This window comes from Olea europaea, chromosome 1 (assembly GCF_002742605.1).
Source record: "Olea europaea var. sylvestris chromosome 1, O_europaea_v1, whole genome shotgun sequence".
NCBI lineage: Eukaryota > Viridiplantae > Streptophyta > Magnoliopsida > Lamiales > Oleaceae > Olea > Olea europaea.
The window spans coordinates 16,632,101-16,690,794 of record NC_036237.1 but is presented as its reverse complement, the minus strand read 5'-3'; the positions used below and the strand labels follow the sequence as shown (position 1 = coordinate 16,690,794).

The following is a 58,694-nucleotide window of genomic DNA, read 5'->3' as shown; positions in this document are numbered from 1 at the left end:
CTCACACGACTCATGAACGTATATAAAAATGTGGTATTTTAAATACTTTCAGAGTATTTTTCATTTCAAAAAAAATGAAACACTTTTAAAAAATAACTCCCACTAGGCAATACCACTTAACAAATATTCTTGATCCTTATAATAAAAAAAAGAAGAAGAAATCAGAATTTAATTGAGTCCAGAAAAATATTTTTTGATGATCTGAAAATTAATTTTAATTGCACAAAAAGTCAAGAATATTTGAAAGACCAGTTTGTAATTTTCAGAATTGAAGTCGGGTCTCGCATGCATCCTTATATGCATGACCAATTTATAATGTTCTAAATTGAATTTCAAATAATCAACTTCCGACCAATATACAACTTTTCAGATGGGTATTGGAATAAACATCCAAAAATAGTTTTGAGACCAACATGTAATTTTTCAAATTGCATTTCGTATAATCAACATTCAAAAAGTGTGGAGACCAACATACAATTTTTCAAATTGCATTTGAAAACATTCAAAATTGTGGTGACTAACATGTAATTTTTCAAATTGTATTTGAAATAATCAACATTCAAAAAGTGTGGAGACCAACATGCAATTTGAAAAATTGCATTTTAAAACATTCAAAAGTGTGGAGACCAACATGCAATTTGAAAAATTGCATTTTAAAACATTCAAAAGTGTGGGGACTAACATGCAATTTTTCTAATTGCATTTGGAAACATTTAAAAGTGTGGGGACTAACATGCAATTTTTCAAATTGCATTTGCAATAATTAGCATTCAAAAGTGTGGGGACCAACATGCAATTTTCCTAATTGCATTTGGAAATCTTTAAAAGTGTGGGGACTAACCTGCATTTTTCCTAATTGCATTTGGAAATATTTAAAAGTGTGGGACTAACATGAAATTTTTCAAATTGCATCAGCAATAATTGAGGGACCAACATGCAATTTTCAAAATTTGAATCTTATTTCCACAGCAACAGTTTCTGCCACTTTTTTTTCCCCTGCTACTATTCATCATGCTCAGAAAAAATCAGAATTTTCAGATTTTTGTCAAAATTTTGGAGGACCAAAATTTCTTCAATTCAAGGCCAAAATTTATGTTCTTTATACCTTTGGAAAGCTCTTAAGAAGATCTGTCTAGTCATATAAAATGGGCAGCGTGAAACTTAACATACAATAAAATATCATGCGATAAAGTTTCGATTTTTCTGAACTAGGGTTCAATTTTACTCCCAAAATACAAAGCCAAATAACGTGAAATTTTCTAGATATGTTCTCCACAATATCATGAACATACAATATAAATTTCATGAATTAATACAAAGTACATGAAAAGTTTCCATTAACGACATTAAAGCTTTGAAAGAAAACTGAAATTCATGCATTTCATGTTGGAATTTAATTAGTGTTATTTATTCATACTGTATATGCAATTTACATATTAAATTTATGAATACCGCATTTACCTACACCGTATATACAAATTACCGTATATGCATATTACCGTATTTACAGCTTACCGTATATGCAGCATACTGTATTTGCAACAATATACCGTATTTGCAACAGCATACCGTATATGCAACAACTTACCGTATTTGCATATCCCGGTCTTGCATATACCGTATGTGCAGTATTTTGAAAATTTTGGAGAAACTGTATTCCGTTTTCTTTTGTCAATCTGATTTTATTTTAAACATAAATAGAACGACAAAATAATAAAATTGTAAATTATATAAAGCACACGAATATATTGCAGGAATTAAATAAATAATTGATGAACTTTCAATTCGAGACCTGTGCGAGCACAGTGTCCTTAAAACGGATTCACCCCCTTACAGTGAGTGCTTGAGATTTAATCCTAGCGTCTGTTTTCCAAGATACAACAGTAAACCAGTATAATCTGAGTACTACAGAAACTACTCCGACGAACGGAGTTAGTATTGGAACAATATCACCATCACGACGTTGGATAGAAACTATACATGCAGACAGAACAATACTATGGTTTATGCAGACGAAGAGATTTTCGTGTATTTTTTGGTGCGTGTAAGAAATTGCTGAAAAATGAGATTTAATATAAGTTAAATCTGCCCATTGGAGTTACTTTAGTTTCTGCAGTAATCATTGGAGTTTTAGCAATTTCAGAAACTCAAACGTCAGTCAGAGAAAGCAAGAAATTGCAAAACGTGGACACTCCAAACAGACCAATTTTTGCACCGTTCGGTTCGACATTTGTGTACACAGGTCACGCCCTCACACAAATTTAAGGTCCAAAAGTTGTTTCGATTCGTGATTTGCATTCTCCTGTGCTCACATGGAGAGAGCATCTATGCTACACATAATTACACCCTTCCAATGTATAGCCATATATAAAGTGGTTTGTGCTTGCTTCATTTTCCTAAATAGGGCAAGTTCAATTTTTTCACATAAACCATCTTCCAATGGTCAACTTTGAGCTTCAATTTCTCATTCATCCAAGCTTCATTTTTGGTAAATAAATATATGATTTCAATATTCTCACAGAGGAGAACACAAATCAATTTTGTTCTTCCAAATTGGACCAATGGGTCCCACCAAAAATGAGTCATTTACGCTCTTTTTTTCAACAAAAACCCCCCAAATGAATGAAAATTGGGAGAGATACGAGACCGTGAGACACAAAACTTGGTGATAAAATTCAATGGTTGAAGCCTGCAAAGGATAGGTATGTACTACCCTTTGAACCTTCCCTTGTGAAAGCATCTTTACTTTACTAGCTGACCAGTAGATATGTTGTCCTTGAACTGTTCTGTCGTTTATGTAAACGATGATGTACTCCACACATGATTCTTCCTAACACAATTCAATTCTCATTATTATGTTCGTTTTAACCATGAACATATGCCTGATTCAGTGAGAGTTCTTAAAAATTGAGCCCCACCCAATTCTCTTAGAAGTGGCCCCACTTCTCTCTCATACAAGTGATTTCTTATTACAAATAACCTGCATTACTTGGTTTGATTTTCAATGCATAAGAATCATTAAAAGCCTTGCTTATCCTTCATCCTTACGGGCATCACTGTTACATCATAGGAATGGATAGGAGGTAACACCTCCACAGTGATTTTATTAAGTCTTTACAACTAGGTTGTCCCTTTGAATCTAGATCTTGAGACCTCCAATCAACTAGATTGGATTTGCTTTGTAATGACTTATCTATTCAAGAGCTTAACTCACATCATTTCCGATGATTTTTCAGCTAACTCTTTATTTGACCCTTTGGTTAGTAGATCCGCAATGTTATTTTTTGATGTTACATAGTCAATAGTGATAACTCTAGTTGAGAGTAGTTGTCTGATGGTAGTTTGTTTACGACGTATATGTCTAGACTTACTATTGTACATGTTACTCAGTGTCCTTCCTAATTTGCTGATTGACTGTCACAATATATGCAAATTGCTGGCACAGATTTTGACCGTCTTGAAATATCCTCTAAAAAGTTGCACAACCATTCAAACTCTTCACCACATTTATCTAGAGCTATAAACTCAGATTCCATCGTAGATCTGGCTATAACTGTTTGCTTAGAGGATTTCCACGATATGAAAGCACCTCACAATGTGAACACAAATCCACTGGTGGACTTTGAGTCCTTTATATCAGATATCCAATAAGTATCACTGTATACTTCAATGGCCACTGGATATATGGTATAATGTAGTCCATAATCACGAGTATATCTTAAGTACCTTAGTACTCTTAATATTCCTTTCCAGTGATCAGCTCCTGGATTACTCGTATATTTACTCAATTTACTGACTGTGCAGATTATGTCTGTTCTTGTACAACTGATCAAGTACATTAGACTTCCAATAACTCTCAAGTATTCTACTTGAGAGACACTTTCACCTTTATTTTTAGATAAATGTTCAATTGTATCTATCGGTGTTCTAGCCAAGTCATTATCATCCTTATTGAACTTTTCTAAAATTTCATCCACAAAATGTGACTGACTTAGAACAAGTCCATCTGATGTTCTTAAGATTTTGACTCCAAGTATAACATCAGCTATGCCTATATCTTTCATGTCAAATCTCGAATTTAACATATTTTTAGTGGATTCAATCATTTTATTGTCACTACCAACAATACGCATGTCGTCAACGTAAAGACATAAAATGACATAATCATCTTTAGTGTCTTTGACTTAAATATATTTGTCACACTCATTGATTTTAAATCCACTCTCTATCATGATATTATCAAATTTTTCATGCCATTGCTTGGGTACATGTTTCAAGCCATATGGTGATTTCACCAATTTACGAACTTTCTTTTCCTACCTTGGTGACGAAAACCCCTCGGGTTGTTCCACACAGATTTTTTTTTTCTAAATCTTCATTTAGGAACACAGTTTTAACATCCATTTGATGTACTTCAAGATTTCGTAAAGTAGCAATCGCAAGTATCACCCTAATAGATGTTATTCTCATCACCGGAGCATACGTATCAAAGTAATCAATATCTTTTCTTTGTTTGTAACCTTTTATTACTAATCTAGCCTTGTACTTTTCGATAGTTCCGTCTGCTTTCATTTTCCTTTTGAAAATTCATTTGTAACCTAGTAGTTTGCCTCCTGAAGGAAGATTAACTAGCTTCCATGTATGGTTTTGCAGTATGTAATCTATTTCACTTTTAATGATATCTTTCCATTGAGGTCCTTTCGAAGAATTCACAACTTCTTGATAACTTTGAGGTTCACTTTCTAGTATATAGGTCAAAAAATCAAGACCATACAATTTTTCTGTCCTTTCACATTTCCTTTTCAGTCATAGTCTCATATGTTCGTTTGGAGCAGCTTGCTTTCTCTTTCGACTTGTACGAAAATACATGTTCAAAGAATGAAGTATTTCCTGATTCCAATATCTTGTTTTTGTATATGTCTAGGAATTTAAAATCATACACAAGAAATCGATAAACACTACTATTGTGTGTATAGCCAATGAAGATGCAATCTACTATTTTTTGTCCTATCCTTACCTTCTTTGGTGTTAGAACGACCACTTTAGCAAGACAGCCTTACACTCATAAGTACTTTTAGGAAGACTTTCTTCCTTTCCATAACTCATAAAGGGTATTTTCTATTTTCTTTCGTGACACCTTATTTAAAAGATAATTTGCTGATAACACAACTTCCCCCCGCATGTTCTAAGGTAGCCCAGAACTTACTAGCATTACATTCATCATTTTCTTTAAAATACGATTTTTTTTGTTCAGCAACACCATTTTGTTGCAGTGAATAAAGTACGGTGGTTTCGTGTATGATTCCATGTTGTGCACAGGATTCAGCAAATGGTACTTCATACTCACCATTTCGATCGTTTCTTAACACCTTAATTTTCTTATTAAGTTGAGTTTCAACCTCATTCTTATAGAGAATAAATTTTTCTATGGATTCATCTTTACTTTTTAGCAAATATACATAATAGTATTTGGTGCTATCGTCGACAAAAGTAATGAAATACCTGTTGCCACCTCTTGTTTATACAAGTTTTAAGTCATATACGTCACTGTGAATTAAATTAAGTGGTTACACATGTTTTACAATTTGTTTGGAATCAATATGGAACTAGGGTATGCAATTCAAGTTAACTAATCTTTGTAAAGTATCATAATTAACATGTTCTAATCTATCATGTCACAAATTAAAAGACTCAAGCAAATAAGCAGCAGAGTTTGCTTTATTCATTTTTTGCTTAACAACCATCACATTAAGTTTAAACATATCATTGGAAACATAACCTTTTCCGACTTCCGATAAACATTCCACTTTTCGGTAAAATAACTTTGTTTGACTCAAATATAGTGCGAAAATCATGCTTATTCAAATGCGACCCAGGCACTAGGTTCTTTCAAATTTTGACACATATAGCACATTGTTAAGAGTAAGTTCCTTTCCCGAGGTCATCTTCAAAACCACCTTTCTTGACCCTTGATTTCAAAAGTTGCCGAACTTCTCATAAACAACTTCTTCCCATTCTTAATTGCTTCGAACACATCAAACAGTTCCTTATCAAAGTACAGATACCTCGTAGCACCAATGTCAATCCATCATTCTTTGGGGTCTGAACTCACCATGTTCACTTCAGAAATGACGATTGAGAGATTCGGTTCTAGCACATCTTGTGCCATGTAGTCAACCACATTTGCTTCTTTCTTCTTCTTTGGCAATCTGCATTCCGAAGACTTGTGGCCTACTTTGTCACAATTGAAGCATTTCCCTTGAAATTTCTTCTTAGAAATTCCACATTTCGGTCCTTGCTTGGTCTTTTTGCCACCGGATGGCCCAGACTTTTTTTGTAGGTCTTACTACTTTGGCCAAGCTCCACAACATTGGCTTTAGCCATACTAGGATTGAATAACTTCTTTTCAGAACTCTTGTTGTCTTCTTCAATTCTAAGTCTAACAATTAGTTTTTCGACATTCATTTTCTTTCGTTTGTGCTTCAAATTATTCTTGAAATCTTTCCACGCGAAGGGCAATTTTTCAATAATTGCAGATACTTGGAAAGTTTCACTCAAAATCATTCATTCGGCATGAATTTCGTAAATAATCACTTGGAGTTCTTGTACTTGACTAATGACTATTTTGAAGTCACCACTTTATAGTCTAAGAATATGTCGACAATAAACTTTTTAGCCCCGACATCCTCAATTTTATATTTTCGGTCCAACAACTCCCACAACTCCTTAATAGTTTTCATAGTACTATACACATTGTATAGCGTGTCACACATTGTATAACGTGTCTGCTAAGCTATTCATAATACAGTTTCGACACAAAAAATCTGAATGGTTCCAAGCATCAAGTGTACTGATTGCTTGAACATTTCCCTCATCCTCATTGAGTTTTGGAACAGTCTTAGTCAATAATCTTGCAATTTTCAAAGTCGTCAGGTAAAATAGCACTTTCTACTGCCACCTTTTGAAATTCAAGCCATTGAATTTCTTCGATTTTTCTCCATGATTGATCGGAACATTAACAGTATGACCAATTGTTGGAGCTACAGTTTGAATCATAACATGACTTGGCAATTTAGCCACAGTCTGAGCCATAACAGAAATTGGTCATTGAGCCACATCAGAGCTCACAGCCTGATTTCCAGTAGGCACAGTTTGAGTCACATCCACGTTGATCGATTCGATTGCCATTTCTAAAAGTCAAACAAAAAAATTAGTTTCTAAAATGTAACAATATAAGAAACCAATTTTATTTTTTTTACAATATGTTTTAAATTTGAATTTAATTAGTGTTAGTGAATGAAACCAGATTCATTCATACCTTATATGCAATTTACATATTGAATTTATGCATACCGTATTCATGCACACCGTATATACAAATTACCATATATGCATATTACCATATTTACAGCTTACCGTATATACAAGATACAGTATTTGCAACAATTTACCGTATTTGCAACAGCATACTGTATTTACAACAGTTTACTGCATTTGCACCAGTATATCATATATGCAATAGCTTACCGTATTTGCATATACCGTATATGTAGTATTCTGAAAATTTTGGAGAAACTGTATTCCATTTTCTTTCGTCAATCTAATTTTATTTAAAACATAAATAGAACGACAAAATAATAAAACTGCAGATTATATAAAGCACATGAATAAATTGCAGAAATCATAGGAATTCAATAAATAACAGATGAACTTTCAACTCAAGGGCTATGCGAGCACAGTTTCCTTAAAACAAATGTGTCCCTTCACTGTAAGTGCTTGAGATTTAATCCTAGCGTCTGTTTCCCAAGATACAACGGTAAACCAGTATAATCTGAGTACTACAGGCACTACTCCGATGAGCTGAGTTAGTATTGGAACAATATCACCACCACGACGTTGGATATAAACTATACATGCAGACAGAACAATACTGTGATTTATGCAGACGGAGAGACTTTCATGTATTTTCTAGTGCGTGTAAGAAATTGCTGGAAAACGAGATTTAATATAAGTTAAATCTGTTCATTGGGGTTACTTCAGTTGCTGCAGTAACCATTGGAGTTTTAGCAATTTCAGAAACTCAAAAGTCAGTTAGAGAAAGCAAAAAATAGCAAAATGTGGACACTCCAAATGGGCCAATTTTTGCTCCGTTTGGTCCGACATTCGTGGACGTAGGTCACATCCACACACAAGTTTAAGGTCCGAAAGCTATTTCGGTCCGTGATTTGCACCCTTTGCACGCACGTGGAGAGAGCCTCTATGCTACATATTCCAATGTGTAGCCATATATAAAGTGGTTCATGCTTTCTTCATTTTCCTATGTGGGACAAGTCCAATTTTTTCCACATAAACCATCTTCCAATGGTCAACTTTGAGCTCCAATTTATCATTCATCCAAGCTTCATTTTTCCCAAGTAAATATATGATTTCGATATTCTCATAAAAGTGAATACAAATCAATTTTGATCTTCCAAATTGGACCAACGAGTTCCATCGAAAATTGTACAAAAAATGCCAAAATTTTAAAAAAAATGAGTCGGTTCCATCGAAAATTTACTCATTTTTTCCAACATTTCAATCATTCTAGGACATTTTTAGCATGTGTTTAAGCAAAAAAAAAGACCTACTTAGGCTCTGATACCAATGTAAAACATGCTTGCATGCTTATAACTAAGTTCCAAGTAATGATACTTACATGAAATCGCAAAATCGAGGTTGAATTACCTTGCTTTCAAATCTCCAAAATCTGCATTTTTTTGTACTCCGATGGTCTCAATCCCGATCACAATGAAAGGGGATTATTATTCACAATAGTGCCATTCTACATTTTTCTCGTACTCGACAAAGTTCTAGTCTTTATTCTCTAGAGTAGTATGACCTATATAAGGTCTTCTATTTCGTGATTAATGCTCTCTAAAGTATCATGTCTTTCTCGTACACTTAAAATCTTATCATGCCAGATGTTATCGCATTTAGCTTGTCACCTTTATTAACGTTAACTATATAGATTTTGATGCCATGATCTATCAGATTTTTAGAGACATTTTATCCTCAATCAATGCCCATTTATATACATATTTAATTTTGCATTAACGCGTGATAGCTCAACGTTAGGCATAGAGTCGAAAGTTCACTATGTTCCCAATCATCGTCTACAATCCTATTGTTTCACTTTCATAACTTAATTTCATAATGCAAAATTTCATGTGTTCTAAGTGAGAATTGCATTAATTCTTCCAACTTCAGAACTCCCACTTAGTTGATGAATCAAATAGTTCTTGGTGAGATTTTTCTAAATCTTCCAATCATCGAATTATCACTTAACTGAAAATCAATAGGTCTAAGTAAAAATCTCATCAATTCTACTGACCTTGACATTTATAACAATACATGAGTCGATGGATATCACATATTTCCATAAACATGCTCATTTATCCAATAATGTAATTTCATAGTGTACAATTATGACATATATCATGATTGTCAACCACACTTTAATATATGTTGCAACACAATCCCAACAAATGAGAAGTGACATCGAAATTTTCATATTCTGCTTATCACAAAAAAATGTACCAAAAAATATTCACGTATTCCACTAAGTTATGTTTCAGACTCATTTATTTTTAATTATAGTAAGCACGTAGGTTTTCAACAAGTTCCATAACCCTTGTTTCTCTAGCTTTCCCTCTAAGGATGCTATAAATGTGCATAGATCCAATAATATATAATCTAACACAAATTTCGAAACAAGTCACAATGGATCACATAACCTAATCAAGACTCACACGACTCATGAACGTATATAAAAATGTGGTATTTTAAATACTTTCAGAGTATTTTTCATTTCAAAAAAAATGAAACACATTTAAAAAATAACTCCCACTAGGCAATACCACTTAACAAATATTCTTGATCCTTATAATAAAAAAAGAAGAAGAAATCAGAATTTAATTGAGTCCAGAAAAATATTTTTTGATGATCTGAAAATTAATTTTAATTGCACAAAAAGTCAAGAATATTTGAAAGACCAGTTTGTAATTTTCAGAATTGAAGTCGGGTCTCGCATGCATCCTTATATGCATGACCAATTTATAATGTTCTAAATTGAATTTCAAATAATCAACTTCCGACCAATATACAACTTTTCAGATGGGTATTGGAATAAACATCCAAAAATAGTTTTGAGACCAACATGTAATTTTTCAAATTGCATTTCGTATAATCAACATTCAAAAAGTGTGGAGACCAACATACAATTTTTCAAATTGCATTTGAAAACATTCAAAATTGTGGTGACTAACATGTAATTTTTCAAATTGTATTTGAAATAATCAACATTCAAAAAGTGTGGAGACCAACATGCAATTTGAAAAATTGCATTTGGAAACATTTAAAAGTGTGGGGACTAACATGCAATTTTTCTAATTGCATTTGGAAACATTTAAAAGTGTGGGGACTAACATGCAATTTTTCTAATTGCATTTGGAAACATTTAAAAGTGTGGGGACTAACATGCAATTTTTCTAATTGCATTTGGAAACATTTAAAAGTGTGGGGACTAACATGCAATTTTTCAAATTGCATTTGCAATAATTAGCATTCAAAAGTGTGGGGACCAACATGCAATTTTCCTAATTGCATTTGGAAATCTTTAAAAGTGTGGGGACTAACCTGCATTTTTCCTAATTGCATTTGGAAATATTTAAAAGTGTGGGACTAACATGAAATTTTTCAAATTGCATCAGCAATAATTGAGGGACCAACATGCAATTTTCAAAATTTGAATCTTATTTCCACAGCAACAGTTTCTGCCACTTTTTTTTCCCCTGCTACTATTCATCATGCTCAGAAAAAATCAGAATTTTCAGATTTTTGTCAAAATTTTGGAGGACCAAAATTTCTTCAATTCAAGGCCAAAATTTATGTTCTTTATACCTTTGGAAAGCTCTTAAGAAGATCTGTCCAGTCATATAAAATGGGCAGCGTGAAACTTAACATACAATAAAATATCATGCGATAAAGTTTCGATTTTTCTGAACTAGGGTTCAATTTTACTCCCAAAATACAAAGCCAAATAACGTGAAATTTTCTAGATATGTTCTCCACAATATCATGAACATACAATATAAATTTCATGAATTAATACAAAGTACATGAAAAGTTTCCATTAACGACATTAAAGCTTTGAAAGAAAACTGAAATTCATGCATTTCATGTTGGAATTTAATTAGTGTTATTTATTCATACTGTATATGCAATTTACATATTAAATTTATGAATACCGCATTTACCTACACCGTATATACAAATTACCGTATATGCATATTACCGTATTTACAGCTTACCGTATATGCAGCATACTGTATTTGCAACAATATACCGTATTTGCAACAGCATACCGTATATGCAACAACTTACCGTATTTGCATATCCCGGTCTTGCATATACCGTATGTGCAGTATTTTGAAAATTTTGGAGAAACTGTATTCCGTTTTCTTTTGTCAATCTGATTTTATTTTAAACATAAATAGAACGACAAAATAATAAAATTGTAAATTATATAAAGCACACGAATATATTGCAGAAATCGCAGGAATTAAATAAATAATTGATGAACTTTCAATTCGAGACCTGTGCGAGCACAGTGTCCTTAAAACGGATTCACCCCCTTACAGTGAGTGCTTGAGATTTAATCCTAGCGTCTGTTTTCCAAGATACAACAGTAAACCAGTATAATCTGAGTACTACAGAAACTACTCCGACGAACGGAGTTAGTATTGGAACAATATCACCATCACGACGTTGGATAGAAACTATACATGCAGATAGAACAATACTATGGTTTATGCAGACGAAGAGATTTTCGTGTATTTTTTGGTGCGTGTAAGAAATTGCTGAAAAATGAGATTTAATATAAGTTAGATCTGCCCATTGGAGTTACTTTAGTTTCTGCAGTAACCATTGGAGTTTTAGCAATTTCAGAAACTCAAACGTCAGTCAGAGAAAGCAAAAAATTGCAAAACGTGGACACTCCAAACAGACCAATTTTTGCACCGTTCGGTTCGACATTTGTGTACACAGGTCACGCCCTCACACAAATTTAAGGTCCAAAAGTTGTTTCGATTCGTGATTTGCATTCTCCTGTGCTCACATGGAGAGAGCATCTATGCTACACATAATTACACCCTTCCAATGTATAGCCATATATAAAGTGGTTTGTGCTTGCTTCATTTTCCTAAATAGGGCAAGTTCAATTTTTTCACATAAACCATCTTCCAATGGTCAACTTTGAGCTTCAATTTCTCATTCATCCAAGCTTCATTTTTGGTAAATAAATATATGATTTCAATATTCTCACAGAGGAGAACACAAATCAATTTTGTTCTTCCAAATTGGACCAATGGGTCCCACCAAAAATGAGTCATTTACGCTCTTTTTTTCAACAAAAACCCCCCAAATGAATGAAAATTGGGAGAGATACGAGACCGTGAGACACAAAACTTGGTGATAAAATTCAATGGTTGAAGCCTGCAAAGGATAGGTATGTACTACCCTTTGAACCTTCCCTTGTGAAAGCATCTTTACTTTACTAGCTGACCAGTAGATATGTTGTCCTTGAACTGTTCTGTCGTTTATGTAAACGATGATGTACTTCACACATGATTCTTCCTAACACAATTCAATTCTCATTATTATGTTCGTTTTAACCATGAACATATGCCTGATTCAGTGAGAGTTCTTAAAAATTGAGCCCCACCCAATTCTCTTAGAAGTGGCCCCACTTCTCTCTCATACAAGTGATTTCTTATTACAAATAACCTGCATTACTTGGTTTGATTTTCAATGCATAAGAATCATTAAAAGCCTTGCTTATCCTTCATCCTTACGGGCATCACTGTTACATCATAGGAATGGATAGGAGGTAACACCTCCACAGTGATTTTATTAAGTCTTTACAACTAGGTTGTCCCTTTGAACCTAGATCTTGAGACCTCCAATCAACTAGATTGGATTTGCTTTGTAATGACTTATCTATTCAAGAGCTTAACTCACATCATTTCCGATGATTTTTCAGCTAACTCTTTATTTGACCCTTTGGTTAGTAGATCCGCAATGTTATTTTTTGATGTTACATAGTCAATAGTGATAACTCTAGTTGAGAGTAGTTGTCTGATGGTAGTTTGTTTACGACGTATATGTCTAGACTTACTATTGTACATGTTACTCAGTGTCCTTCCTAATTTGCTGATTGACTGTCACAATATATGCAAATTGCTGGCACAGATTTTGACCGTCTTGAAATATCCTCTAAAAAGTTACACAACCATTCAAACTCTTCACCACATTTATCTAGAGCTATAAACTCAGATTCCATCGTAGATCTGGCTATAACTGTTTGCTTAGAGGATTTCCACGATATGAAAGCACCTCACAATGTGAACACAAATCCACTGGTGGACTTTGAGTCCTTTATATCAGATATCCAATAAGTATCACTGTATACTTCAATGGCCACTGGATATATGGTATAATGTAGTCCATAATCACGAGTATATCTTAAGTACCTTAGTACTCTTAATATTCCTTTCCAGTGATCAGCTCCTGGATTACTCGTATATTTACTCAATTTACTGACTGTGCAGATTATGTCTGTTCTTGTACAACTGATCAAGAACATTAGACTTCCAATACTGATCAAGTACATTAGACTTCCAATAACTCTCAAGTATTCTACTTGAGAGACACTTTCACCTTTATTTTTAGATAAATGTTCAATTGTATCTATCGGTGTTCTAGCCAAGTCATTATCATCCTTATTGAACTTTTCTAAAATTTCATCCACAAAATGTGACTGACTTAGAACAAGTCCATCTGATGTTCTTAAGATTTTGACTCCAAGTATAACATCAGCTATGCCTATATCTTTCATGTCAAATCTCGAATTTAACATATTTTTAGTGGATTCAATCATTTTATTGTCACTACCAACAATACGCATGTCGTCAACGTAAAGACATAAAATGACATAATCATCTTTAGTGTCTTTGACTTAAATATATTTGTCACACTCATTGATTTTAAATCCACTCTCTATCATGATATTATCAAATTTTTCATGCCATTGCTTGGGTACATGTTTCAAGCCATATGGTGATTTCACCAATTTACGAACTTTCTTTTCCTACCTTGGTGACGAAAACCCCTCGGGTTGTTCCACACAGATTTTTTTTTCTAAATCTTCATTTAGGAACACAGTTTTAACATCCATTTGATGTACTTCAAGATTTCGTAAAGTGGCAATCGCAAGTATCACCCTAATAGATGTTATTCTCATCACCGGAGCATACGTATCAAAGTAATCAATATCTTTTCTTTGTTTGTAACCTTTTATTACTAATCTAGCCTTGTACTTTTCGATAGTTCCGTCTGCTTTCATTTTCCTTTTGAAAATTCATTTGTAACCTAGTAGTTTGCCTCCTGAAGGAAGATTAACTAGCTTCCATGTATGGTTTTGCAGTATGTAATCTATTTCACTTTTAATGATATCTTTCCATTGAGGTCCTTTCGAAGAATTCACAACTTCTTGATAACTTTGAGGTTTACTTTCTAGTATATAGGTCAAAAAATCAAGACCATACAATTTTTCTGTCCTTTCACATTTCCTTTTCAGTCATAGTCTCATATGTTCGTTTGGAGCAGCTTGCTTTCTCTTTGGACTTGTATGAAAATACATGTTCAAAGAATGAAGTATTTCCTGATTCCAATATCTTGTTTTTGTGTATGTCTAGGAATTTAAAATCATACACAAGAAATCGATAAACACTGCTATTGTGTGTATAGCCAATGAAGATGAAATCTACTGTTTTTTGTCCTATCCTTACCTTCTTTGGTGTTAGAACGACCACTTTAGCAAGACAGCCCTACACTCATAAGTACTTTTAGGAAGACTTTATTCCTTTCCATAACTCATAAAGGGTATTTTCTATTTTCTTTCGTGACACCTTATTTAAAAGATAATTTGCTGATAACACAACTTCCCCCCGCATGTTCTAAGGTAGCCCAGAACTTACTAGCATTACATTCATCATTTTCTTTAAAATACGATTTTTTTTGTTCAGCAACACCATTTTGTTGCAGTGAATAAAGTACGGTGGTTTCGTGTATGATTCCATGTTGTGCACAGGATTCAGCAAATGGAGCTTCATACTCACCATTTCGATCGTTTCTTAACACCTTAATTTTCTTATTAAGTTGAGTTTCAACCTCATTCTTATAGAGAATAAATTTCTCTATGGATTCATCTTTACTTTTTAGCAAATATACATAATAGTATTTGGTGCTATCGTCGACAAAAGTAATGAAATACTTGTTGCCACCTCTTGTTTATACAAGTTTTAAGTCATATACGTCACTGTGAATTAAATTAAGTGGTTACACATGTTTTACAATTTGTTTGGAATCAATATGGAACTAGGGTATGCAATTCAAGTTAACTAATCTTTGTAAAGTATCATAATTAACATGTTCTAATCTATCATGTCACAAATTAAAAGACTCAAGCAAATAAGCAGCAGAGTTTGCTTTATTCATTTTTTGCTTAACAACCATCACATTAAGTTTAAACATATCATTGGAAACATAACCTTTTCCGACTTCCGATAAACATTCCACTTTTCGATAAAATAACTTTGTTTGACTCAAATATAGTGCGAAAATCATGCTTATTCAAATGCCACCCAGGCACTAGGTTCTTTCAAATTTTCGACACATATAGCACATTGTTAAGAGTAAGTTCCTTTCCCGAGGTCATCTTCAAAACCACCTTTCTTGACCCTTGATTTCAAAAGTTGCCGAACTTCTCATAAACAACTTCTTCCCATTCTTAATTGCTTCGAACACAGCAAACAGTTCCTTATCAAAGTACAGATACCTCGTAGCACCAATGTCAATCCATCATTCTTTGGGGTCTGAACTCACCATGTTCACTTCAGAAATGACGGTTGAGAGATTCGGTTCTAGCACATCTTGTGCCATGTAGTCAACCACATTTGCTTCTTTCTTCTTCTTTGGCAATCTGCATTCCGAAGACTTGTGGCCTACTTTGTCACAATTGAAGCATTTCACTTGAAATTTCTTCTTAGAAATTCCACATTTCGGTCCTTGCTTGGTCTTTTTGCCACCGGATGGCCCAGACTTTTTTTGTAGGTCTTACTACTTTGGCCAAGCTCCACAACATTGGCTTTAGCCACACTAGGATTGAATAACTTCTTTTCAGAACTCTTGTTGTCTTCTTCAATTCTAAGTCTAACAATTAGTTTTTCGATGTTCATTTTCTTTCGTTTGTGCTTCAAATTATTCTTGAAATCTTTCCACGCGAAGGGCAATTTTTCAATAATTGCAGATACTTGGAAAGTTTCACTCAAAATCATTCATTCGGCATGAATTTCGTAAATAATCACTTGGAGTTCTTGCACTTGACTAATGACTATTTTGAAGTCACCACTTTATAGTCTAAGAATATGTCGACAATAAACTTTTTAGCCCCGACATCCTCAATTTTATATTTTCGGTCCAACAACTCCCACAACTCCTTAATAGTTTTCATAGTACTATACACATTATATAGCGTGTCACACATTGTATACCGTGTCTGCTAAGCTATTCATAATACAGTTTCGACACAAAAAATCTGAATGGTTCCAAGCATCAAGTGTACTGATTGCTTGAACATTTCCCTCATCCTCATTGAGTTTTGGAACAGTCTTAGTCAATAATCTTGCAATTTTCAAAGTCGTCAGGTAAAATAGCACTTTCTACTGCCACCTTTTGAAATTCAAGCCATTGAATTTCTCCGATTTTTCTCCATGATTGATCGGAACATTAACAGTATGACCAATTGTTGGAGCTACAGTTTGAATCATAACATGACTTGGCAATTTAGCCACAGTCTAAGCCATAACAGAAATTGGCCATTGAGCCACATCAGAGCTCACAGCCTGGTTTTCAGTAGGCACAGTTTGAGTCACATCCACGTTGATCGATTCGATTGCCATTTCTGAAAGTCAAACAAAAAAATTAGTTTCTAAAATGTAACAATATAAGAAACCAATTTTATTTTTTTTACAATATGTTTTAAATTTGAATTTAATTAGTGTTAGTGAATGAAACCAGATTCATTCATACCTTATATGCAATTTACATATTGAATTTATGCATACCGTATTCATGCACACCGTATATACAAATTACCATATATGCATATTACCATATTTACAGCTTACCGTATATACATGATACAGTATTTGCAACAATTTACCGTATTTGCAATAGCATACTGTATTTACAACAGTCTACTGCATTTGCACTAGTATATCATATATGCAATAGCTTACCGTATTTGCATATACCGTATATGTAGTATTCTGAAAATTTTGGAGAAACTGTATTCCATTTTCTTTCGTCAATCTAATTTTATTTAAAACATAAATAGAACGACAAAATAATAAAACTGCAGATTATATAAAGCACATGAATAAATTGCAGAAATCATAGGAATTCAATAAATAACAGATGAACTTTCAACTCAAGGGCTATGCGAGCACAGTTTCCTTAAAACAAATGTGTCCCTTCACTGTAAGTGCTTGAGATTTAATCCTAGCGTCTGTTTCCCAAGATACAACGGTAAACCAGTATAATCTGAGTACTACAGGCACTACTCCGATGAGCTGAGTTAGTATTGGAACAATATCACCACCACGACGTTGGATATAAACTATACATGCAGACAGAACAATACTGTGATTTATGCAGACGGAGAGACTTTCATGTATTTTCTAGTGCGTGTAAGAAATTGCTGGAAAACGAGATTTAATATAAGTTAAATCTGTTCATTGGAGTTACTTCAGTTGCTGCAGTAACCATTGGAGATTTAGCAATTTCAGAAACTCAAAAGTCAGTTAGAGAAAGCAAAAATTAGCAAAATGTGGACACTCCAAATGGGCCAATTTTTGCTCCGTTTGGTCCGACATTCGTGGACGTAGGTCACATCCACACACAAGTTTAAGGTCCGAAAGCTATTTCGGTCCGTGATTTGCACCCTTTGCACGCACGTGGAGAGAGCCTCTATGCTACATATTCCAATGTGTAGCCATATATAAAGTGGTTCATGCTTTCTTCATTTTCCTATGTGGGACAAGTCCAATTTTTTCCACATAAACCATCTTCCAATGGTCAACTTTGAGCTCCAATTTATCATTCATCCAAGCTTCATTTTTCCCAAGTAAATATATGATTTCGATATTCTCATAAAAGTGAATACAAATCAATTTTGATCTTCCAAATTGGACCAACGAGTTCCATCGAAAATTGTACAAAAAATGAGTCGGTTCCATCGAAAATTTACTCATTTTTTCCAACATTTCAATCATTCTAGGACATTTTTAGCATGTGTTTAAGCAAAAAAAAGACCTACTTAGGCTCTGATACCAATGTAAAACATGCTTGCATGCTTATAACTAAGTTCCAAGTAATGATACTTACATGAAATCGCAAAATCGAGGTTGAATTACCTTGCTTTCAAATCTCCAAAATCTGCATTTTTTTGTACTCCAATGGTCTCAATCCCGATCACAATGAAAGGGGATTATTATTCACAATAGTGCCATTTTTTATGAGATTTCATGCCAGAAATGTGGTTCTTAGGGCTTTCCAATTTTGTGTGAATTTACATCGGAATTTTCACACTATTTTCAATGCCATCATTTTTTATCTCTATCTTCAAACCACTCCCTCCAACCATTTTACTAACTTGTGGGTCGGGTCATCCCACATGGGCGACCCACGACCCGTATTTTCTAACAGCTTCTATCCAATATAAACTCCTTGTTTAATTGATATTCATGGATAGGAATTTAGTCATACAATTGCCTGTGATCTTAGAAAAGGCTCTGTAAATCACATTACATACAGACTAATTAGCTTGAATATATCAATCGAAGCTTTTTGAATCTTGAGTTTTGGTACGAGCACGATATAAAAAGCCAAGTAAAATCGTGGGAACTGATAACTAGCAAAAAACTCCTTATCGCAACCACTACATCTTCCCTTATAATCTCCTAGCAAGAAGTGTAAAAAGCAATCCCGAAAATATTGTGCACAGGAATACTTTGTTTTGGAATTGACTTCAAGGTTCCCAAAATTTCCTCTTCCGTCGGGTCACTAATGAGAGTCTCGTTCTCCCCACTCAAGATAATAGGCTCCAAACATGATAAGTCAGCTCATTGGTTTGGGCCCTTCTCTGACAAAAAATCTTGAAAATATCATACTGCCCCATTATGGACCTCTTCTGGCGAGCTTAAAACATCCCCGTTTGCAAGTTGCACGTCAACGATAAAAGAAGATTTCTTGTGATCCGCTTACTTTTCTTCACCTTCTGAGCCATCTTTATCTCTTCATATTTTTGCCAAGCTTCCAATTCAAGCTTAATTAAAATATAGTTTTCCTCCAACCTATATTGGTACCCCATTTGTAATTGATGCTATATAAATTCCATCCGGTCTTCCAGAGCTTTAATGGTATTCTCCACTTGTCAAAAAACATGCTTGTTCCATGATCTCAAGGCCACGTTCAATTTCTTTAGTTTTGTAGCCAGTCCAGGGGGCCCTGCTTGAGGTTCCTCGTCTTTCCATTGATCCACATGTTTTGGAATCTAAAAGAAGTAGGGCCATAATTTTCCATCTTCTTCTCAAAGTAGATAAGCATAGGGTGATGATCCGATGATTTCTTTGCTAGATACTCCATCTGAGTAGTAAAGACTGATTGTAAACAAGCACCATTTTGTAATTATAGGATCCAATCTTTCCCTGCTACATGTTAGACCATCATGATCATTGCACTAGGACATTCTTCAACCATTAAAGCTTAGCTTAGCTAGACAACAATTGTTTAGAAAAGAACTGAAGTCCTCCATGATCGTTTGAGACCTTGGGTTCCTACCAATTTTCTTCGAATCAATTCTGATCCTATTGAAATCACCCATTGCTAACCACGGTATATCGTTCCTTTGCCAATCCTCAAGTTCACTCTATAGCTTTTGCCTCTTAGCCTGAGTACATTTAGCATAGACGAAAGAGAGATATGTTGCCTCGCCATCTTTACTAAACAAACCAGCTGTGAGAGATTGGTTAGACATACTGTTAAGACTTGGGGTCCATCTTAATAAGGTCAACCTTATGGAGAAGTCCAAAATCTTTATAAATTGGTATTTATTTCGATATTAAACCGATGTTGGATAACACATTCCTTAACAGACCCCTTCAAGATGGTGACTCATTTGAGCAAACTAATTTTGAAATCTAAGGGATGGCTCTGATACTATATTAAGACTTGAGGTCCATCTTAATAAGGTCAACCTTATTAAGTGGAGAAGCACAAGATCTTTATAAATTTGTATTTATTTCAATATTAAACCGATGTGGGATAACACATACGAGCAACTTGTAGCAATAAACGGTCACACCAAAACACACAAATTTTACCTCTTGTCATTCATTTGAGCAGAAATTTGAAGCCTTAGCTGGTTGCCTACCTCAATAACCTTGTGTCACTTACAAAAGGTTTAGATATAGCTTCTTCTCCAATTAATTTTTCAATTGCTCCAACCAATTTCCAGCTTACCAAAGTGTTAATAATCAAAGTTTCAATCCAGCTATTAAATAAATAAATTATATATACCATTAAATATTTACAATTATATGGCATATATGTGACATAGATCAATGTCAAAACTTTTGGAAAATGTTTTACAAGTTCACCCCATTTTGTTTAGTTTATTGGTTAAGTACTTTTTCCTTTGAATCTTTTAAACGTCATTATTTGGAAAAATCCAAGTGTACAGACAAGTCATTGCCAGAAACATCACAGAAATCTCACATGGGGGTGGGCCCCATGTGAATATTTTATTCCAAAAAATAAATCATCTACCCCACCAATGTGTGTTATCTGTAGGAGATCTGTAAAAAAAATTATGTACATCTAGACTGGTCCTCATTATTTTCGTCTACAAAATTACTGGATGTGTTTGGTTAATATATTATTTTGAATCTAAAATGTGATATCTTTCATCACATGCGGATTTTTAATTGGTGATTGGTTAATATTTTTTTCGATAAATGTAAAATATATTGATAAAAAATCGTATACAAGTATATCGGGCATACCTGGTCAAATAAAGATCAAATACATATACAAGTATATTGAGTATATCCAGGCAAACAAAATGAAAAAAATGTACAAACGAGAAGATCTAGTGACCTAAAGCTAATGAATCAAAGTGAATCAAAACATGAGGATACGAAGAAAACATTACTTTGTCTACATGGGTTTTCATCTGTATAACAATGCTATCAACCTGCGATCTAAGATTCTCAAAAATCATCATGTTTCATATTGTCCATAAGAGGTAAACGGTGCTAGCAAGTGCAATATGCTTAACTTTCTTAGCCAAGACGTCTCCTTAGCCTCATTTTTAATCCATTTCAATGTAGCATAGACATAAAACGTCTAATGCTAAGCCATGCATGATCTTTCCCCAAACAAATGCAATGAACTACAAGTGAAAATAGGTGTTGTTCCGTCTCTATCGCAACTCCACAAAAACTGCAATTTCTGTCTATCTCCAAGTGCCCTAGTTTGTCCTTAGTTAACAACTTGGATTATCTCCTAGCCACAGGATCAAAACATGCTTAGGGGTGACAAACACATTCCAAATAGTTGCTGCCCCGACTATCCTTGACTCCTTCGATTTGAAAAATTATATGCAGCTACCATGTTGAAGCTATCCAATTCAACAGCTTGCCCTTTGTGACTTGGACAGCGTGTTCAAGCTGTTTAGTCTTGTCACTTATTTCCAGCAGCCTTTTAAATAGAGGAAAATCCTCTTTCCTTACTATGTACTCCCAAATATCAATCCCACGAGCCCCCAGGGCACATCTCCAAGTGGTAAAAGAAGGGGGGTGGAGAAATCCAGCCTTGCTTGAGGCTGCTGCGTCAAGGGTTCGAATCCTGAAATATGGATTTGGCTCTTGGGTAAGTGCAAGTGTACAAGCAGCCTTCCACCCTGTACCCTTGGAGGCATAACCTGCGATTTACCTCCCTCACGATGCGTGGTGGGGGACCCTTAAGGTTAGGGTTTAACCTTTTAAATATCAATCCCACGAAGAAAAATCTGATTTACCTACTTTATCCATAGGTGTCCTTCTTGCTATGAATGTTCTAAAAGGTTTTTCCAAGAAGTGCCAAGTTCCAACATTTCTAATTTTAAACACTCTTTCATCTCTCTCTCTCTCTCTCCATCGTATGTGTTATAAGAATTGATGTGAGTAAAACCATTTCATCATGCCCATATATATAGGTATAGGCTAGAGTAGCATATAAACCAAAACTTTGACTTGATAGAGCTAAATCTTGTTACAGAGGTCTATTCAAAATGTACTTTATTATTATCTTATTCAATAAACAAAGACCCCACTATCTCTATCCAAATACACGTGGCAACCATATATTAATCTCAAAAATCAAAACTAATAAATCATAAAAAAACAAACTTATCCATGTCTTCCAATGCCTTATTATAATCAGAAGTCATTGCAAGATTTGCTGTTATCACTCAATTTATTTCTCCCTCATGTGGTTGTCCCAAACTGATATGATTTGACTCTACAACCTAGGTTTGGGATTTTCTCATATTCTAATTTAAATGGATAACAATGAAGTAACTAGGAGTTTTAATTAGATAACAATTGGCCTTTTTATCCTAATCAAAAGTAAATAATTATCTACACGTGACTAACATATTATTTAAATTAATATTATTTACCAACAAAGGTTACATTCTTAGAACTATAATATCTTGTGCCTAACTTTACCAAATCAATTTTTTCTCGAGCATAAAATACATAATGAAATACGAGCTATCTAACGAGTATAATATTGACATACTTATCCTTGTTCTATCAAAATCCAATTATTTGACCCAATGAATATAAGAATTAATATATTTTTATCTTAGTCCCTCAACTTTCAAAATAATATAGAATAAATAAATTTTATACCAAAAAAAAATTTCAAGATGTTACACCTAAGACAAAGGTACCTTAGACTGTAAGTAATGGTCCACATCATTAATGAACTTTCATCGATATTTTACCAACCTTTTATGTTGGTTCCATTGTAATTGAATCATGCTATTTAGCACCTATAGTGCTAGAATACCATTTTAAATTATCACACTTGATAGATTTAACTAAATGAATTGTATGACATTGTATTTAAATGAATATATCATTTAATGCGATGCAGTTGCCACCTAGACCATGTTAGGCACCAGTAATGTTAACTATCATTAGTCACTGTAATGAAGTAGATGGGTTTTCTTTAGTACTCCATCGGAAGAATTAAAATTATTTATATATAATTTTCATAGTTTTTATTGATAATATGGTTTTTTGTTTTGTTTTTTTTTTTTTGAGGAATAAGGTATTTTCAGTTCCTATCTTTAAATTTAACAGAATTGTCTCTCTAAAAATTTCTAAAAAATAAACTTTTTACTCATTTGTTGTATTTCTCATACTACAACTTATGTCGAAAATCAACATAATAGCCCAAGCATCCCATATTACTTTGTACTCACATTTTCCAATTCTTTAATCTCGAGAATCATACCGAGCCCTTGTTTGATCCCCATTATTTGGTGTTAATAGATTTTGGAATAATGATTTTCAAGAAAATGTGTAGTTAAAATGTATGAAAAAATTTTGAGTTTACATGTTATCGAACTTATTCCAATTCTAAGCGGTCAGATCGAATCGATCCTAACTCTCTTATTGAATTACAGAATGTTTTATTGTGAGAATGTACGATTAAAAATGAAATTTAAAAAAATAAGTTAAAAAAAAGTGGGATCAAACAAGTGCTGAAATGTCCAATTTTTGCTCATCAAATTCCAACATTTTGTATTCCAAATAAAGTGATAAATATTTAGCCAATGTTATACCTTTCTTGAGAGGCAATGTTCTTATTTCCTTTTCTTTTCCTTCGAACTTTATGTCTAATCACACCCCATCTTACTCAATTTTACCTCTCTGCTAGAGCACTTTATTCTCTTTTTCTCAAATTGTCATCAAAGGTGAATGGAAAAACGGGTGTCAAAATATTATTGGTTAGTATACTTCCAAACTTGATATTTCAATACCTTCCACCAATCCCATCAAGCTCCACTTCTCTCCAGCCATGGATGCTGCTAGCACAGTAACAATCAATTGTCTCGCAAAATCAACTAACTTAACTACCTTAACCCCAATATGGCCTCAGACAATACCACAAATTTTGAATCTTAATTACTGTAACAATCCCAGCAATAAAAATGTTTCCTTATTTCTCAGGAGCTGCTCCACAAAACCAAACATCAATAGAGAAAATGAAACGGATGAAAATTTGACTGTTGAGCCCAGTTCACATTCAAGAACTCAAAAACAAGCCAAGCCCACTTCGATTCAATCCCTTTCTTCTTCAAATTCATCATTTTCGAGAGGTTTAGTCTTTGATTTGGGTACCAAGAATTCTTGGGATAGCCTTGAAGTTGGGTCGCCTGTGGTGAAAAGGTACCTAAGTGATGATGAAGAGAGGTGGTACATGTGGTACCATGGGAGATCTGGTGAAAACCCGGATTTTGAATCGATCGGATTGGCAGTTTCAAGCAATGGAATTCACTGGGAGAGAGGTGGAGGGGCTGTTAAATCAAGTGCTGATGTGGGGTTGGTGATGAATTGTAGTAAAGATTGGTGGGCATTTGATATACAGAGCATTAGGCCTTGTGAAATTGTGATTATGTCTAGTACAAAGGTCAGATCAAACAATGCTGTTTACTGGCTTTATTACACCGGAGTTAGCTCCGAATATGTCGAATTTTCAGATAATTCTTTGGAATTTAGTCTCAAGAATCCTGAGAGGGCACACATTGTTGGTGATTTTAGTAATGAAAATGAGGGCAAAAGCAAGATTTTGAAGTCATTGCCTGGTTTGGCAATGAGTCAAGATGGAAGGCACTGGGCTAGAATTGAGGGGGAGCATCATAGCGGAGCACTGTTTGATGTGGGATCAAATGGAGAGTGGGATTCTTTATTCATTGCCTCTCCACAGGTTGTTTATCATGGTAGTGGTGATCTTAGAATGTATTACCACTCATTCGATGCAGAAAGTGGACACTTTGCAGTTGGCATTGCCCGGTCCAGGGATGGAATGAGGTGGGTGAAATTGGGGAAAATTCTTGGAGGAGGTGCAAATGGTGCATTTGATGAGTGTGGGATAGTGAATCCTAAGGTCATTAGGAACAAGAAAAATGGGACATATTTGATGGTTTATGAAGGTGTTGCTGCTGAAGGTGAGAGGAGTATCGGATTCGCAGTATCTTCAGATGGATTGAAGCAATGGAGGAGGGTTCAAGATTTTCCATTGTTGAAGAAATCTCAAGAAAATGGATGGGATTGTGAAGGGGTGGGATCACCTTATTTAGTGCAAATGGATAGAGATTTAGATGAATGGAGATTATATTACAGAGGGATTGGCCAAGGGGGAAGAACAGGGATTGGATTGGCAATTTCCCAAGGAACTGAACTGAACAATTTCCAGAGATGGACAGGATTTCATTTTTGAGGCATATGTTCTAATATTTCTTGTCTATTTTGGTGATATTCATTTGTTCAATTCAGTAATTATGGGATTCTTTATCTATACTGGGTTAACATGATGGTACAAATGAATGTTACTTTTAGATTATCATGTGCTCGATTTTGATGATTTATAATTTAATTTACAGTTTACAAAAGGAAACAAAAGATGAAACATACATCATGTATCGACTATGTCCTCTCAAAGAGTGTTAAAATGCTGCGGAATAAGGTGTAACCTTTGATATAGAAGCACCGATTCATCTTGATTTCATTTATTTGAAGTGGCATTTCATCATATCAAAGTCTATAAATTGCAGAAGCATCTTTTAGTTTATCTATCAGACTCAAACTAGTGAAGAAATTGTTCGAATTATTTTTAGGATAATTATTTGACTTTATTGAATAATGTTAGAATAATGCTATTTAGCGTCACTGGGGTAATAACCTCAATCTATACAACTCTAATATGACATTAAATGATTAGCGGTCATTTATTTTTTTCTTTCATTTAGGTTATCACTTAATGCTACACGGACTGAAGTTATAATTCCAATGAAATTAAATAGTATTATTCATAATGTTATGGGCTACAAATTTATTTGGGTCATAGTGTGAGATTTTTTAAATCTTTTTATAAAAGACTCGTGAATTCAATTTCCCTATTATGTTTAAACTAGCCCTTTACTTGGATTGTATAACTCTAATATTAATTGGAATTAGGTTTCGTTACGTTTTCAACAGTGAAAACTACTTGTAAATCACATAGAAGTAAGGGTGTATCTGTCAAGTCATCACGAACCGCAGATATAATTGAAGATTCATTCATGAATTTTGGTGCTCGAACCTAATCCCGTGAGTCAAACTCAAGGGCAGAAAGGTGCGAGCTCAATCGGGTAAAAGTACCCACACACGATCCTGGACGGGGATGTCCCACGCTCGACCACTTGACCAAGTTCTCTATGCTCAACCACATGCTCGAATGCAAGTAGGGCCCAAACTCGACCATGGGCTTCCAAGTACAACCATTTTGTTTGAACCTCGAGCGTGGAATGATAGCAGTTTATCACAGAATCTGAGCGACATGATTTGCAATTAAGTAAAAAATTGAGGGCGACTGGTGCTAAAAAAAAGATAGAATGTAGATTAGTAATAGATTACAAAGGTTAGGGACGAAAATGCAAATTTCCATTTTTATCATTAGGGAGACCAAGAAGAATAAGAGAGGTTTAAGAACTGCAGCAATGGCAGATATCTCTTGAACACCTTAACACCCTCAAACCCTAGCTACACTCCCACCTCCGCAGAGCCCCACAACATGTCTTCCCCGAATTCCGAGGAATCCAAACCCGAAATACAGCCCGCCCACCAACCCAAAATCCAAGAAATTCCACAAGAAAAAGAAACAGCGACGGAACAAGTTTCAGAAGACTCAATTAATGAGGGGAATGGTATTGAAGAAGAGGAGGAGGAGGGAGAATGTGGATTTTGTTTATTCATGAAAGGGGGCGGCTGTAAAGACACATTTATAGAATGGGAGAAGTGTATTGAGGAGGGTGAGAAGAATAAAGAGGACATTGTGGAGAAGTGTTTTCAGGTAACTTCTGCTCTGAAGAAGTGTATGGAAGCTCATGCCGATTACTATGCCCCGATTTTGCAGGCGGAGAAGGCGTCTGAGGAGGAGGCTGCAAAGGAATTGGAGAAAGAGAGATTGAGTAGCAAGGAAGACGGTGGGGAAGAATCTGAGTTGCAAAATAATGAGGAAACTTTTGATAGGGCTGAGAAAAAGGAAGGATCTTGATTTGGGAGAATTGAGGAGATCGAGCTGTTTAGAATTCGTACGTTCATTTTACATATGGAAATTGTGAAGCTTTGGGAGAATGTTCTCGAGGTAAATTAAAGAAAAACAAGGGAGTTTCTTATAGAAAGTAGTAAATTTTTGAATAATTGTATCCTATACTAGATGGCATCCTTTCAATGTATGCTTTTAGGGTATTTGTTCAATGACATTTATGAGCCTGTCATCATATTTAAACTTTAAGAAAATATACGATGAGGTTTTTGAGCATGTGAGTTATGTTTTCTATGGCTTCGGTAATTTAGGTTATAAATTCAAGAGTGTTAAAAAATGCAATGATCTCATGTTGTGAAAGTGGAAAAATGGGATTGAGGAGATTTGTTGCATGTAAAAATAAGTTATTCAATTGAGGATGCTCTGCTGAATATGTAATTTATTCTTATTTTTTATGAAATCCAAATTGATGATTTAAGCGCTAGGCCAACTGGCCAAGGATAGTTTAATTGAAGTTGCTGATGTTCTATTGTAAATGTTGAATATAATGTATTTGGCCCCCATACTTTTTGTTTTTCAAACGTGGCGATCGGTTGTGATGTGGTGAGCTGCGGTTTCTTGGCGTTGAATCGAATTTGACAGACTATTTTTGTTTGGGTCATGGTTAATAGAAAGTTGAATCTAATCCTAAACACTATTTTTTTTTTCCCTTATGCTTTAATCTTTCAATTGGGAGCTATGCCAAGGCTTCTCAGAAATTATGTTGGGGCTGGATATTTCGTCTCACCTCCACGTCCAACTTTGACATATTAGTCTAGATATGAAAAGAGAAGATAAAGATTATGGGAATATGGTGATTACGGCTATAAACTTTGGAATATTATCATGTTTTTAGCAGGGTCTTTGACTAATCACCTTGATAATATTTTTAACAATGTATTAGGTGAATGTGCCAAAAGTCTTCTGGTATAATTCTTCAAGGATCATTACTTTGTCTTCGCTAATCTAGTATTCTCTGCATCCATCAATTGATAAAGCCTGGTAAGCTACTGTTAACTGCTAAACAAGGAGTAACAGAATAAGATGTGCTTGAACTTGATCAGTGTCTGCAACTTGAGGGGTGCGCACATTTGCATGGTCACACTTGTTGTTAAGAAGGGAGCTTGAGAATTAGTTTACAATTAAATTTAAAAAAAAAAAAAAAAAAAAAAAAAAAAAAAGGAATGCTAAAAGGTGGTAAATTTTGTTGTATTAGCGGTTGATCTAGAAGCCAACAACCATTCTTTTTATAGACAGTATGAGGTACTTATTTGCATGTTTGTACACAGTTCCATAGGAAAAAAAAAAAAATACTTAGTGCTTGTTTGATTTTGTTAAAAATAAATTTTTTAATAGATTTTGATAAAAGTTAATGAAATGTGTGGTTGAAAAGTTGATAAAAGTTGCGAATCCCATGAAATGTGTGGTTAAAATTAATTGTTGACTTTGACTCATATTTTTGTCATCCTTTAAAACAAAACCAAATAAAGTCTTAATAACGTGTGATTTGTGAAATGTTTTGAAAGAAGTATGGAACTCTGAGAAGATGATCTTCAATTTAAGGAAAAAGTGTCCCTTAATCCTGCAATACCGTGGTCAATTTGACGAAACATCTTTAAGACATTGGAAAAAGCAGTTACCAAATACCTTAAACTGGCCCGAAATTTTCAGTTGCCCTGATCTGTAACTGCTGAGATTGCTGCACTTCTGCATCTAAGAATTTTTATGCAAAAGGAATCTTTCTGCCTCATTCACAAATGTCAAGTTCTTTAACTTCCAAAAAATGAAATATCTGTAGACCATATTAGCGAAGAGGGTAAAGAATACTTTATTGAATTCAACTGGATAAAAAGTGTGGACGTGGTGTTATGGAAGATATCTGCTTTCAACTATTTTTTTGAATTATTATGTTGCTGAGCGTTGGTTACTATTTACTTGTGAGCATTTTATATATGTGCATGTAATATAATTGGTCTTTATGGAAAGATAAATTGTTTGTGGAGATTAGCTTATATCGGTTTTTTTCATTGTTGATTTTTAAAATTCTGTGTGAAGATTCTTTTCTGGCTCCATTACCATAACTTTCAGCCCTAGAAATTCCCCAGTTCAATTAATGATGCTGATTTTTAGGAAGCATTAATAATTAAACGTTAATTTCTCATTAGTATTCTCCAATTCGATATCCTATTCTTAATCTAATGATGCTATGTTATTAAGGGCTATTCCTTGTGCATTCATTGCCTATCACCAATATCCTGATTCTCCGTCATAACATTTATAAGCACATCTGCAGCATAAAATTCTGAGTTTCGGATGTGCAACTTGGTGGAATGTGGAGATGAATTTGGCATTTCTATAAAATTGTGTGTGTCGTGATTGTCAATCCGTTGCAGTGTCTTTAGACAGTTTTAGTGAGCAATTCATTTGTGACACTTGTCGTAATGAGGAAAACTCGTACTCTTGTACAAAGCATCATCAGTGCAAAATGTTATTCAAATTGGGATAGTTTGCATCTTCTTCTAGTGGTGTCAACTGTCAAAGTGGGTCAGACTGTGATCTGCCCACCTTTGAGGGCAGCCATGTACAGCTTGGCACTGTGGCCTACATGCTTGCGAGGGCCTCACAAAATTGTAGCTTATAGAGCTTGGACCAGGCCAGCTCAGGCCTGTTATTGAGTCATGCTGGGCTTGTCTTCAAGCAACAATCCTGTCCATTTAACACCCCTATCTTTGTGCGTATGCAAATCCAACTTCGTCCTGATCATCTCATATGCCGTTGCTCACAATTAGTTGGCTATTTTCCTCTAATGTTCAGCACACTAGCTTGACTGAATTAGACAAGATTAAAGAAGTGATACGGGATAATTTATCACCTAGTAGTTGTAGATGTTCATGAGGAATCAAAAAGCTACATTAAATCTGCAACAATACTTTTCCAATACTATACTACTAGAACTGTTATTGCACATCCAATTGCAAAGAGAAGCTGCATCTCTGAAATCTCAAAAGCCCAGAACTACAAGATCCACAAGAAAAAGAAACGGTGGAAGAAGTTTCAGAAAAAAGCAAATGATGAAGGGGAAGGTACTGAAGAAGAGAAGAGTGAAGGTGAGGTAAAGATATATTTACAGAATGGGAGAAGTTTTATTGAGGGTTAGAAGAATCCAGAGGATATTGTGGAGAATTTTTTTTTTTTTATTTATTATTATTATTATTTTTTTGCTTTGAAGAAGTGTATGGAAGTTCATGCTGATTACTATGATCCAATTTTGCAGGTTGAGAAGGCAGTTGAAGAGGAGGCTGCAAAGGAATTGGAGAAAAGAGAGAGAGATTGAGTAGCAAGGAAGGCGGTGGGGGGAAGAATCTTGGTCGTGAAAAAGGAGGAAACTTTTGATGGGGCTGAGCAAAAGGGAGGGTATTGATTTGGGAGAATTGAGGAGATCGGGCTGTTTAGATTCGTTGATTTTACAGATCAGAGAATGTTATTGAGGTAAATTAATCAAAAACTAGTGAGTTGCTGGTAGAAATTGGTATAATTCTGAATAATTTTATTTGATCTAAATGGACTTCTTTCAATGCATACTTTTGGGGTTTTCATTTGATGACATTTCTGAGCCGGTAATCATATTTTACACTTTACAAATATACATGTTGAGCATGTTTTCGAGCTTATGAGTTATGTCGTATGTGGCTTTGGTAATTTCGATTATTAATTAATAGAGATTAAAAGATGCAGTGCACTTATATTGTGAAAGTGGTAAAATGGGATTGAGGAGAACTGAAAATGTAGCATGTAAAAATAAGTTATTCGATTCAGGATGTTGAGCTGAATGTGGTTAGATTTTTTATGAAATCCGAAAAGGTGATTTAATTGGCAGGCCAAATCTAGTTTAATTGCAATTTTTTGAATTAATTGTGTATGTTCTAGAATAAATGTTGAATTTGGCAACCACATTTCTTATATAATAAGTTCGGAACTGATTGGGATTTAATAGGCTGTGTTATCTTGGCATGAATCGAATTTGACGGATTCTTCTTTGTTTGTTCATTTCATAGTTAATAGAAACTCCAAAGTTAAAGACATTTTTCGATCTAATTTGTTTCAGTCAGATTCTAAACACAATAGTTTCTTCCCATATGCTGGCTGCCATCTTCCAGTCAATGGCAATGCTGATGCTATTCTGCAATCTATGCAAGGGCTAAAGATCCTTCCCACCTCCATATCCGACTTTGAAAAACTCGAAAAGAATTGGAACAGAAAATTTATGGGAATTTGGAGAATATGCTATGGATATTACTATTGTTTTCTTACAAGGTCTTTGACTAATCTTCTTGATAATACTTTTAAAAACAGGTGTTTTGCCAATGTGGCTATAGGTAATTGTCTTCTGGTTGAATACTTCAAATCTTATAAATTTTATGTCTTCTGTGAATATTATATAAGTGGAGATAAACTGTTTTAGGATATTTGCCACTATCCTGCTTGGAGAAATTGAATGATCCTTTCAGAAAGTTGGAAGGGATAAGTGACTTGGAATCTGAAATCAAGAATAGTTTGAAAGATAATATATTGATTATCATTTAACCATAGCTGCTGTAGAACTTGTCGAAGATATTCTTCTAGCACCATTTCCATTACTTACAGGCATAGCAAGACCCCTACTTTGCTTCAGTTATTTGCAGTCTTCTCTACCAGTGATGTTGCTGAAGAGTATTATTAACTGTCTGATGCTATATTCATCTAGTTGAAGCATATCATTATCGTCGACTTAAGAGCATTTATAAAATGACCTATTTATTTATTTAAAGGCTTTGATTGAAATTTTTGTAGAGAAAAGTGTGGAGCATACCCTACTCGATCGGGTCAAGTTGATGAGAACTTTGTGTGTTATGTGGATGTTCTATTTATATGAGTGAGAGAGAGAGAGAGAGAGAGAGAGAGATCCATGTATTGTCTATTTATATATGTTCGATAAATCTACTAAAGTGGGTTCAAGGTTTCTTTTACGAACATCTTGAGTAGTTCACTAGATGAAAGAATGATTGAGGCTTTGTGCCATGATTCGAGGTTCCTGTTCTTCCATTGTCTTCACTTTATTCATTTAGAGCTGAATTGCCATGCTCAAGAAAGTTCACGTCTTTCTAGAGAAAAGAACAATGTTTACTTGATGTACGACTCTTTTTGCCTTGACAAAGCATTTAAATATGGTGTCTAGACATTACAAGTATACTAAAACATTATGTATCAACCTCGAATATTGTCGAGGTAACCCATCGCAAACCAGTCTACATTCCGCTTGAGTTTATCATCCATTTTTGCAAGAGTAATGCTATGTAGCAAGAGTCTACGTGGCAGTAGGGTCTACTGATTAATTATCCAATGAATGCATCCTAACTTTATTGGACATATAATCAGTGGACCTCTATGTTACATAAATCTAGATTGGTGCTACTCGTGAACATGCCTTCTTAAGGAGCATATCACAACTGTCTCTAAAGTCGAAAACTACAATTTTAATATAATAAATAATTTAACGTTCCTCAACTTAAATCCTGCTCACAAATCCTATAACTAGTTCTAACAGGTTGTTTGTCAATGATCAACGATGAATTACTCCGTACGAGACGAGACTGGACAAAATTACATGATAAATTTTATAATCTAGTACTTGCAGATGAACCAGGTCTTCATAAGGAACCAAATAGCTGCAGCATATCTCCAATAATTCTTTCTGAGTACTACTAGTACTTTTATTGCAAATCCAAGTTGAATCTAAAATGGATCCTACTCTAGAAACTACAATAAGATACACATATTAAAGAAGCTTCTTCTCAAAGAAGGACATCAAATGCCATATCTGCAGTCCTGCCACAGACAAGAAAATGGAAAGCGATAGAAAACTCAAACGTGACATTTTCGAGTTTGTTGATTTGTTAAGCTCCGGCATTTCTTCTTTCGTCAAGCAATCGTCGATAATATGTGGGAAATTGCATGTCAGCAATTTCATATAGAGAATTGACACGAGTTAGAAGGCTTTGTTAACTCACCTCTCACAAAGATAGAACATGTCATCGTGAATGCATATAACATTTTTGTACATGTTCTTCAGCTCTAAATCCATTAACCAGTGAGAAGAAAGATACGATCAAAAATTAAAAAAGAAAAAGAAACAAAAATAATGTAACTAGATGATTATACATTTTCAATGATGCAGGAGTTCTTAACAAACCACTAGTTAGTAGAAAAACATCAAATGTAACATCTGGAACTTGAAAAATAACATTACATTGAAATATTAATCCTTCTTATTGTACAGGTAGGGGTTCCGAACACACACAAGGGGCTGCTCCAAGTGAGTAAAAAAATTGGAAAAAAAAAAATACCCAACCCCACCCCACCCCATCCCATCCCATCCCATGTGAGTATTCTGTAATTGTTTTGTGAACAATTAGTTTGAACACGCAGACTTATTTATTAAATATTTATAAGAATAACGTTGACCTTATCTTAGAAATGGTTCACAACTGAGAAGCAAATACTCTTGTTTGATCTATTGAAAAGTGAAATGACATCAAATAGTTTCGCAAATTGCGTCAACCCATATTAACTAATTAAGGTGCTCGAGCAATACAACTCTCTCTAAATATTTCAGCAAATAGTCCTGTAACTTCAGGAGATGAGGTTCCTTCTTACAGTGATCAGGCTCGGACCACTGTGTAAAAAAAATTTAGGTCTTATTCTACCTCTCAATTCTAACACATTCAACTATATCGCTACATGAATTAAAACATCTTTCGGCACACACAAGCTATGGTATGATTACCTAAATGTCCTCCTCAAAATCTATCAACTACTGGCGTCACATGCACTTATTCGATTATGTCCTAACCTTTTCTAATTTTATCCATTATTCCCACACATGCATCTTACAATTATCATTTTTGACAGATTCATTTATTGGGCTTTTGGTCCTTCAATATGCCAACATTTAATTTTAACTTCATATATTTCTTGATCATATAGAATCTCTTTAGCATTTTTCCAGTCTTGTCCAACCCACACTCATCTTCTGCATTGAAGTCATCATTCCATATTCATAATGTAATATAAATACCTAAAATAGTCTGTCTTTAGTACAACTCGATACTCGATAGTACAAAAGAACAAGAAGAAATAGAAAACACAAGAATTTGTCCACGCGGTAATAAGAATTGCCAAATGCCCACGACAAAAAAATAGGCAATACAAGTTAAAACCAACCTACTTCACCAACCACGAGGACAAGAGAACACAAAAGCATGAAAAGAAAAATGTAGAACCCGGCAAAGATTAGACATAGTATTAGTATCCATTTAGATAGGCTTCAATAACCCTCGAGAATGTACATATAACCCTCTTTTGGTCTGATCCGAATTATTTTCAATTCTAAAATGAGTTGATTCTTAAACTATTAACTAGCTCGACGTTTTGTGAGAATCCGGTAAAGGGTGTCCCTCGTTAGGGTTAACAATGTGGTACTTTGCAAGTGTGAGTTGAGCTTCATTTCTCCAGTAAATAATGCATTTGGTTTGACCTGACTCAAGATCAAACTGGATCGACAAGACTGGGTTCTATATCAAGAATTCTGAAATTAAAACAAGATAAAGACAAAATGATCGATTATTTAATGTTAAATATATTCAGACCATAATTTTTAATAACTAAATTATATTTTAATTGTATGAAAGGTTCATAACCTTTAAATGTTATCACGTATATGTCTCAAACTTTTTTTCCGTCATATTCTTATTCTCAAATTAACATAAATTGTTACTGATTATAATTTTTCTCCAAAATTTTCTAAGACAGGGTAAAAAGATTCATTTGCCCATTGTATTTTTAAATAAGAAAAATAAGTAATAATGCAAAAATGTGATTAAATATTTTACCCTCATCTTAAAGCATGTTAACAATAGTTTTTAACAAAAATCATGATAAAGGACAAGATTTTCTAACAAATGAAATGTTAAAAATAAGAATACGATGAAGGGTAATGTTAAAAATATAAGTGTGATAATCAATAGACTCATATAACATCTAGAGGGCATTGGGTACCCATTTTTATGTAAAAATGCATTTTAGAATAGTAAATTGATGGGAAATGGGGGGTTGAAAAATAAGAAAAAATTGTTTATTTACGTGTATTATTATTTTAATAAAGAATGTGTAGTTGAAAAGAAGAGAGAAAAAAATACATTTTAAAAAAATGAGTGCCAAATGGGACCTTAATGTAAATGTGCTGTATTTATAAAGAATAATGTTACAGGTAAATTAATTTTTTAAAGGAAAAATTTTACAAACAACACATGGCGCAATATTATTGGAAGATTGGAAAAAAAAGAAAAAAGAAAAAAACATTTCATCATGTTTTGTCACATCAGTGTCGGTACAAGTTCTGTTAAAATTTCCCTGTACTCGTGACTTTGATTTATTAAAAGATTTGGCATGAATATAATCATCATTAATTTACTTTTTTTTTTCTTGTAAGCTGGGTGGATGTATAATTAATGGAGGTGCGTTTAGATTAGGAATATAGTGTTTCACAGAAAACGGGGTTTTGAAACTGAAAGATAGAGATCAAAGGAAAATGGAATTGAGTGTGAAGAGTCATATTCCGCGTAGGATTCTTTGATGTTTGTATAATATGAATCTATTTCGAGTTGACTCGAGTTTGAGGTGTCACTATCGCTCTTGATATGACTCGATTTTCAAGTGGTCGTTTTCTGAACATGTCAAATTAATATCATGTTTGAGCCCTATTTTTACAATAATGCATTTTTAACCACTCATTCTCCAAAAAATCACTATACCATAATACATTTTTCTCCAAAAATGGAGATCAAATAGGAGCTAAGTAATTCGAATTGTGTTGAACTTACGTTTTAAATTTCTTTTCGTTATTTATATTTATTTTAGAATTTATGTCTTGCAAAAATGAAGATTTTTTCCCCTTTTTTTTTACTTTTTCTATATGAAAAAGACCTTTTAAGTAGGAAATTTTAAATTGAGGACTAGGTTTGATTTCAATTCAAGAAGCTTTTTAAAAAGCCTTCTCTTACAATCAAATGGCCAAATGAGGGGGTAAATTTTTGATAACTAATCGAGCCATATCCTGTGAAGTTCAAAGTACATAAATAATCTTTATAACGTTGAAAAAACAGAAACAAAAAAAAAAAAAAACATTTTGAAAAAATGAAACTAGAATAAATTTTACAATATTGATTTTTTGAAGATTTTTTGGTCAAAAAGTAGGAAAATTATTGAGTTTGTGTGAGATTATTTTATTCAGAGAATGTATGATTCAAAATATAATATTTTAAAAAATGAAGTTCTAATAGCTCTTATTTGATAACTATTATTTTACAACTTTTTTTCCTCGTACTCATTTTCAACTGCACATTCACTTAACAAAATATTTTACAAGTAAAATCGAATTTTATCATTTTTTTTTCATTCTTCAAAAAAATTGCTATTCAAAACTTTCTTTTATCTTAATAATGATTGTCAAATAGAGGCTAAATATGTTAAGCCTAATTCAATTAAATAGCAATGATCACTTATCTTTCTTTAAATTAATATTGAAATAAGATTAAAGAAATATCCTCAATTGAGATTGTGATGAATTTTAAAAGTTCTTCTAAATTTGGGCGTTCTCAATTAAAATTTTCATAAATTTTAGATGTTTTCAATTGAGATTTTAATGGCATTCAGTAAAATTCTTTAAAATTTAGGTATCCTCAATAAGTAGTGGATCCATGATGACTTCATTAATAGATAAATTTTAAAATATTTGAATGGATTTCAAGCTTAAAATACATATAATTAAATCTTTAAAACTTTCACCATATTTAATTAGTAAGATTTATAATCGTATAAAATCTATCAAAATTTTAGTTGTGAACAACCCCGTAAATTCACACGAATAATCAACACCACAGTTTAAGTATCTACATCCATATATAAATTGCAATGGAGGTCTTCAATTGTTGATCATTTATATACTTATATCCTCAACTTTTTTCGTTTGCATGTTAATCATTAACCTTCAAACAAAATCATATCCTGTCTTAGATCAAGATTTTTATCTAATTTTTTACTAAAATGTATTGAAATTAGGGTCAATTATTTTGTCAAGCTTTTATTTTGTTTTATAATATTAATTATTTTAAAATATAAGAAACGAATAAGCCTAATAAATTTTATGGACGAAAACCTTCATTACATGCAATATATAAAAATTAAGAGAATCTTTGAGGATATAACTGTAATGGAAAAAAAGTTAGAAATATAATTGCAAAATTGAGCAAAGATTGAAGACGTTCAACGCAATTAAAACGAGTTTATTTTAACAAAAAAATTTGTTCCCATCGAGAATGGAGTATTCTGGAGCAACACCAAGAACGGAAATGAGATCGAAAAAAAATAAAAATAAATAAATAAATAAATACTCTCTCGCTCTCTCACACAGTCACACACACAGTTTCCTCTCCCATCATTATGCCACCGTTTTCACTCCAACACCAAATCAAGAACAATATTTAATTTTATCCCCCTGAAAAACAAGAAACATTTTTATTGATAATTGATATTTTTTCAATTTCATAAATTATATAATACTGGGAAAGTTTCTCCTCATTAATTTCTAACTAATTTCCCTCGTGAAATTCAACGCTCTCTCACCCACTTTTCTCTCCCTAGATTTCCCTTGGTTTCTGTCTCCCCCAATTCTTTAATTAGCCGATATTGCCAGTTTCTCAAAAATTCCTCACACTCAAATCACTCAATCTGTGTAAAGACTCAAATCTTTAATGAACCCACAAAATATATGTATGCATATTACATATATAGGTTGTAAATAATCAAGTTAATTCTTGGGGTGTGATTTGGGGTTGAGGAAAAATTGCCACCATTGCAGGGGCAGATGATACAGAGGACAAGAAGGTTACAAGTTTGGTTCATTAGGGTCTGTTCTGGCATTTTAGTGTGGGCATGTTTGCTTCAGCTTGTCTCCGTTGGGGAGCTTTGGCATCCCCGCTTGCTTACCGGATTAGCTGGCTCGACGAGAATGTGGGTTCGTGTTGAAGACCCGTTGCCGCCTTCGCCCCCACCCCTTGTTCCTGCCAGTGAGTAACCTCCTTTAGCTCAAATTGCTCTTGCTATTTTTTTAGTAGGCACTAGGCAGGATTAAATAGCATTAGAGAGTGTTAAGGAACGAAAAGAGCTAAAATCTTGTTAATTATACTATACAATCCTGTTTAATACTATTTACCTAACATGCACTTGTTTATAAGATGGTACATTTTTTACTACTTGGTGTTAGTTGTGATTGTGAATTTCTATCTTAGGAGCATTTTCTTTTCAAGGCAATATTTTTATGTTTTGAGTAGTGGAAGGATATTTGGAATGTAGAGTAATCGTTCTGAGTAAAGAATTCAAAAAGGAGGTGAAGCTAACGACAGGGTCCCTGTTGTGCTATTATGAGTGCTCTTTTAATTTTCCCTTGAGGTGATTAGAGATTATATATTTACGACTTCTATATTAGGTAGAAAGTCGAGACTGTATGTGATTTTCAGTTCAAAGTAGGTGAAGCTAGTGATAGCTATTGTGCTATTCTGAAGTTATTTTGTTTTGGCAAAGTTAAGTGTTGTATACTTAAAAGGAAAAAAAGTCGAATTAAGTGTGTTACCTGACATCTCAATAAAATGTGATTGCATCTTTGATATGACTATGGTGTTTGCTGTCCAATTAGTGATGTGCAAATTGATGCATTTCGATTTTATGTTGTCTATGAGCCTATTTCTTCTTACCTCAACTGGATAAAGTTGTAAAATGATCTTTGGTTTTGGGAATTTTAATGGAATTCTCACCTATTATTTTTTCTAGCATTTGTGAAGCCATGACCCAGGATTAGCATTCACATTTTCTTCTGTGATTATCTTTGTGAACTCTTCTCGTCCAAGTTTCCCTCTGCAAATAAATATAAATAAAGTTGAGAGACAAACATATTGACTTGTAAGAAGTTACCATTGAAACTTGACTTTCGCTGTTTTTAAGTAAACAAAAGAAATCATGTCAGCTATTGAGAAGCCTTAGAATTATTTTCCTGTCTTCTTTTGGATGCATTACACGCATAAGATAGTGTCACATTGAAATGAATTTATGAATGTACTTCTTGAACGCCATAATATTTTGCAGGGGAATACACAAGTAATGGTTTTCTCAAAGTCTCTTGCAATGGTGGCTTGAATCAAATGCGTGCTGCGGTTTGTATTTATTTTTTTGCTTATCCCTGTGTGAACTACTAATGTCTATGTTCACCCTGACTAATTTAGCTACCTACTTTTTAGATTTGTGACATGGTGACAATTGCTCGGCTTTTGAATCTTACTTTGGTTGTTCCAGAGCTTGATAAGACTTCTTTCTGGGCTGATCATAGGTATTTATTGCTGTGGAGAAGTATGGTCCATGTTTTTGTACTTAAGCATATATATAAATCTACATAGATAAAAGTTAAGTTGAGCTGTTTTTGGCATGCAGCAATTTTGAGGATATTTTTGATGTGAGACATTTCATTGATTCATTAAGAGATGAGGTTCGTATTATTAAGAGGTTGCCAAAGAGGTTTAGCCAGAGATATCAATATCAACCACTTGTAATGTCTCCTGTTAGCTGGTCGAATGAGAAATACTACTTACAACAGGTTTGTGTACATTTTTTTTTTTTTTTTTTAAAGATTGTCGTATCATGTACACAAGCATCTTGTGCATTCATTGGTGATTTCATAGGCAATGAATATTGTTGCTAAACTTTTTGTGCTGATGATAGAGGTTGTGACATGCATCAGAAATTAGACTATTTTGTTTAAAACCAAATCAATAAGAAAGATGCTCAGGTTCTTAGAAATTCAATAGGAATGAGTGCTTTTCTGTAATTCAACAACGTAATTTTGGAGAGCTAACAATGGAGTTCATCTATTTCTCATAAAAAAAAAAATAGGTCAACAACGTAATTTCGGAGAGCTGACAATGGAGTTCATCCGTTCCTTATAAAAAAAAATAGTTCTATAAAGTTTTTACAAAGTGGAAAAAAGGATTTAGGAGATGTATCTGAGAGCATCTCCAAGAGACCCTCCATTTTTAAAGTGCATATTCTATCATTTAAAGAGCATTTATAAATTTAGAGAGTTAAAATTTTGTAGTACTCCAGCAAGTTATTTATATTCATCACTAAATTTTACTACTCCTCAAAAATATTTATTATTTTTCTCTATCTTTTATTTTAACTAGCTTTTCAATAGATTATTTTATTGTTTTCCTACATTGATAATTGAAACACTTTGAATGCATTTAATTATAGAGAGTGGGTCTGGAACTTCTTATATTCAAAGAGTCTCTTGGAAATGCTCTGATTTGGATATGTTAGTCTTGGGTAGGCCTTTGCACTAAATACAGTTGGAAATTATTTTCTGATGCTTCAGAGTTGATTTTGCAGATTTTGCCTCTCTTCAGCAAGCATAAGGTGATTCACTTCAACAAAACAGATGCACGACTTGCAAACAATGGGATCCCTATTGAACTTCAGAGACTCAGATGTCGTGTCAATTTCCAGGAACTAAAATTTACACGTGAGATTGAGGCTCTAGGAAACAAGTTGGTTCATATTATTCAAGAGAAGGGTCCATATTTAGCATTGCATCTAAGATATGAGATGGACATGTTAGCTTTCTCAGGTTGTACTCGTGGCTGCACCGAAGAGGAAGCTGAGGAACTCAAACGGTTAAGGTAATTGATTGATGAAATTGAATCATCATTAAAAATGGATTTAATCGGATCATTTTATTTTATTTTTATTCCTTCATCATGACAATTCCAGGTTGTTTATATATCTTTCTATTGATATCAGTAAGTCCACACATCTGAATGTGTTCACGGACGTAAAAGATAGATTTTTAAGTTGCTTAAATTTTAAATTTTTTTCTGTAGTTAATGGATGCTATTGAAATTTCTTATTGTACAGATGAGATGTTGGATATGAAATATGAGGACTTACCCGCATTATCTCTAGATGAATGAAATGCGTGCACACACACAGCCATTTTTTCCCCTTTTCTTGCTTCCAGTTCAATGCTCGGACAATAGTAACTCCACTTAAAAGAAACCCCGTCAAACCAGCATTAAGGTTAACGTGATTAGAAATCCAATGAGGCTACCGACATAAACCATAATATTGGAGCTTTTGACTTACCCATGTTAATTTTTAGGGGTGCTAAATCTTAAATGATACACTTATTGAATTTTAGTATTCAAAAGCCATTGTTCTTGTGAAGTATATCTATTTAATTGCATGATCAAATACACTGAGGTTGCTACTTTTTCTGAAATGAGTGCATCCTGCAATTATTCTTAAGCTGTCATAGAACAGTTGCTAATTTTGAAGCTGAAACTTTATTAGGTTTTCAAAGGATCCCTAATTTATATGCCAGTCATTTGTAATATTAAGTAAATTTTAATCTGAACAATATCATTTTGGGCAAACAACATAATGAGAATGTTTTAACTATTTATTATAAATTGCTTAAAATTCAACTACATAATTCACTCAGGAACAAGAGCAACAAACATAAAATTTAATACAATGATGATGCTCAAATATAATGATTTTTCTATTCTATAGTTTGCAATGCTACAGTTTCATCTTTTACCTCTTTTGTCCTGCTAAAGGAAGTTGTTCAGTTTTCTTGCTTACATATTTCCTTTTACATTTCTTTACTTCATTGTTGGTTCAGGTATGCATTCCCTTGGTGGAGGGAGAAAGAGATAGTATCAGAACAGAGGAGATCTCAAGGCTTATGTCCTCTTACCCCTGAGGAAACGGCTTTGATTCTGCAGGCATTGGGTTTTGTTAACACGACACAGATCTATATTGCATCGGGTGAAATCTTTGGCACTGAACGGAGACTTGCAGCTCTAAGGGCCACCTTCCCAAGGATTGTGAGTGCTGCAACTTCATCCTTCTTTCTTCCTTCCTTTCCTTTATAATATTGGGTTTGGAGGAAGTCATTTAGCAGGTGGTGATCAATGATTTTCATATCTGGTGCAAGTATGTTTCCGGGGAACGGAATACCTTTTATTGGGCTGCTTGGATAAAAGGGAGCAATAGCTAACCACCTGACACGTGGTTACTTGCTTTATGGAATATGAGTAGTTTATTTATATTTAAATTCGTCTCCCAGCATATTCACCTGGGAGTCTTAGTGAGCTAGTTGTGGATGGACTATGGAGCTACCTTACGCCGGGTATGCCACTTCATCTAATTGGCTTTGCATAGTGAAAGGATGGGCTACAAAATGGGAAATGTTGTAGATGACTGACTTTGCATAGGATTTTAAATGACCCGTCAACCTGTTAAACTCGATGGTCATTTATTCTTCTTGTACTCATAGTTTCTATAAATGTCATTGTCATTGTTGTTTTAGGTGAAAAAGGAAATGCTGCTAGGTCCAGAAGATATACGGCTGTTCCGGAATCATTCATCACAAATGGCGGCCTTGGATTTTATGGTTTCTGTTGCCAGTAATACTTTTATTCCAACTTATGATGGGAACATGGCAAGAGTCGTGGAAGGTCATCGTAGGTATTATATACAAATGTTTATATGGCGTATTTTCTTATCTATATTGATTTACTAGCCAATGTTTGGTTGATATTTCTAATTCAATTTGTTCCAGGTACCTTGGATTTAAAAAAACCATCCATTTGGATCGGAAAAGGCTTGTAGAATTGTTGGATTTACATCAGAATGGGACTCTTTCCTGGAATGAGTTTTCAGTTGCAGTGCGACAGGTACATGAGAGAAAAATGGGACAGCCGGCTCGGCGTAGGATTGCTGACAAGCCTAAAGAAGAAGATTATTTCTATGCAAATCCTCGAGAGTGCTTCTGCAAGAGCACAAGTTGTGACGACTTACTAGGCCCTGGTAATACGACTACAGTAGAGCCTGATATGCCCCCCAAAAATGGGTTTAATGTAGACGTTTAGATTCCACATCTCGATGATACACACAGACACACAGTGATGAAGCGAAAGAAATCATGCCATGTTGAAAAGCTTTGCAGGAAACCCCAAAATTTCATCTGAAGTTGAAACATATGAATATGTGATCTTCACAGGAATGTTCTGTATGAAACAGCGGGAAAACAAATGAAAGAAACGAGGAAATTCAACTTAGAAGTTCCCCTTTTTGCCATTTAATGTCTTCATTCATATTTGTTCATATGTATTTGTTTTCTTCTGTTGTTTGAAAGTTTTTTCCTGTATTGTCACTTGATATCACAATTATTTACAAGGAAATTGCTTCATTGTTTCCATCATGAAAAGTTGTTAGATTTGCTCAAGATTTACCCTTATCCAATTGTAAAAAGTTCACATGATGAAGAAATAAATTCTCTCTACCTAGAGGGAAAGGGTTGAATTTCATTCTTTGAATGAATTGATATTTGTTCCTTGTTTCAACAGGATTTGTGAATTTGATTCACCTCCAGCCTATGAATTTGCCTGGCTAGTGCTCAAGTTAGACGAGCAGGGGCCAGAGGAGTGGAAGCTTTTGCAGTTGCTGTGTATCCTCTCCCTTACAATATCTAAACAAGATATAAATGCTAAAGTTATGGACGAGCATAGGTTTCTAATCCACCCGTGTAATTTGCTTAGAAGCTTGGGCTGGGGAGAAACACGACTTTTATACAAAAGGATGGCATGGCTTATCCAAGAAGGACAAAGGGCCGATGGGTTGCTCGCCTGACCTATCAGGTATGGCCAATTCCGAGGGTCCCATCTTTGTGTTGTTGTCCATGTAGGTCACACTGAGTAACAAAGTGTCTTCTGATATTTGATTGAATGTGTACGGATGTCTTAATCCATTTTTCGACCATGAAGTAAGACCAACCTGATGAGTAGCTATTTTAAGTTAGAAAAATTCTCCCTTTTCGTATACTTAAATATCCGAATGATTTATTCATTTGTTGAAAATTTGACTTTGAATTTAGTTAAGGTAGATCATTATTCAAGGTCGGACGATATTGCTCGGTATAAATAATGGATAAGATTTTAACTTATTTGTCTTCCTTAATTGTATATAGAAAGAAATTGATCTACAAGTGACCTTTTACCCTTTGTGATCACGATCCAATTATAACTGCCTTCTTCTCTCTGTCATGCAAAAGAAACAGGAATATTTGCAGAGTCAGTCATTCACAGCCATGGAAATCCACGGATCAAAATTTACAATTTACAAAGAATGGGAGACATTATCAGACAGGATATAGAAATTCTGAAGCTTTCAATGTGAATTCATGGCTGAACAAGAAAATTAAAGAACCTTCTGACTATGAGTTTCTCATACTGGGTTCTCAAACGACAGGTTAATTTCCTTTCAAGCATGGAAGTCAGAAATATTCCACAACCTCCAATTACCATCTGCATTCTGAGTCCTCAACTCCATGGACTCTCCTTTTCCAATATGACATTGCCATTGGACCTCAGCCAATTCGCCTAAATTTTGCTGGAATGCACTGTTTTATTTCCAATAAACCTGCCTTTAGAACTCCAAATTTTCTGTTTCCCTCCGAGAAAATTCCATACCCAAACGTTGTAGCATCAAATGGAGACTTGTTGCTGTTCTGATCAGGTGATTCTGTGTGTAATCTGTTTACTAGGCAATGTATTTGGTCGTTTGATTTTTCGAGAATGAATAGGGTCGTGAACAATTAATAAAGTAGTGTGCAAAATGTCGAACCCACAAGAACTAAGTATTCAATCGAGTTCAAATGAATAGCAACCTTAATCGAATAGCAAATAGATTTTGAATTTTTTATTATACTAATGTCTGAATTATTAATTAAACTAGAAAGCGATTTAATGGGTTTTTCAAAATATTTGAAAGTATTGTTAAGAAGTTGAATCCCCCTTATTAATTCATTTTTAGGACAAAAAATTAAAGTGACAGTTTATAGTCTTTCTTGTTGGTCAATGTTCCTAATTTAATTGAAAATCTCTTGATAGTTATCAAATCTATTCCTCTCCTCTCATGTGACATTCTTATCTCTCGGTGAAAGCTGTGAACATGATAAATGCATTAAACAGTTTAGAACAATAATGAAAATTATGTAAAGTATAGAGGTATATCTCTATCCCTTATCGGACTTTACAATGTTTATTATTTTTAGTTAAAACCTATTGTCTCTCTCGATAACAATGATCATCTCAATTAGTAGTCAATTAATTGAGAAGTCGGTGAAAATAATAATAAACATCCAAGAAAACATACATACTTGATATCAAAATAGTTAATCAATACCAAAAATCACATAACAATCATCTTGTCCTACAATGTTAAACTTTAGCCTAGCATGTTGAAATTACAATAAATCATCATCATCACCCAAAAATTGAATAATTGAAGAGAAATGATGGATTCTTAACATCTCTTGAATTTTCCGACCAATCATTGTGCAAATTTCCTGGTATGAAGTCTCATTGATAATCTTCTTGCAATTCTTGGTTGAAATCTCTCACAAATTTGATTTTTACCCTCTTCTTCAATATATTTCTCTCACAACTTTTAAGTTCTTAAGTTGTTTTGTTGCATAAAAGAGGATTTCTATGTGTATGGGATGTTCTGGTATATATATGACTCGAATCTATGTCAAACATATTGCCAAAAACCTTGTCAAGTTGAGTTTTAATCGTATAAGGAAATTTGAGATTCAGTCGAAATTTTGTACTATGGGATAGCATAGTGTTCTTGCATGCGACTGCATAGACTCTAAATTCGTCCCTGCATGGTTGAATGTGATCGCATTGATTTTGAATTATGCGACCGTATAGTTCAACACGCTTTCCATTTTGTGTACTTTGGTCCTCGTACTTCCACACGACGTATTTTTCTCCCTTTTTAACCTATGTTGAGCCCGCTTAACTTCTAAGTGCATCTAATTGAACTCCTAGCATCTTCAATCTCAGATTCATGGTCTGATTCAACTATTGGATTGTTGCAACTTTGTCCCCATCTTTGGATTTCGCTCTTTTTCTGGGTTTTCCTTTTGTTTCTTCCAATTCTTTGTTCAACTATTGAACTTTACCTATGTAACACAAAATATAACAATTTAGACTATATTTCATCATATGAGCAACTAAATATCAATGTTTAATACCATGAATAAGCGTATAAAATACACTTCTCAATGTCACACTTCTACCTCGTACCAAGAGAACGAAATAGGAGCCGCTCTGGATTCATCAGCCATTTTAGAAATGGAGTCATGAACTATAAGGTGGTTCGAAGTCACAATGGATGCAAAAGTTCACAAACTTCGATTCATTGTGAAATATATAGTTTTCTGCTGAGACCTTTTCGTGAAGAAATTCAAAGGTGATTCTATTGTACCACATTATCTAAAAGCTTAAGTTATTAGAGAGAAATAAACTTATTTATTTATATTATTGACATATATGAATGAGCTTACAAGTTAATTAAAAGTAACTATTTAAAAAGTATATCTTCATGTGCTTTTCAAGAAAGTTACTTCTGAGTATCAAGCAACTTTTAAGGTTAACTAAACATCGTTGCCAACTTCATTTACATGAAAGTCTCACAAATGCACAATTTCCATAGATAGGATGTCTGGCCTCTTTGATTATTGTGGCCGTGCATTGTTTTAAGTCTGACCTCTTTGATTATTGTGGCTGTGCATTGTTTTCAACAGTGTTGTTAATTGGATTCTTATCAATTAACAATCCTTTTAGCTTATTGTTCGTGTAATTTCGTAAGTGTACGTATCATGACAAACAGTGAAGTAAATTTTTAATTTCAAGTATCGTCACAGAGACTACTATCTACTATTGATTTATAAACTGACTTAGCTTCAACTCAAATTAAAATGGTAACCAATTATCAAATTAAAGTGTGTTTTGTAACTATAGTTTTACTAAACTAAACCAGGAAATCTAATGAACATGATTGAAAAGGTTATGAGATTAGGTAGGTAGGATTTTCGATTTCACTCGAGTTATAAAACATTCATCTAATCCTCATTCATTCAACCCCTTTTATATGTGCCAACAATCAAATTACTCTAATATAGTTAGTGATCTCTTTCGAGTAACACTAATTATATTCATATATTTGGAGAATGATGCTACTTGTGCATAAAGAGTTATATAATAGTTCACATAAGGATGAAGTGTGAAAAAGAAAGTGGAAATTTTTTTGGATTATACTATTTGTATATAAAAATGGCACATAAGGGATCACATATAATGATGTGGTGAAAAAAAATGAATGAAAAAATTGACTGTATCTTAAACTGACACATGACATTATGTAACATATTATGTAAAGTTTGATGTACATGTAGCAAATTTTTTTTTTTTTATTTAGTTGAAATTTTTTTGACTCAATCATATCTCATCAGATGTGTATGTAAACTACACATAAACAATTTAACCTACATGGATTTATATTGATTGCACAGCATATACTTATCTCTCGATTTCTTACCATTATCGCTCAATATCGCCACCGTCAATCTCAAACAACACTATAAATAATATCACCTAAAAATTACAAAATGAAACCTAGAAATCAATTGGCAGAGGCAAAGATTCTGATTTAATGGCATTCACATCCCAGTCCAGTATCTTCCCCCAAATCCTTAATGGCATTCACATTCACATTCACATTCACAACAGTATCTTCCTCAATCTTTTCTGTAACATTCTCTCATATGTTGTCAATGTAAAATTCAAGAGAAATTTAATTGAGAGAAAATTTAATTCGGATCGTGGACAGTGGATTCCTCTTCTCCTTTTTGACCCCCCAATGGCAAAACCATGGTCTGACCCACCTGCACCAAACCTAAATCGGATGAAAATCAATAGCCGAACAAAAAAGAGAAAGGCAATCAAATCCCTCAAAACAACACATTTCTTGATTACAGATTGATGGTAATCAAAACTTTTGTTGCAAATTGTTGGGGATCCTAGAAGTTCAATCAACCAAAACATCAAACAATAGAAGAAATTTTAAGGCAAAACAATGAAAAAAAAAAGATGGAAAAATACAACCTGTCTTTGGCCGAATCTGGACAGATTTTGCTTCTTCCTTGCAGCAGCTTCTTCTCCTCCTTATGGCTGTTTTTCCAGGCTCAGGAACAGCCCTCCATGACTTTCAAATCACCTTCCAAGAGAGGGGAAAAACCGGCAAAGAACCCATCACCTTCAACTGAAAATCGAGAGCCACTAGAGCAAACGAGAGGGAGTCGACTTATGAAGGGAAGAAAAGGAAAGACCCATCCCTCTGCCAAAAACGTGGGGAGCCATATTGTGTCACCATCAATACCATCAAGTCACAACATCTCCGTCAAGATTAAATCTCGGCCGTCGATCTTCATCCAATGGTCCACAAAAAAAATTGAATAAATGGAGTTAAGAGAACCATATTATCACATTCTCCACCTTGGTTCTCATAACACTCTCTCTTGATTGCGAATTTGCACATGGAAGAACTGTTCATCATTATCGCCCACTACCTGCAAGAAAAATTAACCAGTGTCAATATGTAATAAAGATAAGCACAATTTAAATTAACCTGTAGGTAGAATTTTTGTTCCCATACCAGAGGGATTCCTATCAGTGTGAATTTTAACAAGATTAACTTCACTTTGAGACAGTTTCTCACGAATAAAATGATACTTTACCTCAATATGTTTAGTTCTTTCATGGTAAACCGAATTTTTACAAAACGATAAAGCACTTTGACTATCAGTAAACATAACAGATGTATCATGCATAAAGTTCAATTCTTTTAAAATTCCTTTTAACCAAGTACATTTTTTAACCGCCTCGATTATGGCAACATACTCTGCCTCAGTACTTGACAAAGTAACTAAAGGCTACAGCTGTGACTTCCATGTTATACAATTGTCACCTAGTGTAAAAAAAATACGCTGTGGTAGACTTTCTGCTATCCTTGTCACCAGCAAAATCAGAGTCTACGTACCCCTTTAGAGCAAGTTTTTCAGATCTCTTTTCATACACTAGACCCAGATTTAATGTACCAACAATGTACCTTAACAACCATTTCAAACCTGCCCAATGGGGCTTTCCTGGGTTTGACATAAATCTGCTCAAAAAACTTATAGCATATGCTAAGTCAGGCCTGGTTGTTATCATAGAGAACATAACGGAACCTATAGCATTAGCATAGGGTATGTTCCTCATTTCTCTAAATTCCTCCTCAGTCTTAGGAGATTGTGCCCTGGAAAGATTCATATGAGCTGCTAAGGGAACGTTCACAGATTTTGATCCATTCATACCAAATTTAGTTATGACTTTGTTTAGATAGGCTTCTTGGAAAATGACTAGTCTATTTTCAGCCATATCTCTCTTTATAACCATTCCCAAAATCTTCTTAGCACTCCCCAAATCTTTCATATCAAATTCTGATTTTAAAAGGTTCTTCATCTTAGTGATTTCAGTCTTACTTGAATTTGCTAGAAGCATGTCATCTACATACAGCAACAAGTAGACCTCACAGCCCTCCTTACTATCATTATAGTACAGGCATGCATCATATTCACTCCTTTTAAAACCTATCTTCAGTACATAGGTATGGAACCTTATGTACCACTGTCTAGGACTTTGTTTAAGCCCATACAGAGATCTTTCTAATTTGCACACACAGTTTGTTTTACCTTTCACCTCAAAACCATGAGGCTGACTCATGTAAATATCCTCTTTCAATTCCCCATGTAGGAAAGCAGTCTTGACATCTAGTTGTTCCAGTTCCCAGTTGTACTGAACAACCAATGCAAGAACCAGTCTGATTGTTTTTTACTTTATCACAGGAGAGAATATCTTATTGTAATCAACCCCCTTCTTTTGAGTGAACCATTTCGCCACTAATCTGGCCTTAAACCTAGAATGATCACTAGGATTATTTCCTTCTTTCAATTTGTAAATCCACTTACATTGAACTATCCTATGATCCTTAGGTTTGTTAACTAACTTCCAAGTTTTATTCTCCATTAGAGATTCCATTTCTTCCCGCATAGCTTTTAGCCAATTTTCAGAACATCTTCCATTAACAGCTTCTTCATAACTAGCAGGTTCTATCTGTTCAAGGGCTTCACTTGAAACCAAGGCAAAATCAGTCAAGTTTAGGGATTCATATCTAGGATTTGGCCTGATCTGCCTCCTCCCCGGATCCCTAGTAAGCTGATAATCTTGATTAGGTGGCTGATCATTAAAATTTTCAACTTCAATTGGTTCAATATTATCTTGAAGTTCAGTCACCTCTTCAAGTTCAGGTTCAATTTCAATTTCAATTTCATTTTCATGATGTATATGGTCATTTTCGTCATTCCCAGGTGTAGGTGAATTTAGCCTAGTCAGTTTCACCTCAGTCTGAATACTCTTCTCAGTTTCAGATTTGTTAGTTTCTTCGATTTTCTGTTTTAGATATGGCATCTCAGATTCATTAAAGACTACATTCCTACTGTTAATAATCTTAATGCCTTGGACTCCTAAAACTCATAACCTATAGCCCTTCACACCCTCGGGATACCCTAACATCACACACTTGACAGCCCTCGGCTCAAGTTTCCCTTCAGATTGGTGTGCATATGCAGCACATCCAAACATCCTCAAGTGTTCTAGATTTGGAGGCTCTCCCGTCCATAACTCCTGTGGGGCCTTAAACCCTATATTGCTGGACGGAGACCTATTAATCTGATAAGCTGCAGTACTTGCAGCTTCAGCCCAAAAACCTTTCGCAAGGCTAGAGCTAATCAACATACACCTAACTTTGTTCATTATGGTCCTATTCATTCTTTCAGCAACCCCATTTTGTTCAGGTGTGTATTTAACAGTTCTATGTCTTGTTATACCTTTCTGCTTACAGAAGTTGTCAAATCCGCTATTACAGAATTCAAGCCCATTATCAGTTCTTAACGTTTTAAGTTTCTTGTCTAACTGATTCTCAATAGACTTTAACCAAATCCTGAATTTCCCAAAAGTTTCCGACTTAGCCTTCAAAGGATAAATCCAAACTTTTCTTGAGTAATCATCCACTAAGGACAAGAAGTACTTGCTCCCACCAAATGTGGAGTGCTTCTCCGGGCCCCATAGATCAGCATGGACATAGTCCAATGGTCTGCTGGTCCTATGAGAGCTAGCTTCAAAGCTCACCTTATGAGACTTACCCAAAACACAAGTTTCACAGAATTCCATAGTTTCAATGTCATCTTTTCCAAGTAATTTCTGATTACTTAAATATTTTAGCCCTTTAAACCCAATGTGACCCATTCTGTTATGCCAAAGTTCAGTTTTGTCTTTACTTACAGCAAGAATGCTAGAATCAAATGGTATTTCAGTTCTACCCTCAAGATAGTACAGCCCATTCCTCTTAGGCCCTCTCATAACTATAAGAGAACCCCTCATAATTTTCAAAATTTTGTTACCAAACTTGAAGGTATATCCCTCATCTTCCAGAGAACCTAAGGAAATGAGGTTCCTCTATAAATTTAGGACATATCTAACATTTCTGAGCTGCATAACGACCCCATCGTATATCCTGATGGCTATGTCACCAACTCCAATCACATTTTGAGAATTATTGTCTCCCATGTAGACCTTCCTAGGTTCAGTCTCCCTATAGTTATAAAACCAAGACCTATCAGGGCACATATGGAAAGTGCACCCTGTGTCAAGAATCCAATTTTTGTCAAATTCTTCTTCAGACACATTCATGACATGCAAACTATTAAATTCAGAAGCAATAGCAGCATTATCAACATCAGAATTGTTCGGGTCTTTTTGTTTCCTTTTCCAGTCAAAGCAGTCTTTCTTGAAATGTCCTAATTTTCCACAGTGATAACATTTCTTACCGCTTTTATCTTTAGATTTGGATCTCATTTTAGATTTTCATCTTCCCTTCTTGTTATGGAAGTTAAATTCTTTCTTTTCAGATCTTCCCCTAACAAATAGACTATTTTCACGAGAATGAATTCTGTTCTCTCTTTTTAATTCAAGTTCTCTTGATTTTAAAGTATCAGAAACAATAGCTTGAGTGAGAGTGTCCCTACCATATTTTATGGTATTTTTCATTTCTCTGTAAGATTCGAGCAAAGAGTTTAGCAATATGACAGTTAAATCCTCATCATCAAATGTTTTATCATTATGAGCTAGACTCTTAATAATTATGCTAAAGTCACTCAAATTCCCCTCGACATCCTTCCCCGGGTCCATCTTAAAACTAAACAACTTCTCCAACAGGTATATTTTGTTAGATAAAGTTTTAGTTAAAAACAGGGCATCTAAAGCAATCCACAAAGCTCTAGCAGTTTTAGCACTATCAACTTGTCTCACAATGTTGTCAGATAGATGCAAAATTATATAACTGTAAGCAATTTCATTCATGTCTTCAATTTCAGTTGTTTTAGCTTTTAACTCATCAGAAAATGTAGCGGGATCATCAAGAGCTTTAGCAACTCTCTGTTGGACCAAAATGGCCCTCATTTTCTGTTTCCATATCGAGTAATCCCCCTTTCCATCGAATTACGATAATTCGACCCTCGAACCCATTATAGATTCTATAAAAGAGTGGCCTGTACTCGTGGACACAACAAAAAAAATTTTGAAAAATTCTTTCCAGATGATCAATATATAACTGAGTGCCGAGTTAAAAAACAATTTTTAGAAATAAAGCAAAACAGTGAAAATAATCCGTTCACGAAACACAGGTATATAAAGCAGGTAAATATGCTTCCAGGTTACAAATTAATCACAAGAATTCAATCAACATAATTCACAAATAAGCAGCCAAGCAATAACCATGCATAAATTGGTAAGGATACCAAACCTAACCTAACGGAGAGTTTGGAATAATCTTACCAAACTACTGTTGAAAAACAGTAAATATACCATCAAGTTTCTGAACCTAATTGCGGTAGACGTCAAGCCAGGGGCAAAATCGTCCAATTTTTTCTATAAAACCTGAAACAGAAAAGAAACGACATCAGTGCGTTCAGGACGTCAAAATAAGTAAACTGCCCGAAAAAAGTTCGCCGAAGGTCCGCCACGCGCCGCCGTCAGTCACGCGCCCCACCACAGGAGCGCCTCAGTCTGCTGGTTATGGGTCCAGGTTCCATTTCACCAGAAAGTCAATAGTTTGGCCGGAATTTGAATTTTTTCAGATTCGGTCAAAAATGGAGTAGCGATTTTCTTGCTGGTTTTGATCGATTTTTGGACCGATTTCACTCCTCCTAGCTCTGATACCAGTTTGTTGGGGATCGTAGGAGTTCAATCAACCAAAACATCAAACAATAGAAGAAATTCTAAGGCAAAACAATGAAAAAAAAAGATGGAAAAATACAACCTGTCTTTGGCCGAATCTGGACAGATTTTGCTTCTTCTCCTCCTTATGGCTGTTTTTCCAGGCTCAGGAACAGCCCTCCATGACTTGCAAATCACCTTCCAAGAGAGAGGGGGAAAACTGGCAAAGAACCCACCACCTTCAACTGAAAACCAAGAGCCACTGGAGCAAAGAAGAGGGAGTCGACTTATGAAGGGAAGAAAAGGAAAGACCCATCCCTCTGCCAAAAACGTGGGGAACCATATTGTGTCACCATCAATACCATCAAGTCACAACATCTCCCTCAAGATTAAATCTCGACCGTCGATCTTCATCCAATGGTCCACAAAAAAACTGAATAAATGGAGTTAAGAGAACCATATTCTCACACAAATCTAACTGAGAGAGTGGAGAAAGGGGCTTAGAGTTGTTGTAATTCTAGACGGCTCTGACAAAAAGCATAAAAAGTGAAAACTTTGAGATGTGAAAAAGAAAAGGAAAATAGAGAAGAAAGAAATATAAGTTACGGTGGTACAGAAAGCACAATGAATTTTTGGGATTGGAAAAAAATATTTTGAAGCAAAAATATATTTGATTTCTGGGTTTCATAGAGATGAAATTGATTATTGGTTTTATACTGATGGTGATAGCCATGGGTGGCAGGCTCAAATACCAGTAATTTTTGGTTTCGATTTGCGTGGGGTGGTGTGGATATGATGGTGGTGGGAAGAAGGATAAGAAGATGGGACCATGCTACACGTACCGAATTTACTTAATCTTTTACCTATTACTTACAATGAGAAGTGGGGGCCACGGCTCAACATTAATTAATACATGTGAGGCCTACATGTTATGCGAGAGGGGGGACATGGTTCGGTAGTCCCCCCTCTGTACATACATTTTTTTCCAAGAAGATGAGTTTTAGCGTGTTGTCACAGACCTAGTTTCGTTACACCCAAACAAACTAGAACTGTGCGGCCTTAACGTTCAACAATTCCCGTCCCTCACGAGAAAATGTTAAGTCAGCCTTTTCACGCTCACAAATAATTTAACCAATGAGGCTAAATTATACCCACGATGAGAAGAGAATTTTGAAGTAAGGGATATATGAAAAACAAGTAAGGTTGGGAAACTTTCTTTGTATAAATGAAAGGGAAAACTTTACAATCTCTCTAATAAATAAACTCACTCAACTCTACATTCTCTATATTATTTACAAATGAGACTTTCATCTCTATTTATAGGCAAAACTTAAACCTCCTTAGCATTCCACTTTACAACTCGTGCTTAGTTGTCGTCAAGTGGACATTCTCTACCATATTCCTTGCAAGTCGGCGCCAACCCGATCGTAGCTTGCATCGTTGTTATTATCCTTGCCAACTCGTGCTTAGCTTGATAATATCATTGCCAACTCGTGCTTAGCTTGCATATTGATAATATCTTGCAACTGGCACAAGTGGACAAGTTGTGCAAGTTGTCCACTTGCATCCTCAAAATATCCCGCTGCAGATTCATGTATTTTTCCTCCCAAAATAGTTGGATCGGGACTTAGAAAAACCTCATTAATGCCCTGGAAAACTACACGATTTAGACAGCCTACATTCTGCCCCAAAACAAGTGGACAAGCGTCCCCAGCCCGAATCTGCCTGCGTCCCTTGCCGAATCTATCTGCGTCCCTTATCGCAAGTTGTTCAGTCCTTCTGAAACGCGTTACCTGCGCTATCCTGTGACCGCTACCAGGACAGATTGGTCGCGATCATGTGAGGCGTAAGTTACTCTCCAACTGAATTTGGCAACACCCTCATCGTCCTATACCGTCGAAGCTTAGACCTTATTTGCCATAAGTCTATCTCATTTTCCCACTTTATGCCATGACATTCCTGTGTCATTCCAAGTTTCAAGTCATGACCTTGCGATTCGTGACAGTGTGCTTGCCTACTATTAATGCTAACAAAAATAGAGTAATGAACAATGCGAGAATCATAAAAAAATTGGCTACTGTCTGACAAATGGATTAAAGACGTTGAAAATTTCACTCCACATTCTTCTTAATTTCCTTTACAGCCCTCACTTTTCACTATACCTAATCCCTCTACAACCCCACGCACTAAATCACAAATCTCCATCCACGTTTCTATCTCTCCTCAACAAAAAACAGTCCGATCTTGCAGCTGCTCATGGTCGAAGACGATAAACTACCAAGAACTACAAAACATCTATTTACTTGATGCTACCCAATATTTTTGCAACCAAATTTTAGAGGACCACCCAAAATATTCCTCGATTCCAATGTCAAAGACCCTTGCCGGGAACTTTAATCTCCGGTAGATTTCACTATCGTAAAGATCTTTTTAAGCTATTCTTCTTTCCTCTACGTTCTTGTTGGTTTGCCTATACAATTTTGCTTTGTATTATTGACTATAGTTTGCCTTAGTCTTCGATAGATCTTCCCATGAAGCAGCACCCGTCGATTTCGAAGATATGGATGGCTTCCCTAGTCATGAGTGGAACTATCCTTATCACATGGTAATCAACACCCTATTTTTCTCCAGTTTCTCTGTGCATTTTTGGTCTAAGAAAATGTAATTTCGCGATAGCTATCATCTCCTTTGTTTTCGTTCCTACAGAACTATATAACTACCAACATATCTCAACTACCGGGACAATACCACTTGGAATTGCAACTGGAGGAACCGGTACGTAGAATGGCGAAATGGGCAGTGAAGGAGCATAAAATCTTCTTGGCTGCAATGAATTGGCTGTCGCGAAAGGGCATTGTCACGAAAAATGCTTCACAAGAGCCGACTGGGACAGCATCCTATCGCTATTCAACCAAAAGGAAAACAAGAATTGGACAATCTCCCAACTGAAAAATCACTGGCAGCAAATGCGGCTTGTCACAAGATGTTGTTCGAACTACTACTNAAACAAGAATTGGACAATCTCCCAACTGAAAAATCACTGGCAGCAAATGCGGCTTGTCACAAGATGTTGTTCGAACTACTACTTACACAGGCATGGAGTATGACCGAACTGTTGGTAATCGTGTGGTGGTCAATGACGAATGGTGGGAGCGAAAAATCATGGTAACAAAATGTGCATTAATGTTCTGAATTTTGCTTTGCCTGTCCACCGAAATGCCTTACTCGTTCAAATCATGCTCTTGTAACTCTTTAAGTACAAGAGCAAATGAAACGAATCTCTGCATCGACTACAAGCAATTCATCGTAATTTTTTAAGTTGGTTATTTCTTTCTCCTAAAATTCTATTCTACTGCAAACAAAGCTAGAAAGCGTTGCATGTCAATTTATAAGTGATAGTTTCAAGTGTCCGTGATTGCCTGTGTTACCCACTTCAATTAAAAGATTTTGCAATAGCTTGGTGTAATTACAATTTTCAATTATGTTCAAAATCATATTGTAATAGTACCAGTCGTGAAGTTAACACATCTTGCATAGAATAGTGTGTTTCCATTGTAATCCCCTAAGCTCAAAAATGAAACATGTTTGTTATATTTCACGTTGTTCGGGCTATCTTTGCATGTTGTGATTGATGATTTATTTGATGAAAGATTAAGATCGATTTTTCTTAAGACTAAAGGGCCTATTTTTAGGCTGTCAGTATCTCTTTTGATCTTAATTAATATTAAATTGGAGGATTAGAAAATTATGACATTGATTATGCATACATGAGAGGTCATATGTGCGCTACTTTGGTTTTGAGAATGTAATTTTTAAGTTGTTCTGGTCTTGAGCCAATGCAAGTACCATGGACTGTATTGTCTTATACTTGTTTGTGATAGCTACATGAACAACATTTTTCGCCCTTTTTTGTATGCAGGAGAACCCCAAGTATGGGAGGTTTAAAAATAAAGACGTGGAAGAAGTTTACGATTGGTACAGTTGTCCGGTTGGGGACATATTTGATTCTAGCAAGTACGCCTTTACCCTGACCAAGTTGTCATGGAGTGAGTTTAGCATGTGTGATGATAGTGATAGTGACCAAGTCGCTGATCGTTTGCCACTTTCTCTTGAAAGTAGTTCTTTTAGTGACGAACCAGACATCGGCCACTCAAATGCATCGAAAGCACGATCGAGCAAGTGTAGTGACAATAGACGTAAGTCCACATCACGTTTGGAGAAGGGCAAAAAAATATGGGGCACGTGCGATCTCGACTGCAGTAGATCGAATGGCTGACCTGTCCACGGAACTGCAGTCGTTCACTCGGAGAAATAGTTCAAATGATCTTTCGATCGAGGACTGCATTGTGGAGATCGATGCAACTGGACTTGTCAAAAGGACCAGTAACCTTTTCATGTTTGCTTTATCATTCCTCGGGATTCGTGCAAATAGAGATATATGGAGGGCTGCTAAAGAAAGGAGACAAAAATGTGTTGGTTGAAGTGGTCCTACAACGACTACAAAGACCGTAAAGCTAGTTCGTCACGTCATTTTTTTTTGATCGATAAATGTGAATTTCTATAGATCAAAAACCATATACAAGTAAGTCGGGCATACCCGGGAGATCACATGAAAGAACAAAACAATACCACAAGGCATACCCGTGGCAAAAAGATACAAGATGATGAAAACACTAATAAACCCCAGTAGCAAGAGAATCAAAGAGAATCAAAACATTCGGATACAAAACGAACATAGCTTTGTATACGTGTGTTTTGATTTTCCTAACA

General features: G+C 34.8%; 4 protein-coding genes across 4 annotated transcripts; 3 read left to right on the top strand and 1 right to left on the bottom strand.

Annotated features, from left to right (window-relative positions):
- The first annotated feature begins 24,134 nt into the window (after positions 1 to 24,134).
- Positions 24,135 to 25,841, top strand: LOC111395775. The gene has a single exon (XM_023021924.1). The coding sequence runs from the start codon at positions 24,292 to 24,294 to the stop codon at positions 25,711 to 25,713; it is 1,422 nt and encodes a 473-aa protein (XP_022877692.1). The 5' UTR covers positions 24,135 to 24,291; the 3' UTR covers positions 25,714 to 25,841.
- Positions 25,842 to 26,955: 1,114 nt separating this feature from the next.
- LOC111395768 lies at positions 26,956 to 30,919 on the top strand. The gene is made up of 2 exons (XM_023021911.1): positions 26,956 to 27,618; positions 30,833 to 30,919. Exon 1 carries the CDS (start codon positions 27,046 to 27,048, stop codon positions 27,526 to 27,528), a length of 483 nt encoding a protein of 160 aa, XP_022877679.1. The 5' UTR covers positions 26,956 to 27,045; the 3' UTR covers positions 27,529 to 27,618; positions 30,833 to 30,919.
- A 2,454-nt stretch (positions 30,920 to 33,373) lies between these two features.
- On the bottom strand, positions 33,374 to 35,492 carry LOC111405082 (transmembrane emp24 domain-containing protein p24delta9). The gene is made up of 9 exons (XM_023033793.1): positions 35,487 to 35,492; positions 35,023 to 35,168; positions 34,706 to 34,818; positions 34,545 to 34,627; positions 34,190 to 34,270; positions 33,952 to 33,985; positions 33,788 to 33,820; positions 33,606 to 33,669; positions 33,374 to 33,515 (listed from the first exon to the last, which is right to left on the bottom strand). The coding sequence occupies exons 1-9, from the start codon at positions 35,490 to 35,492 to the stop codon at positions 33,374 to 33,376; spliced, it is 702 nt and encodes a 233-aa protein (XP_022889561.1).
- A 2,565-nt stretch (positions 35,493 to 38,057) lies between these two features.
- On the top strand, positions 38,058 to 44,091 carry LOC111395760 (O-fucosyltransferase 3-like). Its single transcript, XM_023021898.1, has 8 exons — positions 38,058 to 38,720; positions 39,793 to 39,860; positions 39,945 to 40,033; positions 40,135 to 40,297; positions 41,089 to 41,378; positions 42,383 to 42,587; positions 43,073 to 43,230; positions 43,325 to 44,091. The coding sequence occupies exons 1-8, from the start codon at positions 38,519 to 38,521 to the stop codon at positions 43,632 to 43,634; spliced, it is 1,485 nt and encodes a 494-aa protein (XP_022877666.1). The 5' UTR covers positions 38,058 to 38,518; the 3' UTR covers positions 43,635 to 44,091.
- Positions 44,092 to 58,694: the final 14,603 nt, after the last annotated feature.

Coding starts and splice junctions, on each gene's coding strand:
- LOC111395775 (XM_023021924.1), top strand. CDS start 24,292: ATGGATGCTGCTAGCACAGTAACAATCAATTGTCTCGCAAAATCAACT.
- LOC111395768 (XM_023021911.1), top strand. CDS start 27,046: ATGTCTTCCCCGAATTCCGAGGAATCCAAACCCGAAATACAGCCCGCC.
- LOC111405082 (XM_023033793.1), bottom strand. Junction 33,986..34,189: donor TGAAATATTTAGAGAGAGTT/GTATTGCTCGAG, acceptor AAACAATTACAG/AATACTCACATGGGATGGGA. Junction 33,516..33,605: donor ATGTTCTATCTTTGTGAGAG/GTGAGTTAACAA, acceptor CGATTGCTTGAC/GAAAGAAGAAATGCCGGAGC.
- LOC111395760 (XM_023021898.1), top strand. CDS start 38,519: ATGATACAGAGGACAAGAAGGTTACAAGTTTGGTTCATTAGGGTCTGT. Junction 39,861..39,944: donor TGAATCAAATGCGTGCTGCG/GTTTGTATTTAT, acceptor CCTACTTTTTAG/ATTTGTGACATGGTGACAAT. Junction 41,379..42,382: donor GAGGAACTCAAACGGTTAAG/GTAATTGATTGA, acceptor TTGTTGGTTCAG/GTATGCATTCCCTTGGTGGA.